The sequence below is a fragment of the Loxodonta africana genome, chromosome X (genome assembly GCF_030014295.1).
Source record: "Loxodonta africana isolate mLoxAfr1 chromosome X, mLoxAfr1.hap2, whole genome shotgun sequence".
Taxonomy (NCBI): Eukaryota; Metazoa; Chordata; class Mammalia; order Proboscidea; family Elephantidae; genus Loxodonta; species Loxodonta africana.
The window spans coordinates 49098770-49170858 of record NC_087369.1 but is presented as its reverse complement, the minus strand read 5'-3'; the positions used below and the strand labels follow the sequence as shown (position 1 = coordinate 49170858).

Genomic DNA, 72089 nt, shown 5'->3' with positions numbered 1-72089 from the left:
AGACAGTACACGATACTGGGCAAGCCACCACAGCCTGTACAAGGCAAGGCCATGGTAGCTCCATAGACACATCCAAACTCCCTGAGGGACCAAATTGCTGGGCTGAGGGCTGTGGACCATGGTCTCAAGGAACATCTAGGTCATTTGGCATAACAGAGTTTATAAAGAAAATGTTCTACATTTTACTTTGGTGAGTAGTGTCTGGGGTCTTAAAAGCCTGTAAGCAGCCATCTAGGATGCTCCACTGGTCTCACCCTTTGGGAGCAAGGAAGAATGAAGAAAACTAAAGACACAAGGGAAAGATTAGTCCAGAGGACTAATGGACCACATCTACCATGGCTTCCACCAGACTGAGTCCAGTACAACGAGATGGTGCCCGGCTACCACCAGTGACTGCTCTGATAGGGATCACTAGAGGATCCTGGACAGAGCTGGAGAAAAATGTAGAACAAAATTCTAACTCAAAAAGAAAGACCAGACTTGCTGGCCTGACGGAGACTGGAGAAACCCTGAGAGTATGGCCCCCAGACACCCTTTCAGCTCAGTAATGAGGCCAATCCTGAGGTTCACCCTTCAGCCAAAGATTGAATAGGCCCGTGGAACAACATAAGACTAAAGGAGCACTCGAGCCCTGGGGCAGGGACTGGAAGGCAAGGCAGAACAGGAAAAGCTGGTAATAGAGAACCCAGGGTTGAGAAGGGAGAGTGCTGACATGTCGTGGGGTTCTTAACCAATGTCATACAACAATGTGCGTACTAATTGTTTGATGAGAAACTACTCTGTTTTGTAAACCTTCATCTAAATTTCTGTAAAAAAAATGGACCTTTGAAAGACAAAAAAAATTATTCCTAAGTATTTTATTTTTTGATGCTATTTTTTTATTGTAAATGGAATTGTTTTCTTAATTTCGTTTTCAATATTTTCATTGTCGATACATAGAAATACAACTGATTTTTGTGTGCTGACTTTGCTGAAGTCATTTATTATTCTAACAGTTTTGTGTGTATGTGTGTATTCTTTAGGGTCTTCTACATATAAGATCATTTCATCTGTGAACGGAGATAATTTTCCTTTTTTTATTTTCAATATAAATGCCTTTTATTTCTTTTTATTGCCTAATTGCTCTGGCAAAAACTTCCAGTACTTTGTTGAATAGCAGTGGTGAAAGCAGACATCATTTTCTTGTTCCTGATCTTAGGGGAAGAGCTTTCAGTCTTTCACAATTAGGTATGATTTTAGCCATGAGTTTTTTATATATGGCCTTTGCAGTACTGAGAAAGTTCCCTTCCATTCTTAGTTCATTGAGTGTTTTTTTTTTAATGAAATAATGTTGGATTTTGTCAGATTTTTTTGAGATGATCATATTTTTTTCTTCATTCTATTAATGTGGCATATTACACTTAATGATTTTTGTATGTTGAACCACCTTTGCATTCCAGAATAATTCCACTTGATCATGGTGTGTAATCTTTTTAATATGCTGCTGAATTAGGTTTGCTTGTATTCTTTTGAGGATTTTTGCATCTATATTCATAAATGATATTGGACTGTAGTTTTCTTTTCTTGTCCAGTCTTTGTCTAGTTTTGGTATCAAAGTAATTCTGGCCTCATAAAATAGGTTAAGAAGTGTTCCCTTCTGCTGGTATAATAGAAATACCACAAGTGGATGGCTTTAAAAGACAGAAATTTATTCTCTCACAATTTAGGAGGCTAGAAGTCTGAATTCAGGGTATCAGCTCCAGGGGAAAGCTTTCTTTCTCTGTTGCCTCTGGGGGGAGGTCCTTACCACCAACCTTCCCCTAGTCTAGGATCTTCTCAGTACAGGGACTCCAGATTGAAAGGACGCACTCCACTCCTGGCACTTCTTTATTGGTGGCATGAGGTCTGTTATGGACTAAATTATGTCCCCCAAAAAATATATGTACCAATTTGCCTGGGCCGTGATTCCTTGTATTATGTGGTTGTCCTCTATTTTGTGATTGTAATTTTATGTTAAAAAGGATTCAGGTGGGATTGTAACACCCTTACAGGGTCACATCCCTGATCCAATGTAAAGGGAGTTTCCCTGGGGTGTGGCCTGCATCACCTTTTATCTCTCAAGAGATAAAAGGAAAAGGAAGCTAGTAGAGAGTGAGGACCTCATACCACCAAGAAAGAAGCAGGGGAGCAGAGTGAGTCCTTTGGACCTGAGGTTCCTGTGATGAGCTGTTCTAAGACCAAGGGAAGACTGATGACAAGGACCTTCCTCCAGAGCTGATAGAGACAGAATGCCTTTTTCCCTGGAGCCAGTGCCTTGAATTCGGATGTCTAGCCTACTGGACTGTGAAAGAATAAACTTCTTGTTAAAGCCATACACTTGTGGTATTTCTTTTATAGCAGCACTAGACGACTAACACAAGGTCCCTTTCCTCTCTACTCTCTTCTTTCTTTTATATCTCAAAAGAGATTGAATCAAGATACAACCTAATCGTATAGATTATGTCCTGCCTCACTATCATAACTTCCTTTAATCTTGCTTCATTTAAATCATAGAGGTTAGGATTTACCTTACATAAGATCGCAAACTGGAAGACAACCATACAGTAGTGGGAATCATGGCCTGACCAAGTTGACACATATTTTTGGGGGCACAATTCAATCCACAACATTCTACTTTTTGGCCCTCCAAAATTCATGTCCTTGCCACCTGTAAAACACTTTCACCCCATCATATCATCCCAAAAGTCTTAAAACAACTCCAAGTCCAAATTCTATCCTGTGGCAAATTCCTCTTCATCTATGAAATCTGGAATATAAGTTATCTACTTCCAAAGTACAATGGTGGAACAGGCACAAGGTAGACATTTCCATTACAAATGGGAGAAATTGGAGGGGAGGAAGGGATAACAGATACCAAGCAAGTCAGCAGAACACACTGCATTAGCTCTCAAGACTTGAAAATAATCCTCTATTATCTGAGACCATTTAGGCAATAGCCCTGCCCTCCAGAGTCTGTGTATTAGCCACACTCTCTGGATTTTGGGTGGAGGACCCTCAGCCCTGGGCTTCAGCTTCACCTTCCAGGCCCTTTGGAATGGGCACTTGGTCCTTTGGATTTGGGCATCCCCATTCTCCTAGTCCACCTGAGTGGAACCCCACCCCCTCGGTCCCAACAGGCCCTGTTCTTCTGCCCTTTGGGCATGGCAACCCCACCCCCTCAACTTTGGGCAGCAGATCCAGCCTTATCCCACTGGCACTCATGAACTGCATCCCCACATTCCAGAACTGAGTTGGTAAAGATCTGACTCTTTGAAACCTAGAAGACCATGGCCCCACCCTTTAAGACCCAGCAGGCCGTGGTTCTACCCTTTGAAACCCCAGTGGTTGTGGCCCTACCCTTAGACACTGATGCAGCTCAACCTCCTGTTCTCCTTCTCTTCAGCTTCTGCTTCCTGGTTCCTTGGCCTCTCGGCCCCTCAGTTCCTCAACCCCTTGGGCCTCTTGGGCTGACCCAGTGTCTGCCCAGCTCCAGCAAGTGTTACAAAACTCTTTAGCTCTACCAATAAGTGTACCCAACTCCACCAGTAAACCTCGGCTAGAAGGCACTCAGCTCTCATTCCGTGGACGGGCAAGCCTAGCTCCACCAATAAGGATCTGGAGGCATCCCACTCAGCCAGGAAGCCTCCTGTCTGAAGGCTCTCAGCTCTCTCACTCTGTGGGTCAGCTCCCACACTGCCTCAAGCCCATCTCCTGGTTCTACTGCTGCCATTTCTCTGCTGCTGCTTCTCACTGTCTGTGCCATCTCTAGTGCTCTTCTCACTTCCTTCTGAGCCCTCACCAGAACTGTCTTTGATGTCCATAATTCCACCAACGGTTTCTTCAGGGCAATCTAGGCTTTTACTATTAAACCAAAAAAAACCAAACCCAGTGCTGTCGAGTCGATTCCGATTCATAGCAACCCTATAGAACAGAGTAGAACTGCCCCATAGAGTTTCCAAGGAGTGCCTGGTGGAATCGAACTGCTGACCCTTTGGTTAGCAGCCGTGGCACTTAACCACTACACTTTAAAACTCTTCCAGCCTCTACCCATTACTCAATTCCAAAACCGCTTCCACATTGTAGGTATCTATTAGAGCAGCACCCCACTCTTCTGGTTCCAAATGCTGTTTTAGTTATCCAGTGCTGCTATAACAGAAATACCACAAGTAGATGGCCTTAACAAAGAGCAATTTATTCTCTCACAGTTTAGAAGTCTAGAAGTCTGAATTCAGGGCACCACCTGCAGGGGAACGCTTTCTCTTTCTTTTGGCTCTGAGAAAAGGTCATTTTCATCAATCTTCCCCTGGCCTAGGAGCTTCTCAGCACAGGGACTTCAGGTGCAAAGGTCACACCCTGCTCTTGGCACTTCTTTATTGGTGGCATGAGGTCCCTCTCTTCTCTCTTTTATATCTCAAAAGAGATTGAATCAAGGTACAACCTAATCCTACAGATTGTGCCCTGCCTCATTAACATCACTGCCTCTAATCCTGCCTCATTAACATCACAGATGTTAGAATTAACAACAAATAGGAAAATTACGTCAGATCCCAAACCGGAGGACGACTACACAATACTGGGAATCATGGCCTAGCCAAGTTGACATACATTTTTGAGGAATACAATTCAATCCGTAACACCTTCTCTTCTTTGTATTTGGGAGAATTTGAGAATTGGTGGTAGTTCCTCTTTAAATATTTGGTAGGATTCACCAGTGAAGCTATCTGGTCCTGGTCTTCTGTTCATTGGGACATTTTTGATTACTGATTCAATCTTCTTACATGTTTTAGGACTATTCAGATTTTATATTTCTTCCAGAGTCCATTTTGATAGTTTGTGTGTTTCCAGGATTTTTGTCTATTTCACCTAAGTTGTCCAATTTGTCGACATACAGTTATTCATAGTATTCTGTTGTAATCATTTTTATTTCTGTAAGAAAGATGTCCTCACTTTCACTCCTGATTTTAATAATTTGAGTCTTCTCTCTTTTTTTCAATTAGTCTAGCTAAATATTTATCAATTTTTTTTATCTTTTCTAATAATCAACTTCTGGTTTCATTTACTTTCTCTATTGTTTTTCCGATATCTTTGCTCTGATCTTTATTATTTCCTTCCCTTTTCTAGTTCGGCTTTTTCTAGTTCCTCAAGCTGTAATGCTGGGTTATTGATATGAATTTTTTCTTCTTTTCTTAATGTAATTTATAGCCATAAATTTCTATCTTATTGTTGCTTTTAAAATAATATCCATAAATTTTGATATGTTGTACTTTCATTTTCAGTGATCTTAAGGTACTTTGAGATTTTCCTTTTGATTTGTTCTTTGACCTACTGATTATCTTCCAAATATTTGTGAGTTCTCCAGTTTTCCTTTTGTTATTGATTTCTCATTTCCTTCCATTATGATTGGAAAAAAATTGTATAATTTCTATATTTTTTAATTTATTAAGACTTGTTTTGTGGCCTAAAATATAGCCTATACTGGAGAAAGTTCCATGTGCACTTAAGAAGAACGTGTATTTTGCTGTTGTTGTTCTGTATAAATCTGCTAAGTCTAATGGTTGCTAGTATTGCTCAAGTCTTCCACTTCTTTATTGATCTTCTGTCTGGTTGTTCGATACATTATTGAAAATGAGATATTGAAGTCTCCAATTATTATTGTGAAACTGTCTATTTCTCCTTTCAGTTCTCTCATTTTTTGCTTCATATATTTTGGGATTCTGTTGTTAGGTGCCCATCCCACTGCTGTCGAGTCAATTTTGATTCATGGTGACCCTGTAGGACAGAGTATAACTGCCCCATAGGGTTTCCAAGGAGCGGCTGGTGGGTTTGAACTGCCAAACTTTTGATTAGCAGCAGAACAATTAACCACCGTACCACTGGGGCTCCTTGTTAAGTTCATATACATTTATAATTGTTACATCTTCTTGCTGGATGAAACTTTTTTTTTAATCAGTATATAATATCCTTCTTTGTCTCTTGTAGTCTTTTTTGATTTAAAGTTGTGTCTGATAATAATGTAGCCATCCTAGATCTATTTTGGTTACTATTTGCATGGAATATCTTTATTCCCTCCTTTTGCCTTCAACCTCTTTGTGTCTTTGAATCTAAAGTGAGTGTTTTGTGGACTGGATATTGCTGGATCATTTTCTTTCCCCCATCCAACCTGCCAATCTCTATGTTTTAATAGGAGAGTTAAATCCATTTACATTTAAAATAACTACTGAAAAGGAAGAATTTAATTCTGCCACTTAGATATTTATTTTCTGTATGTCTTATGTTTTTTTGCTGTTCTTGTTGTTTTTCTTATTCTTCCATTACAGCCTTTTTTAGTATTCAGTAAATTTTTGTAGTGTACCAATTTGATTCTCTTCTCTATATATTTTTAGTTTTCTCAGTGGCTACCTTGAGGATTACAATTAACACCTTTAACTTATAACAACCTAGTTTGATTACTGCCAACTTAGTTACAGTGGAATACATACACTCTGCCCCTAAACATTTTTGTCCCTTCCTCTATATTGTTTTTGTCACAAATTACATTTTTATAGTTTATGTGCCCATTAACAGATTTGTAACTTATTTTATGCATGCCTTTTAAATCATGTATCATAAAAGGAGTTACAAACCAAAAATACAATAATACTGTCTTTTATATTTACCTATGTAGTTACCAGAGCCCTGGTGGCACAGTGGCTAAGCACCCGGCTGCTAACTGAAAAGTCAGTGGTTTGAACTCCATGGAAGAAAGATGTGTCAGTCTGGTTCCATACAGATTGTTCGGTGCTGTCCAATCAGTTCTGACTCATAGCAACCCTATGTATAACAGAATGAAACACCGTGCAGTCCTGCACCATCCTCACAATTGGTATGCTTGATCCCATTGTTGCAGCCACCGTGTCAATCCATCTCAATGAGGGTCTTCCTGTTTTTCATGCTAGATGACTTTACCTGGCATGATGCCCTTCTTCAGGAAATGGCCCCTCCTGATAACGCATTTAAAGCACATTAACTGTAACTTAATAAGACAGGTTCATAATTCATCATTTTATAATGATAATAAACTACTAAAATGTTGATTATTTAATAAAAACATTATCATTTTGTTGCTGTCTTGATTTTGACTCATGGCAACCCTGTGTATGCTTTTCTTATTACATCAATTTGTAGTACTCAAATGGCTATCTTTATGTTTTCTACAAAATTAGAAGCTTATTAAGCATTTTTCAGGGTAAAATTTTAAGATTATCTTATGTTGTTATCGCTGTTGGATGCAGTTGAGTCAATTCCAACACACAATGACCCCATGTGACAGAGTAGCAGTGCCCCACAGGGGTTTCTGGGCTGTAATCTTTACAGAAGTATATCACTAAGTGTTTCTCTCATGGAGCTGCTGGGTGGGTTCAAACTACCAGCTTTTTGGTTAGCAGCAGAGCAGAACATATGTATCCTTTTGGAGCAGCTGTTCCAAAAGATCTTGTGTACCTCAACACCTCCCCCTTACACACACACACATTTAGTGCTATGCTCCCTCCTTATAAGCATGTCCTAGTAAAGAACAAGGGACCAATTTTCTATCACTAGAACCTGTTTCTAGCTTTGCTGTTGAGCATACTGGTGGAGGAAACAAAGCTTTAATTAATACTCTTACAGTAATCCCCTCCCTCTTCTCTACATGGCTATTTATTTTGTTAACCCTGAATTTAGTGTACCACAGCCCTGTGGCAACACTGCATTCTGTAAAACGTCCTCCCCTCCCTCCTCTCAGGCCTAGCCAACTTAAGCCAGACATGCTCCACTGAATACTGGGGTGAAATCTACATTGGCCCACCCACTATGGCCATGGCAACGTCAGAATCACTTACATGTCATGAGACTAATACATAATAAAGAAAGACTCAATAAATTATATTGCTTACATTTTTCTTGGCATAATGCCTTTTCTTGGCAGGGAAACTTAGTAATTAATGCTTATTTCTCCTCTTGCTTGAGTTGCTGTTACCCCAGCCAATCACAAAGGAGAAAGATTAGTTTTTAGGAAAGCTTGAGTAATAGATTGCTACAAAATAACACCCAATGAATCATACCACCCTGAAATCTTGAACTTGTGCAATTTCCTCTAACATTGAGTGAGGACTGGCTTTATAACATGCTTGGACCAATAGAGCATGACAGAAGTGATATTGTGCAAACTCTGGCTAAAGCCCTGTGAATTTCTTACAGTCTGCTTTTGCTTTCTTGGAAACTTAAGACAAGCATACTGGGAGGAAACCTAGGATGAAGAAACACATAGACAGAGGGGTCCAGCCTTTCAGCTATTCTAGCAGAACTTACCCCACTCTCTCCTCTCTTTGAATAATGCTGCATGAGTGATTCCAGACAAGACCGGGAGAAAAACCACCCATCCAACCCACAGAATTGTGAGAAATAATAAATTGCTGCTTGAAGCCAGCAAGTACTGGGGTAATTTGTTATGCAGCAGTATACAACTGATACAGCTGGTGTTTGTAATGGTTTCAGGTGCCGGGAGCTGGCTTTCCTTACAAGGGTAAACTGTATGGGCTCATAATCACTTGGTTTTTGCATGGGCCCACAGTTACAAGGAGAACTGAAGCCAAATTTTTCATCTAAGCCTGCAAGGCAAGGTTTTACAGTGATTAATGTTTTTCGGTTCTAGTTATATTAGTACAGTGTCTGAAAGTGCAGCAGAAGACATGGCCTACTTTTTAAAGAGCTACTGGCAAAATGCCTAGTGAGGAAAGCAGAGTACAGAAAGCTTTTGCAACTCTAGGTAACTCTGTTCGTGTTTTATTATTTCATTTTCCAATGGCAATGTTCCAGCAGTGCTCCAGTGTCTCTGTAGCTTACATCTGGGTTAAAATGGAAAGTTTTCCTAATTTCTCTCCTAGGAGCCCCAGTGGTGCAGTGGTTAAGTGCTCAGCTGCTAACTGAAAGGTTGGAGGTTCAAATCCACCAGTCGCTCTATGGAAGAGAGATGGGGCACTCTGCTTTCCGGAAAGACTACAGCCTTGAAAACCCCATGGGACAGGTGTACCCTGTGCTGTAGAGCCCCTGAGTCAGAATTGACTTGTCAGCAATGGGTTTGGTTTGGTTTTTGGTATCATTTTCTTATCCAAGTTTGTTGGTTTTCCTGCCCCATTTATCATTGACAAAGCCTCAGGGAAATTACTTCTGTGCTTAGAGTGTTATTTATACTATTTATCACATAGAAAATTAGTGAAAAGAGGCTCATTTTAAAAACAACCTCAGAAATGAGGGCCTCACTGTGTAGAGAGACAGAATGGCATAATGGCAAAGCATATAGATTATGGAGCCAGATTCCTTGGTTTTGAATCCTATGTCTGCAAGTTACTAGCTGCATGACCTTGGACAGTTTACTTAAACTCCCTCAGCCTCATCTTTCTTATCTGTCAAATGAGGATGACAATAGTAGTACCTACCTCTTGGAGCTATTATAAGGGTAAATGTAAACTTGGCACTTAGTAGCTATAGAAATTTGGCTGGTAGTATTATTATGGAGAAAGAACTGAATGTAATAGTCAAAAGATACAGATTCCTGGTGTAGCTCTTTGACAAACTAAATGTTTGATCTTGGGCAAATTACTATGCATGTCTCTGGGCTCAGTTTCTGCATCTGCAAAACGAGGACTGCAAGTACCCTTTCACCTCTAAAACTCAAGCAATCTATGAAATGTGCCAGAAGGGTTACCACTGACCTCTCAGACCAAGACCACTGAGAGTAAGACATTTATTCTCCTTGCCCAGAAGGGGCCCAGTGAAGTCTTGTATGGCCTCATAAAGAATAGCATGGTTTCATTTGGAAATGAGGCTTTAATTGCAAACAACTATTTCCCTCCCGGATCTAATAAATAAGGATGGTAGGAATTAAGGATTAAATAAACATCCAGACAGTGAATGGCCACATATTCATGTACTTTCTACTGGTTTAGGAGAATTTTAAGGACATTTCTAGATCAAGGAGGCCAGGGCATACAAATAGAATGGAAGGAAGACTACAACACCATGTTTGTCACTGGCCAGCATGAAAGATGAAGAGAAGGTGTTTTAATGAGAGTTGATTCTGCCAAGAAGAGGTGCTCGATCATAGGATCAGAATGGACATTACTTTTCTTCTTCTTTTTTTTTATTAATTTTTTAATTATTGTACTTTATATGAACGTTTACAGAACAAACTAGCTTCTTATTAAACAATTAGTATACATATTGTTTTGTGACACTGGTTAACAACCCCACGACAAGTCTCCACTCTCCCTTCTCAACCTTGGGTTCCCTATTACCAGCTTTCCTGTTCCCTCCTACCTTCTAGTCCTTGCCCCAGGGCTGATGTGCCCCTTTAGTCTTGTTTCATTTTATGGGCCTGTCTAATCTTTGACTAAAGGGTGAACCTCAGGAGTGACTTCAGTACTGAGCTAAAAGAGTGTCCAGGGGCCATGCTCTTGGGGTTTCTCCAATCTCTGTCAGGCCAGTAAGTCTGGTCTTTTTCTGTGAGTTAAAATTTTGTTCTACTTTTTTCTCCAACTCTGTCCGGGACCCTCTATTGTGAGCCCAGCCAGAGCAGTCAGTGATGGTAGCTGGGCACCATCTAGATGTGCTGGACTCAGTCTAGCGGAGGCTGTGGTAGTTGTGGTCCATTAGTCCTTTGAACTAGTCTTTCTCTTGTGGACATTGCTTTTCTTTTTATGAATTTCCTCCCATGTATCCTTATGCCCAAAAATAGGGTATTTAGCTCTTTGTAGACTTGCCGTACCTGTAACCAAGGTCAGGACAACATCATTGCTATGTAACCAAGGTCATTATTTGCCTTTTCTGCTTTAAACCAACCTCCACTCACACCCTACCCCAAAACTCAGAGACCAGATTGCTTTCAAGCCATATTTATTTTTTTATTTATATTTTTAATGCATTTTCTGCAAGCTACACCCAATTTTGGGGGACCCTGGTTCTTGGTGAGCCTCCAGTTACGCATATGTAGGCACACACACACACACACACACACACTTATGGGTGACCTTAAAGGTTTAGTTTTGCCCTGCTACAGAGAACTATTAAAAACAATATCGGATGTACATTAGTTTTGACCAGAAAGGAAGCATTACCTCAGGATAGGAATAATCAAAAGAATTTTCTCCTTTCATCACTTTTTCTTCTATAACCTAAAAAAAAAAAATAAAAAAATAACCTAAAGCACCCCTAAATCCCTTCTTTTGTTAAAGATGACAAACGAGCACTTATGCTTTTTCTCCTCTTTCAAGAAACACCATTAAAATAATAGCAAAATATTGAAAAAACAGTGAATTTGCAATAAAAAAATAGGTCATTATCAGACAATGGATTTCATCAAATTTTTAGAATATAGAAAGAGAATAGAAAATGATAACAGATGAACAAAAGAGAGGAAAACTGAAGCCTACACTACATACACAGAGATGGGTTGCAATAGGTAAGGGAGGAAGAGTAACTGACCTGGAAGGGCCCTGGAAAAGAATTCAACATGGGAGTTTACAGGCCTGACAGGCGCAGGAGTAAGAAGTGGTGATAAAAGCAAGATCTATACATGGACATGTTGGCTCCCCCAGTCCCTCTCCAACACATGCGTGCAAAACAGCACACAACATGGTATTGCGCATTCCCTATCTCTCAAAGCATAAAGAAGGGTTATCTAAATAAATGAAATAAAATTATATGGGGTAAATTGGGCATCTATCATGAATTAGAGTGCCCCAGAAGACAAGCCTCTCCATTCTGGCATTTGGTGAGCCTCAAATGATAGTCATTTCCCTGCATGTTGCTATGATGTTGAACAGGTTTCAGCAGAGATGGCTGACTGAGAGTAGGAAGAAAGGCCTGGCAATCTACTTCCTAGAATCAGCTAATGAAAACCCTGTGGATCACAATGATCTGATCAACCACCAATCATGGGGATGGCGCAGGACAGGGTGGCATTTATTCTGTTGTGCATGGGGTCAGGTTACCATAGGTCAAGGGCCAACTTCACGACAGCGAACAACATGTGTCTTAACATACTGAATAAGACCCATAGTCATTTTGCATAAGCCTGGATCCATCCCAAAGACCGGTTCACCTAAACAAAACCAACACTAGAAAATCCATTGCTGTTGAGTCAATTCTGACTCATAGCAACCCTATAGGACAAAATAGAACTGTCCCATAGAGTTTCCAAGGAGCTCCTGGTGGATTCGAACTGCCAAACTTTTAGTTAGCAACCATAGCTCTTAACCACTACACCACCAGGGTTTCCAAGCCAACACTACTGTGGCTTAAAGTCGTTTTGTTTGTAGGTTTCAATTTTATTTCCTCCGAATTACACAAGTAACACATAAACAATTTTTATAGTAAAAAAATGCACATAATATCGATAAAGCTAAAATCCTACTCATCCACTGTTCAATCATAGAACTGCCTCCCCCTAAAACAAAAAAGAGGTAAACAACTACTTCTGTCATTATGGTGTGTATACTTTTAGTTTTTCTTTCTTACTTTCTTTTATAATTTTATTTATTTTGTTGTTGTTGAGCAAAGCATATACCAATTCAACAGTTTCTATATGTACAAATCGGTGACACTAATTACATTCTTTGGGTTGTGCAACCATTCTCATCCTCCTTTCCTGAGTTGTTCTCCCTCCAATAATATAAACTCACTGCCCCCTAACATTCCTATCTAATCTTTTAAGTTGCTGTTGTCAATTTGGTCCCATATAGATAGTTCTTAAAAAGGTATAATGATCAAGGCAGACTTCTTTATTTGTTAGGGTAAACTGTTGTTTGATTTTAAGACCTCAGGAGATATTTTTGGTTTAAACGTTAAATGTTACCTCAGGACAATAGTTTCAGGGTTTTGTCTACCCTCCATGGCTCTAGAAAGTCCATGATAATTCGAAATTCTGTTCTGCATTTTTCCCCATTTCATCAGGATTTCACAATAGGCTTTGATCCGTGTTCAGTAATGTGTTTTTCTATATAAATAAAACAGAAACAAATATTTTTTGTTTTGTTTTTTAATATAAAAAACAGTTCAACTTTTCTTCTTATGCTCATGTTTGAATTCTTCCCATGTAAGTGTATAAGGGCTGACATCATTCTTTTTAACTATTGCATCATATTCCAGAGTATAAATACACTATGATTTATTTATTAATTCATTTATTAATGGACTGTCAGATTATTGCTAGTTTTTTTTTTTTAATGAACAATGCTACAGTGAATGTCATCAAGCCACTTAGTGTCTGAGGCTTTAATTTTCTGCAATAACAACAACAAAACAAAACAAAATACCTCTACTCCTATTTTTTTTCTTTGCCTGTGATAAATGTTCCCAAGGCCTCCTTCTTTCCCTGTTTTAGCTTTCTGTGAGCGTAGCAAGTTTTGTTATGTCATGCCAGGTTCATGATCTTTTCTTTCCTTCTGGGTTGTGTTGAGTAAGATTAAGGGGCCTTCTGAAAGAAACCTCTAAGCTATCATTTTTATGATTCGTTTCTGCACTAAGACATTTATTCAGTATTATAGAATTATGATTTTTATATCTCAGGAGACACATAGAGGAATAAATTCCCTAAGATGCTTTTCTTGACAAATACTTAGAGGTAAAAATCAAGCTGCTAAATCTTTACCTCTTATGTTTGTTAGCTTTGAGTTATTCAGCAACATGGGATATCAGGCTAAATTAGCAGTTCTAGCCATTGCAACTAAGAACTGATCAGCATTAAGGTCCTAAAACTCTATTCTCAAGAATCCCAAAATAACCCTAATCCTCCTCAGGAAGTCTCTATTAAAAAATTTTTTTATTTCTGTGTTTAATGATTGTTCCTGAAGGGACATCACGAATGAGAAATACATTCATATGCCTAAATACACTATCAACTATTTAAGGAAAAGGCAAGAGTCACTAACATTCACTGATGTCTTGGTGTGCTTATCCGCATTGTGTAATTTAATCCATATTATACATATTAAAGATGAATATTGCTTTCATTTTACAAAAGCTATGACTAAAGCATGGAAAAGAAAAGTAACTTTCTCATAGCCTCACAATTTATGAGTAATAGGAACCAACTCATTATATCACACAGTCTTGTTTGGTGCAGTGAGTATGATTTTGGTTCAAATCCTAATTGTGGCTCTCTCACAGCCTACTCTTTAAACAAGTAGTTTTCTGTCCTGTAGATCGCCATCACCTCCTATATGAAATAAAGAGGTTGGGACAAATTATCTTATTGTTAGTTGCCATCAAGTAAGTTATGACTCATGGCAACCTTATGTATAACAGAATGAAATGTTACCTGATTCTATGCCATCTTCATGATTATTGGTATGTTTGAGTCCATTGTTGTGGCTATTGTGTAAGTCCATCTCATTGAGTATATGTAAAAATCATGTCAATGATTTATAGAAATCATTTATCGATGTCATGGATTGAATCGTGTCCCCCAAAAATATGTGTATCAATTTGGCTAGTCCATGGTTCCTAGTATTGTGTGATTGTCCACCATTTTCTCACCTGATGTGATTTTCCTATGTGTTGTAAATCATATCACTATGATGTTAATGAGATGGATTAGGGGCAGCTATGTTGATGAGATCTACAAGATTAGATTTTGTCTTAAGTCAATCTCTTTTGAGTTATAAAAGGAAGAAGCTAGCAGAGAAAGTGATCTCATACCACCAAGAAAGCATCACTGGGAGCAGAGAGTGTCCTTGGGACCCAGGGTTCCTGTGCAGAGAAGTTCCTAGTCCAGGGGAAGATTATGAAAAGGACTTTCATCTGGAGCTTGCAGAGAAAGCCTTCGCCTGGAGCTGACGCCCTGAATTTGAACTTGTAGCCTACTAGACTATGAGAGAATAAACTTTGGTTTGTTAAAGCCATCCACTTGTGGCATTTCTGTTACAGCAGCACTAGATGACAAAGACAATCAAATACTTGTTAAATAATCTTAGTGCTGATATTAAGTAATACTAGTATGCTCTTATTCTATGAAAAAAAATAGTAAAGAAAATATTTAAAGTGCTCTACTCTATTTCCAACACAGTAACTATAAGTTTTTCAAAAGTGGGCCACATATGGCTAATAAACTTTCAAAAGGTTGATAAATCATATACATTGATTAGAAAATATTTTCTATTCCTCTACTGTATGCCAAAGAGTCTGCTAAGCACAGTAGTGAACAAAAACAGATGGAAGTCTTGCCTTCTTGGTGCTGAAAATCTAATACGGGAGAGAGGCTGAATGACGGCCCCCTAACATGGCTATTTCAGAAGTTGGTAAAATATTCAATTTTTTCATCTTTGGCATTAGTGATTGGCACATAAATTTGAATAATAGTCATATTAACTGGTCTTCCTTGTAAGCATATGGATATTATCCTATCACTGACAGTGTTGTACTTCAGGATAGATGTTGAAATGTTCTTTTTTACAACGAATGTGACTCCATTCGTCTTTATCATTCATGGCATAGTAGACCATATGATTACCCAATTCAAAATGGCCAATATCAGTCCATTTCATCTCACTAATACCTAGGATATTGATCTTCAAGCGTTTCGTTTCATTTTTTACTACTTTTAATTTTCTTTGATTCATACTTCATGCATTCCAAGTTCCAATTACTAATGGATGTTCACAGCTGTTTCTTCTCATTCTGAGTTGTGTCACATGAGCAAAAGGTCCCGAAAGCTTTACTCTATTCACATCATTAAGGCCAACTCTACTTTGAGGAGGCAGCTCTTTCCCAGTCATATTTTGAGTGTCTTCCAACTTGAGGAGCTCATCTTCTAGCACTGTATCAGACAATGTTCCATTGTTATCCATAAGGTTTCCACTGGCTAATTATTTTTTTCTGGAAGTAGATCGTCAGGTCCTTCTTATCAAGGAGGGACCAAACCTGGGAGAAGGACATCATGCTTGGTAATGTAGAGGGTCAGCGAAAAAGAGGAAGACCCTCAATGAGATGGGTTACACTGTCTTAGGCTGAGTTCTCTGGAGAAGCAAAACCAGTAAAGCATATAAATATATACAGAGAGATTTATATCAAGGAAAGAGGTCATGTGATTGTAGGGGTTGGAACATCCCAAGTCCTCAGATCAGGATAGAGGCCTTTTGAAATTCATGGAGCTGCACAAGCTGGTGAACCTAAGATGAGCAGGTCAGTAAGCAGGGCTCCTGCTCCCAGTCTGTGACAGTTGAGGAATCCCCGAGGCTGGCAGGAAGACCACAAAGTTTCTCCTGAGTCACATAGTTGCAGGGGCTGGCATACCCAAGATAGGCAGGTCAGGGAGCAGGACTCTTGCTCACAGGCTGTGAAGATTGGCGAATCCCAAGATGGACAAGTAAGCTGCTAGCTCAAGTCCCAAGAATTAGAGGTCAGGCAGGAGACAGCTGGTGGATCCAGAACAAGCCCACAACATTTTTAAGGCAAGCAGAAAAGGAAGTAGGTGGCAGAAGGCATAAAGATGAAGGCTGAGGGGGCGGTGAGCTGCCACAGGCCCCACCCCTGCCAGTACCACTCAGCAGATTCCATCATGGGGGTGATCAGGTAACAAATTTCGACAAGGAAGTGATCACATTATACAACTTCCAAAACACTGAGAATCATGGCCCAGCAGAGTTGACACACAACCTTAACCATCACAGTCCACCCCTTGTCAACTTGGCATCTGTACACATTTCCCCAAACCATACACAATCTCTGAATAAACACAATTATAAAGTTATACTTGCCCCTAACATACATAAACGAAAAATGCATTAGCCCCATTTACATCTTATATTTTATAAGTGAAGAAAACAAAAATATCTGATGCACACATACAAAGCAGAAATACACATAACAATTACAGTCCTTGTTTCTGCACCTGGTCACCTGGCCGTAACTGGTATTTAGAACTGCCATCTTCCACCACCCATTCTGTATTCCCATTGCCCTCAGCAAGCACCTCAGCTGGTCATGGTTCTTTGCCTGGTGGGGTGACCCAAATCTTCATTCCTGAAGGGTCTGAGCCATTAGTGGTCATGTCAGAATTGAGTTGCTGCAGTTTTCCATTGACTAATCACAGGGTACGGTAGTACTAAGAGACTCCCTAAGAGATCTCCTGCATTCCAGACATACTCTTCTTTACCTCCGTTATGCAATATCAATCTGATTTCCTCTTGGTAGTCTGGATCAATCACACCAGCCAGTGTGGTAACTCCCTCCTTTGCCTGTTGATCCAGAGGCATAAGGAGCTCAAAGTGGCCAGGTGGCATTCTTAGCTTCCAGTTCAATGGAATCAGTGATGTGTCTCCAGGTGGGAGCATTCCTCCCTTTGGAACTAAGACCTCTAGACCTGCAAAGCATAAGGTCGCAGGGAAAGGAAGAAAGTCTTGCAAGTGGGTTACCAGGGGTAACAGTGAGTGGTGCCACTCCCATTTCCACCCCTTGATTTCTGTGCCCATGAATCCTTGCTATGGGAGAAACAGCACCATATATTGGACACTGATTTAGAGCATATACAGCCTCCTAGAGAACATTGCCCCAACCCTACAAGGTATTGCCACCCTGCTGGCACCATAATTGTGCCTTTAGGAGGCCATTCCATTGTTCTATCAAGCTAGCTGCTTCAGGATGATGGGAAACACGGGAAGACCAGTGAATTCCATGAGCATGGGCCTACTGCTGAACGTCATTTCTTATGAAGTGAGTCCCTTGATCAGAGGCAATGCTATGTGAGATACCATGACGGTGGATAAGGCATTCTGGTGGTTTTGGCAGAAGCATGGTGTGCAGAGAAGGCAAATCCATATCCAGAGTAAGTGCCTATTCCAGTAAGGACAAAACGCTGCCCTTTCCATGATGGAAGTGGTCCAATGTAATCAACTTGCCACCAAGTTGCTGGCTGGTCACCTCGAGGGATGGTGCCATATCAGGGACTCAGTGTTGGTCTCTGCTGCTGGCAGATTGGGCACTCAGCAGTGGCTGTAGCCAAGTCAGCCTTGGTGAGTGAAAGTCCATGTTGCTGGGCCCATGGATAATCTCCATCCCTGCCACCATGGCCACTTTGTTCATGACCCCATTGGGCAATGACAAGAGTAGCTGGGGAAAGAGGATTAGTGGTTTCCACAGAATGAGTAATCCTATCTGCTTGACTGTTAAAATCATCCTCTGCTGAGGTCACCTTTTGATGAGCATTCACGTGAGACACAAATAACTTCACTTCTTTGATCCATTCGGAGAGGTCCATCCACATACTTCTTCCCCGTAAATATTTGTCTCAAATTTTCCAATCATGTTCCTTCCAAGTCCCTGACCATCCAGCCAAACCATTGGCCACAGCCCATGAATCAGTATACAATCGCACATTTGGCCATTTCTCCTTTCAAACAAAATGAACAACCAGGTGCACTGCTCAAAGTTCTGCCCATTGGGAGGCTATCCCTTTACCACTGTTCTTCAGGGAGGTCCCAGAAAGGGGCTGTAGTGCTGCCGCTGTCCACTTTCGAGTGGTGCCTGCATATCGTGCAGAACTATCTGTAAACCAGGCATGAGTTTTCTCTTCTTCAGTCAACTTGTCATAAGGAACTCCCCATGAGGCCATAGGTGCAGACTGGGAGATGGAAGGTTATGTGACAGGAGTGGAGTCCATGGGCATTTTGGCCACTTCCTCATGCAACTTACTTGTGCCTTCAAGTCCCACTTGGGCTCAATCTCATATATACCGCTTCCATTTAATGAAGGAGTGCTGCTATGCACATCCAACTTTATGGCTCTGTGGGTCAGACAACACCCAGTTCCTGATGGGCAGCTCAGGCCGCATGGTGACTTGATGTCCCATGGTTAAGCCTGTAGTCTCTACTAAAGTCCAGTAACAAGCCAAAAGCTGTTTCTCAAAAGGAGAGTAGTTATCTGCAGAGGATGGCAGGGCTTTGCTCCAAAATCCTAAGGGTCTACACTGTGATTCACCAATAGGCACCTGTCAAAGACTCCAAACAGCATCTCTATCAGCCACGGACATTTCAAGCACCATTGGATCAGCTGGATTATATGGCCCAAGTGTCAGAGAGGCTTGCACAGCAGCCTGAACCTGCTATAGAGCCTTCTCTTTTTCTGGGCCCCACTCAAAACTAGCAGCTTCTTGAGTTACTTGACAAATAAGCTGGAGGAGCACACCCAAATGAGGAATATGTTGTCTCCAAAATCCAAAGAGGCCCAGTAGGTGCTGTGCCTCCTTTTTAGTTATGGGGGCAGCCAGATGCAATAACTTATCTTTCACTTTAGAAGTAATGTCTCGACACGCCCCACTCCACTGTACCCCTAGAAATTTCATTGAGGTGGAAGGAGCCTGAATTTTTGTGGGATTAATTTCCCACCCTCTAGCATGCAAATGTTTTACCAAGAAATCCAGAGTCATTGACACTTCTTCCTTACTAGGTCCAAACAGCATAATGTCATCAATGTAATGGATCAGTGTGACGCCTTGTTGAAGGGAAAGGCGATCAAGGTCCATGCGGACTAAATTATGACAAAGGTTTGGACAGTTGATGTAGCTCTGAGGTAGGCAACTAAATGTTTGCCTTGCCAGCAGAAGGCAAACTGCTTCTGGTGGTCCTTTGAAATAGGTATGGAGAAAAAGGCATTCGCCAGATCAATAGCTGCATACCAGGTGCCAGGAGATGTATTAATTTGCTCAAACAATGAAACTTCATCTGGAACAGCAGCTACAATCGGAGCCACCACCTGGTTAAGTTTTCAATAATCTACTGTCATTCTCCAAGATCCATCTGTATTTTGCACAGGCCAAATAGGAGAGTTGAATGGGAATGTGGTGGGAATCACCACCCCAGCATCCTTCAAGTCCTTGATGGTGGCAGTAATCTCTGCAATCCCTCCAGGAATGCAGTATTGCTTTTGGTTTACTATTTTCCTAGGTAGGGGCAGTTCTAATGGCTTCCACTTGGTTTTTCCTAGCATAATAGCCCCTACTCTATTTGTCAGAGATCCAGTGTGGGGGTTCTGCCAGTTGCTTAGTATATCTATTCCAATTATGCATTCTGGAACTGGGGAAATCACTACAGGATGGTTTCAGGGACCCACTGGACCTACTGTGAGACAGATATGAGCCAAGACTCCATTAATAACCTGACCTCCATATGCCCCTGCTCTGACTGGTGGACCACAGTGATGTTTTGGGTCTCCTGGGATTAATGTCAGTTCAGAGCCAGTGTGCCCTAGATCCCTTTGGGAAGGCTGGGAGAGAGATTAATAGTATAAATTTTTGGCAGTGTATTGGAGTCCTTCCTCAAGGGGACCTGGCCTCCCCTTCATTCAAGGGGTTGTGGGTCTTTAAACTCACTCAAGTCTGGGAATTGATTGAAAGACCGTGACTCTCTATTCTGGCAATTTGAGTTAGACTGCTGTTCACCTAACCTAGAATTCATCCACTTGTACAGATGAAGTAAATATTTAGTAGGTTTACCATCTATTTCACCCCTAGGGACACCGTGACTAAGTAGCCAATGCCATAAGTCCCTACGGGACAGGCTATTCTGATTACTGCTTTGACTCTGCTGTCCATTACTGTAACCACGCCCACCTTGTCTTTGTCAGTTGAGTGCAGCCACTTGGCCCCTACTACTACAGGATCCAATCAGCCCCATTGTAGCTAGGTGTCTTAATTCAGTTAGGGCAGTTCCCACTGTCAAATCTGATTTACATAAAATAGCAATCACGCCAGTCTTCAAGGATGCTGGAGCTCCATTCACAAATTTGTTCCTCACAGTTGTGGTAAAAGGTGTGTCCTCTGGGCATTTCATGTGTGGGTCTGTGGGTCTAACCTGGTAAATCCACTCTAGCATGCCAGTTCCCCTAAACCTTTGGATACTTTCTTCTACAGTACACCAAGGCAAGTCTGGTACTTCACCTTGGTTTAGTGTAGACCACCGTATAATCCACGCTTTAGCAACCCAGCCAAAAAAACTATTAGATCCTTTCTTAACTTCTCTAGCTGAAACATTGTATGATCTGTGCTTAGTAGACTCATATCAACATACTCAGATTGATCCATCTTTATGTTCCTTGCACCATTATCCCACACTCTTAATAGCCATTCCCACATATATTCCCCAGGTTTCTGTTTGTACATATTAGAAAAGTCAAGTAGTTCTTTTGGAGTGTAGCATACCTCCTTCTGGGTCACACTTTGTACTTCACCGTTTGGTGCTCGCTGGGACTTAAGTCTAGTTATAGGTCTAGAAGCCAGAACCGGTAGTGTGGAATCGTTTTGAAAACATTCAACATTGTCTTGTAAAGCATCATCCTCATGCAAGGGCTCTTTAGAGGCAGCTGGGCTAGCGCTAATCTCACCAGGTGCGAGTGGAGGGGCTAAGGGTTTTTCTGGGCAGGGTGGTGTAACAGACGAACATGAAGTAATCTCTTCAGATGAGAGTGGTTCTGTTGGCAGGAGAGATTCAGCAGAATTTAGAGGCTCTGTGTCTCCAGCTTCCTGATTACCTGCCTATATGTCCCCATTCCAAGTTTCAGGATCCCATTTCTTCCCAATCAATGCCCTCACTTTAACTTCAGACACCTCTTCAGGTTGGCAATTAAGCTGGCGTTTTAATTCAGCTACTCTTACAATAAGAGTCTGGGTTTGGCTTTCAGCAATATCAGCTCCGTTACTACAAGAAATAAGGCTTTCTTTCAAAGGACAAGTAGAAGCTTTGAGGTCGTTTATGAGGCACTTGAGTTTTGAGTCTGAAGCCCTGAGTGCATCTCTTTCTTTCACCACTTTGTCTAGCAAAAGTAGGACCAACCAACCAGCTTCCTTATACTTCTCGTTCCGACCAAACTCTAGAAAGATATCATACATGTGTTCACCTAGAGCCTCGCGTTTCACCAACGCCTGATCTACTGGTGGTAATATTTTGCGTATTTGTATTGTTACCTCAGCCCATGGATTAGCAGTGCCCTCTTTACTGTTAGAAGCAGAGTCATCAACATCCTTAAGACTAACCAAACTTGAAAATCAACTTAGAAAAATCATCTTTACAATTTTGTTTCTCTAGAACCACTCTCAGTACAAGGGCATGTCCTTTGGACCTGGAGTCCCTGCGCCTGAGAAGCGCCTCAACCATGGGAAGATTGAGAACAAGGACCTTCCTCCAGAGCCGATAGAGAAAGACTTCCCCTAGAGCTGATGCCCTGAATTTGGACTTTTAGCCTACTTCACTGTGAGAAAATAAACCTCTCTTTGTTAAAGCCATCTGCTTGTGGTATTTCTGTTATAGCAGCTCTAGATAACTGAGACAGAATTTGGTACCGAGAGTGGGGTGCTGCTCTAACAGATACCTAAAACATGGGAGCAGTTTTGAAACTGTGAACGGATAGAGTTGCGACAGTGGCAGAGGACCAACGCAGCAGAGAACCTGCAGTGGCAGAGAAGTGGCAACAGCAGAGAACCAGCAGCAGCAGAACCAGGAGACCAGTGCAGGACAGCACTGGAGCTGACCCACGGAGCAAGAGAGCTGAGTGCCTGTGTGCATGAGGCTTCCTGGTGGAGTGGGGTGCCTCCAGGCACTTACTGGTGGAGCTACTGAGCTTTGGAACACTTGCCCCAGCAGAGTAGATGCAGGCGTGAGGCCCAATGAGTGAGAGACCAAGAAACCAGGAAACAGAAGCTTAAGAGACAGGGAACAGAAGAAGCTGAGCTGCCTCAATCTCAAAAGGTATGGCCATGACCTCGGAGCTTCCAAAGGGTGGAGCCATGGCCTCTGGTGTCTCTAAGGGTGGAGTTACCACTCAGATGGACTAGGAGAATGGTGTGCCTAAAGCCAAGGGAGCAGAGTTGCTGTCCCAGTGGGCCTGGAAGGCAGAGCTGAAGCCCAGGGCCAGGGACCTCCACTCAGAATCTGGAGAGTGTGGCCAATATCTAGAGTCTGGAGGGCCAGGCTATTGTGTAAATTGCCTCAGAGAACAGGAATTGTTTTCAAATCTTTGAGGGCTAATGTAATGTGTTCTGCTAGCTTGCTTGGTGCCTGTTATGCCTTCTTTCCCTTCAGTTTCTCCCGTTTGTAATGGAAATGTCTAGCTTGTGTCTGTTCTGCCATTGTACTTTGGAAGCAGATAACTTGTATTCTAGATTTCACAGATGTAGAGGAATTTTTGGATTTTGGACTTGGAGTTAAGACTTTTGCTTTGGTATGATGGGATGAATATGTTTTGCATGTTGCAAGAATGTGATTTTTGGGGGGCCAAAGGGTGGAATGTCATGGATTGAATTATGTCCCTCCAAAAAGGTGTGTATTAATTTGGTTAGGCCTAGATTCCCAGTATTGTGTGGTTGTCCTCCATTTTGTGATTGTAATTTTATGTTGAGAGGATTAGGGTGGGATTGTAACACCACCCTTACTCAGATCACCTCCCTGATCCAATGTAAAGGGAGTTTCCCTGGGGTGTGGCCTGCACCACCTTTTATCTCTCAAGCGATAAAAGTAAAGGGAAGCAGGCAGAGAGTTGGGGACCTCATACACCGAGAAAGCAGTTCCAGGAGCAAAGCACATCCTTTGGACCTGGGGTCCCTATGCCTGAGAAGCTCCTCAACCATGGGAAGATTGAGGACAAGGATCTTCCTCCAGAGCCGACAGAGAGAGAAAGCCTTCCCCTGGAGCTGATGCCCTGAATTTGGACTTTTAGCCTAGTTTACTGTGAGAAAATAAACCTCTCTTTGTTAAAGCCATCCACTTGTGGTATTTCTGTCATGGCTGCACTTGATAACTGAGTCAGACACAATGTCTGCAACAATGGGCTAAACATAGCAACAGTTGTGAGAGTGGCACAGGACTGGGCAGTGTTTCATTCTGTTGTACATAGGGTTGTTATGACTTGAAACCGACTCAAAGGCACCAAACCACAATAACAACATGTCTATAAGGAACCTTGGTGGAGCAATGGTTAAGCATTTGGCTGCTGTCATGGTTTGGATTATGTTCCCCCAAAAATGTGTGCATCAATTGGGCTGGGCCATGATTCCTGGTATTGTGTGATTTTCCTATATGTTGTAAATCCTTCCTCTATGATGTTAATGAGGGAGGATTGGCAGCAATTATGTTAGTGAGGCAGGACTCGATCTACAAGATTGGACTGTGTCTTAAGGCAATCTCTTGAGATATAAAAGAAACAAGCAGAGAGTCAGGGGGACTTCAGACCACCAAGTAAGCAATGCTGGGAGCAGAGTGCATCCTTTGGACCCAGGGTCCCTATGTGGAGAAGATCCTACCAGGCGAAAGACTGATGAGAAGTCCAACAGAGAGAGAAAGCCTTCCCCTGGAGCCAACACCCTAAATCTGGACTTTTAGCCTACTTTATTGTGAGAAAATGAACTTTTCTTTGTTAAAGCCACGCACTTGTGGTATTTCTGTTATAGGAGCACTAGATAACTAAGACAGCTGCTAACAAAAAGGTTGTTAGTTCGAACCCACCCAGCATCCCCATGGAAGAAAAGACCTGGTGTTCTGCTCCCATAAAGATTAAAAAAAAAAAAAAATTTTAAAGTCTAGAAAACTCTGTGGGGCAGTTCTACTCTGCCACCTGGAGTCACTTGACAGCACCTAACTATAACAATAACATGTCTGCATCCTAATCTCTAGAACCTGTGAATATATTACCTTACATGGCAAAAGGCACTTTACAGGTGTGCTGTGTTAAGGATTTTGAGATGGGAATGGTAGCCTGCATTATCCAGGTGGGCTCAATGATGTAATCATAAGTGTCTTTGTAAGAGAGAGGCAGAGGTAGATACTACTACAGGAGAAGACAATACAATGACTAAAGGAAGATGTTACATTGCTGGCTTTCAAGATGGAGGAAGGGACCACGAGCCAAGGAATGCACAGAATGCAGCTCTAGAAGCTGGAAAAAGCAAGGACACAAATTCTCCCCTAGAGCCTTTGGAGGGAATGCGGCCCTGCCAACACCTTGACCTTAGCCTATAAAACTAATTTTGGATTTCTGACCTCCAGAACTGTAAGAGAAGAAATGTGTGTTGTTTTAAGCAAGAAATTTGGTAGTGGTTCATTACAGTAGCCATAGAAACCTAATACAGAGGTCTTATTCAAATAAGTCCACAAACACTAGAAGACTGGTAAGGATTTCCATTCCTATGGTTCAACATGCTGAGGGGTGCCTAAGGCATACTGGATATTTGAGAATCACAGCCCCACTCTTGATTTCCTGTGTTCTTTCTCTTCCCATCATTTGAATTGTATGCTTACCAAGAGTCCGTTTCATTTGTTCCCAAACATGTCGACTTCAATTGAACATGTCATGGTAATTATGTAACTTATATCCTGAAATCTAAAGAAGTATGAAAAACAATGAAAGTAGTTTTTTCTATGAAAACTAAACTCAATGTTTTGGAAAGTCTTGATAAAGTTGAGTAGCTTAAAAATTGTTGATTAGGTTTAGGTGAGACAGTTATAATAAAAGGTGGAAAAATCTTAAAGTTTTTTTTTAAATAATTTTTATTGTGCTTTAAGTGAAAGTTTACAAATCAAGTCAGTCTGTCACGCATAAGCCTATATACACCTTACTACATACTCCCATTTATTCTCCCCCTAATGAGTCAGACCGCTCCCTCCTTCCAGTCTTTCCTTTCGTGACCGTTTTGCCAGTTTCTAACCCTCTCTACCCTCTCATCTCCCCTCCAGACAGGAGACACCAACACAGTCTCAAGTGTTCACCTGATACAAGTAGCTCACTCTTCATCAGCATCTCTCTCCAACCCATTGTCCAGTCCCTTCCCTTTCTGATGAGTTGTCTTCGGGAATGGTTCTTGTCCTGGGCCAACAGAAGGTTTGGGGACCATGACCACCGGGAATCTTCTAGTCTTAGTCAGACCATTAAGTCTGGTCCTTTTATGAGAATTTAGGGTATGCATCCCACTGTTCTCCTGCTCCCTCAGGGGTTCTCTGTTGTGTTCCCTGTCAGGGCAGTCATCGGTTGTGGCCGGGCACCATCTAGTTCTTCTGGTCTCAGGATGATGTAAGTCTCTAGTTCATGTGGCCCTTTCTATCTCTTGGGCTCTTAGTTGTCGTGTGACCTTGCTGTTCTTCATTCTCCTTTGATCCAGGTGGGTTGAGACCAACCGATGCATCTTAGATGGCCGCTTGTCAGCATTTAAGACCCCAGATGCCACACTTCAAAGTGAGATGCAGAATGTTTTCATAATAGAATTATTTTTCCAATTGACTTAGAAGTCCCCTTAAGCCATAGTCCCCAAACCCCCGCCCTTGCTCCGCTGACCTTCGAAGTGTTCAGTTTATCCTGGAAACTTCTTTGCTTTTGGTCCAGTCCAATTGAGCTGACCTTCCCTGTATTGAATATTGTCCTTCCCTTCACCTAAAGTAGTTCTTATCTACTAACTAATCAGTAAATAACCCTCTCCCACCCTCCCTCCTTCCCCACCTCATAACCACAAAAGTATGTGTTCTTCTCAGTTTATACTATTTCTCGAGATCTTATAATAGTGGTCTTATACAATATTTGTCCTTTTGCCTCTGACTAATTTCACTCAGCGTAATGCCTTCCAGGTTCCTCCATGTTATGAAATGTTTCACAGATTCGTCACTGTTCTTTATCGATGCGTAGTATTCCATTGTGTGAATACACCACAATTTATTTAACCATTCATCCGTTGATGGACACCTTGGTTGCTTCCAACTTTTTGCTATTGTAAACAGAGCTGCAATAAACACGGGTGTGCATATATCTGTTCGTGTGAAGGCTCTTATTTCTCTAGGGTATATTCCGAGGAGTGGGATTTCTGGGTTGTATGGAAGTTCTATTTCTAACTCTTTAAGATAACGCCAGATAGATTTCCAAAGTGGTTGTACCATTTTACATTCCCACCAGCAGTGTATAAGAGTTCCAATCTCTCCGCAGCCTCTCCAACATTTATTATTTTGTGTTTTTTGGATTAATGCCAGCCTTGTTGGAGTGAGGTGGAATCTCACTGTAGGTTTAATTTGCATTTCTCTAATGGCTAATGATCGAGACCATTTTCTCATGTATCTGTTGGCTGCCTGAATATCTTCTTTAGTGAAGTGCGTGTTCATATCCTTTGCCCACTTTTTGATTGGGTTGTTTGTCTTTTTGTGGTTGAGTTTTAACAGAATCATATAGATTTTAGAGATCAGGCACTGGTCAGAGATGTCATAGCTGAAAATTTTTTCCCAATCTGTAGGTGGTCTTTTTACTCTTTTGGTGAAGTCTTTAGATGAGCATAGGTGTTTGATTTTTAGGAGCTGCCAGTTATCGGGTTTCTCTTCGTCATTTCTAGTAATGTTTTGTATTCTGTTTATGCCTTGTATTAGGGCTCCTAAGGTTGTCCTTATTTTTTCTTCCATGATCTTTATCATTTTAGTCTTTATGTTTAGGTCTTTGATCCACTTGGAGTTAGTTTTTGTGCATGGTGTGAGGTATGGGTCCTGTTTCATTTTTCTGCAAATTGATATCCAGTTATGCCAGTACCATTTGTTAAAAAGACTATCTTTTCCCCAACTAACTGACACTGGTCCTCTGTCAAATATCAGCTGCTCATATGTGGATGGATTTATATCTGGGTTCTCAATTCTGTTCCATTGGCCTATGTGCCTGTTGTTGTTTTGACTACTGTGGCTGTATAATATGTTCTAAAATCTGGTAGAGTGAGGCCTTCCACTTTCTTCTTCTTTTTCAGTAATGCTTTACTTATCCGGGGCTTCTTTCCCTTCCATATTAAGTTGGTGATTTGTTTCTCCATCACATTAAAAAATGTCATTGGACCATACTTAATGGTCTGGATGTGACTAGAGGAATCCTGGCGGTCATGGTCCCCAAACCTTCTGTTGGCCCAGGACGGGAACCATCCCCGAAGACAATTCATCAGACATGAAAGGGACTGGACAGTGGGTGGGAGAGAGATGCTGATGAAGAGTGAGCTAATTATATCAGGTGGACACTTGAGACTGTGTTGGCATCTCCTGTCTGGAGGAGGGATGGGAGGATAGAGAGAGTTGGAGGCTGCCAAAGTTTTCACGAAAGGAGAGACTGGAAGGGCTGACTCATTAGGGGGAGAGCAAGTGGGAGTAAGGAGTAAGATGTATATTAACTTATATGTGACAGACTGACTTGATTTGTAAATGTTCACTTGAAGCTCAATAAAAGTTAATTAAAAAATGTCATTGGAATTTGGATCGGAAGTGCATTGTATGTATAGATGGCTTTTGGTAGAATAAACATTTTTACTACGTTAAGTCTTCCTATCTATGAGCAAGGTATGTTTTTCCACATATGTAGGTCCCTTTTAGTTTCTTGCACTAGTACTTTGTAGTTTTCTTTGTATAGGTCTTTTACATCTTTGGTAAGATTTATTCCTGAGAATTTTGTCTTCTTGGTGGCTACTGTGAATGGTATTGATTTGGTGATTTCCTCTTCGATGGTCTCTTTGTTAATGTAGAGGAATCCAAGTGATTTTTGTATGTTTCTCTTGTAACCTGAGACTCTGCCGAACTCTTCTATTAGTTTCAGTACTTTTCTGGAGGATTCCTTAGGGTTTTCTGTGTATAAGATCATGTCATCTGCAAATAGAGATAATTTTACTTCTTCCTTGCCAATCTGGATGCCCTTTATTTCTTTGTCTAGCCTAATTGCTCTGGCTAGGACCTCTAGCAGAATGTTGAATAAGAGTGGGGATAAAGGGCATCCTTGTCTGGTTCCCGTTCTCAAGGGAAATGCTTTCAGACTCTCTCCATTTAGAGTGATGTTGGCTGTTGCCTTTGTATAAAAAAAAAAAAAATTTTTTTTTAGATGCCCTTTATTATGTTGAGGAATTTTCCTTCAATTCCTATTTTGCTGAGAGTTTTTATCATGAATGGGTGTTGGACTTTGTCAAATGCCTTTTCGGCATCAATTGATAAGTTCATGTGGTTTTTGTCTTTTGTTTTACTTATGTGGTGGATTACATTAATGTTTTTTCTAATATTAAAACAACCTGGCATACCTGGTATAAATCCCACTTGGTCGTGGTCGATTATTTTTTTGATATGTTGTTGAATTCTATTGGCTAGAATTTTGTTGATGATTTTTGCATCTATGTTCATGAGGGATATAGGTCTGTAATTTTCTTTTTTTGTGGTGTCTTTACCTGGTTTTGGTATCAGGGATATGCTGGCTTCATAGAATGAGTTAGGTAGTAGTCCATCATTTTCTATGCTTTGAAATACCTTTAGTAGTGGTGTTAACTCTTCTCTGAAAGTTTGGTAGAACTCTGCAGTGAAGCCATCCGGGCCAGAGCTTTTTTTTGTTGGGAGTTTTTTGATTATCTTTTCAATCTCTTTTTTTGTTATGGGTCTATTTAGTTGTTCTACTTCTGATTGTGTTAGTTTAGGTAGGTAGTGTGTTTCTAGGAATTCATCCATTTCTTCTAGGTTTGCAAATTTGTTAGAGTACAATTTTTCATAATAATCTGATATGATTCTTTTAATTTCAGTTGGGTCTGTTGTGATATCGCCCATCTTGTTTCTTATTAGGGTTATTTGTTTCCTTTCCTGTATTTCTTTAGTCAGTCTGGCCACTGGTTTATCAATTTTGTTAATTTTTTCAAAGAACCAGCTTTCGGCTTTGTTAATTCTTTCAATTGTTTTTCTGTTCTCTAATTCATTTAGTGCAGCTCTAATTTTTATTATTTGTTTTCTTCTGGTACCTGATGGATTCTTTTGTTGCTCACTTTCTATTTGTTCAAGTTGTAGGGACAGTTCTCTGATTTTAGCTCTTTCTTCTTTTTGTATGTGTGCATTTATCGATATAAATTGGCCTCTGAGCACTGCTTTTGCTGTGTCCCAGAGGTTTTGATAGGAAGTATTTTCATTCTCGTTGCATTCTATGAATTTCTTTATTCCCTCCTTGATGTCTTCTATAACCCAGTCTTTTTTCAGGAGGGTGTTGTTCAGTTTCCAAGTATTTGATTTCTTTTCCCTGCTTTTCCTGTCATTGATTTCCACTTTTATGGCCTTGTGGTCTGAGAAGATGCTTTGTAATATTTCTATGGTTTGGATTCTGCAAAGGTTTGTTTTATGACCTAATATGTGGTCTATTCTAGAGAATGTTCCATGTGCGCTAGAAAAAAAAGTATATTTTGGAGCTGTTGGGTGGAGCGTTATGTGTAGGTCTATGAGGTCAAGTTGTTTGTAGCAATTAGATCTTCTGTGTCTCTATTGAGCTTCTTACTGGAAGTCCTGTCCTTCTCCGAAAGTGGTGTGTTGAAGACTCCTACTATAATTGTGGAGGTGTCTATCTCACTTTTCAGTTCTGGTAAAGTTTGTTTTATGTATCTTGAAGCCCTGTCATTGGGTGCATAAATATTTAATATGGTTATATCTTCCTGGTCAATTGTCCCTTTAATCATTATGTAGTGTCCTTCTTTATCCTTTGTGGTGGATTTAACTTTAAAGTCTATTTTATCCGAAATTAATATTGCTACTCCTGCTCTTTTTTGATTGTTTTTTGCCTGATATATTTTTTTCCATCCTTTGAGTTTTGGTTTGTTTGTGTCTCTAAGTCTAAGGTGTGTCTCTTGTAGGCAGCATATAGACGGATCGTGTTTCTTTATCCAGTCTGAGACTCTCTGTCTCTTTATTAGTGCATTTATTCCTTTTACATTCAGCGTAATTGTGGATAAGTTTGTGTTTAGTGCTGTCATTTTGATGCCTTTTTGTGTGTGTTGTTGACAATTTCTTTTCTCCACTTACTTTTTTTTGCTGAGACTTTTTTTTTGTAAACTGTGTGTTCCTCATTTTCATAGTAGTTGAATTTATGTTTTTCTTGGTTTTTATTTTGAGTTATGGAATCGTTATACCTCTTTGTGGTTACCTTAATATTTACCCCTATTTTTCTAAGTAAAAACCTAACTTGTATCGTCCTATATCGCATTGTTTTCCTCTCCGTATGGCAGTTCTATGCCTCCTGTATTTAGTCCCTCTTTTTGATTATTGTGATCTTTTACATAATGACTTCAGTGATTCCCTGTTTTGAGCATTTTTTTCTTTTTAAAATTAATCTTAATTTGTTTTTGTGATTTCCCTATTTGAGTTGATATCAGGATGTTCTGTTCTGTGACCTTGTGTTGTGTTGGTATCTAATATTATTGATTTTTTGACCAAACAATTTCCTTTAGTATTTCTTGTAGCTTTGGTTTGGTTTTTGCAAATTCTCTAAGCTTGTGTTCATCTGTAAATGTTTTAATTTCACCTTCATATTTGAGAGAGAGTTTTGCTGGATATATGATCCTTGGCTGGCAGCTTTTCTTCTTCAGTGCTCTATATATGTCATCCCATTGCCTTCTTGACTGCATGGTTTCTGCTGAGTAGTCTGAACTTATTCTTATTGATTCTCCTTTGTAGGAGACCTTTCTTTTGTCCTTGGCTGCTTTTAAAATTTTCTCTTTATCTTTGGTTTTGGCAAGTTTGATGATAATATGTCTTGGTGATTTTCTTTTTGGATCAATCTTATATGGGGTTCGATGAGCATCTTGGATAGATATCCTTTTGTCTTTCATGATGTCAGGGAAGTTTTCTCCCAACACGTCTTCAACTATTCTCTCTGTGTTTTCTGTTATCCCTCCCTGTTCTGAAACTCCAATCATGCACAAGTTATTCTTCTTGATAGAGTCCCACATGATTCTTAGGGTTTTTTTCATTTTTTTTTAATTCTTTTATCTAATTTCCTTCAACTATATTGGTGTCAATTGCTTTACCCTCCATCTCCCCCACTCTGCAGTCCAATTGCTTGATTTTGCTCCTCTGACTTCCTATTGAGTTGTCTAATTCTGTAATTTTACTGTTAATCTTTTGGATTTCTGAATGTTGTCTCTCTATGGATTCTTGCAGCTTATTAATTTTTCCACTATGTTCTCAAATAATCTTTTTGATTTCTTCAACTGCTTTATCAGTGTGTTCCTTGGCTTTTTCTGTAGATTGCCTTATTTCATTTTTGAGGTCATCCCTGATGTCTTGAATCATTCTGTAAATTAGTTTTTTATATTTTGCATCTGGCAATTCCAAGAATGAATCTTCATTTGGGAAAGATTTTGATTCTTTAATTCTGGGGAGTTGTGGAAGCAATCATGGTCTGCTTCTTTATGTGGTTTGATATCGACTGCTGTCTACGAGCCATCTATAAGATATTGTAATGATTTATTTTATATTTGCTCACTGAGTCTTATCTTGTTTTGTTTTCTTTCAAAATACGTAGATGGGCTACTAGATTGTGCTGTCTTGATTGTTGTAGCCGTTGAATCACTTATGTCCAATTACCAGATGGTTTGGGCTATTACCAGATATATAAGCCTAAGAGTCTATTCACTATTTTTGAGTAGAATCTGATTTTCGGTTACCAAGTGTGTGGTGTAGACTGTCACCTATTCACTTAGAGGAGTAGTGGTGATAGTTGTGTGCACCAGATTCTAGTAGCAGCAGGGGGTCATACTCCGGGGAGGGGCAGGATGCTGACAGGCTTCCCCCAAGTGCCAGTGAGGTAGGTGTGTCTCTATTCCTAAAGCACTTTGGGGGGTGGGCTCTGCAGCTGTACCTTAGGCACCCAATGCATGTACCTCTACAGATTGGTGGGTGTCACTATCCTCAGACCCCTATGGCAGGAGGCTAGGTGGTTTGGGCAGAGCTTGAGCCCTCAGTTCCCTTTTGTGGGTCAGTGAGGGCTCTGTTTAATAGGTAGAGATATCAGACCTGGGAAACTTGTCTTTCCAGTAATCCGCTAAAACAATTACAGTCAGATCCCTGTCAGAATTGCCTTTGGATTATAATAGCCACCTTGTTGCCTGTAGGGATGAAAGCCCAAGACTGTGGATCTCATATGCTTGGCTGGAGCTGGTTCTGTGTTTTTAGTCCAATTTTGGGAAGTCAGGGAAGGATTTTTGGTCCCTGGGTTTTTTGTAGCTGCTTTTCTCAGGCCAGGAGAATGGGTTAGGAAAAGCAAAAAAATAAAAACAAAAAACCGCAGAGCACTTCACTCTCTGGCTCAGGAAATTCCAATGTTAATGAAGCCGCCTGGGAAGGGGAGGGGAAGGATCAGATAGATAGGAGAGAGTAGCACCCAGGAATATAGACAATGTTACTTATCTTGCTTGGTGATGACTGTTTTATCTGAGGTTCCCGAGGGGTGTGTAGCCTGTGCGCATCGGCTGGGTCAAGATTGCCCCAAGGGTCATGCCCACGTCCTTGCTTGTGCTGTCTCAGAAGCCGTGGTCAGTTCCTTCGCTCCCAATCCAAAGACCAGCGCCAAGGCTCCCCAGCGGGAATGCTGCACTCCAGGCTCCAAAACCAGTCACTGCCTCCTGGTGACTTCTTCTCCTGTCAGCTGCATCACTGCACTGCCTGTGTGCACTGGCTGGGCTTCCCCCGAGGTCACCTCTGGGGGCTAAGGCTGCGTCCCGTGTTTGCGCCATCTCAGGATGCCGTGCTCTGCTCCCCTGTTCCCAGTCCAAAACCCGGCACCAAGGTTTTCTGGCTGGGACGCTGGCTCCAGGCTCTGAAAACAGTCTCTGCTTCCCGGTGGTTGCTTGTTCTCTCGTTAGCCCTGTCAGTGTGCAGCCTGCTTGCGCTGGCTGAGTTTCTACGGAGGTTACCCCAGGGGGCTAGGGCTTAGGACTGTGTCCCATGCCTGCCCCACCTCAGCAAGCCACAATCAGCCCCGCCACTAGGCACCTGGGAACCGCGAGGGCTCAAGGCTGTGGCACTGGTCACCAGTCCCAGAAGCGGTCGCTGCTTCAGGATGGAGCTTTTTGCTCCCCTGTCACTCAGGTCAACTCTTTAGGTCTGTGTTTGATGGTCAGGGTTCATAGATTGTCATGTATGTGATCGATTCACTTGTGTTTCTGAGTCTTCGTTGCAAGAGGGATCCGAGGTAGCTTCTACGTCGTCAGCCATCTTGGCCCCACCTCCTATAAATCGGAAAAATCTTAAAGTTTAAGAAATATCTTGCACCCAGATTTTTTCCCCGACAAAGATATTTAGATTCCCACTGGAATTTAGAGAAATCCAAACTTGAAATTTCCTGACATGGTATTTTGGGTTTGGTTCATATGAGAAAATATCTCTGAATTCTAGTAAATCTATATAGCCACACAAAAGTTGTATTCCTACATCCAAAGATGGGCAAATTGATGTATGTGGTTGTAGTTAAAATTTAATAACATGGAGCAATGCTACTTTTATTCAAATCCTGGTTCCCCACTTACTAATTGTGTGCTTTGTTCACGTTATTTCACTTTCAGTTTCTTCATCTGTATAATGGGAATAATATTGGTTAAGACAAAGGGTTGTTGGACGACTGAGTTAATAAATGTAAAGTAGAACAGTGTCTTACAACTCAATAATAATTAGCTATTTTTATTGTTGTTATTGTTATCATGTGGTTTTGTTTTCTTGCTTTGCCTTTTTTTTTAATTTATTAAAACCAGCCCAGGTTGTATTGACTAAGAAGACTTCCCCCATACATGTCGAGCATGACTATAATGTGTATGACTGTAGCAGTCTTCTTGATTTCAAGCATGAGAAATTGGCTTGAGCTATCATAAGAAAAAAAAAGTGCGATTTATTGGTAGGCTAATGGTGGTTTACTGACTTTATTGGGTTGGATAGTGTCCTCCCAAAATTCACATCCACCTGGAACCTCAGAATGTGACCTTATATGGAAGCAGGGTCTTTGCAGATATAATTTGTTAAGGTAAGGCCGTACTGACTGGATTATGGTGAGGCCTAAGTCCAATGACTGATGTCCTTAATAAAAGAGAAGAGACACATTGAGAGGAAAATGTCATGTGAAGATGGAGACAGAGATTAGAGTGAGATGTCACAAGCCAAAGAATGCCAAGGACTGCAGGCAGCTACCAGAAGCATGGAGACGGGCATGAAACAGATTTCCTTCAGTCTCCAGAAGGAACCATCCCACCTTGATTTCAGACTTCTGCTCCCAAAGTCTTTGCATTGTTTGAAGTAGTGGGGTGGGAAGAAGGCTTGTCTAACATGATTAGACTTGCATTTTGAAAAACTCAGGATCCTGGGTAGAAAACAAATTTTGTTGTTATTAGCTACTGTCTAGTGAGCCTTGATTCATGGCAACCCCATGCACAACGGGACAAAATACTGCCTAGTTCTGTGCCATCCCCATGATTGGTTGTGGATCAGACCATTGTGATCCAAAGGATTTTCATTGGCTGATTTTTGGAAGTAGATTACCAGGCCTTTCTTCCTAGTCTGTCCTAGTCTGGAAGCTCCACTGAAACCTCTTCAGCATAGTCTTAGTTATCTAGTGCTGCTATAACAGAAATACCACAGGTGGATGGCTTTAACAAAGAACAATTTATTCTCTCACAGTTTAGGAGTCTAAAAGTCTGAATTCAGGATGCCAGGTCCAGAAGAAGGCTTTCTCTCTCTGTCAGCTCTGTGGGAAGGTCCTTGTCATCAATCTTCCCTGGTTGAGGAGTTTCTCAGCACAGGGACCCCAGGTCCAAAGGATGCACTATTCTCCTGGCTCTTGTTTCTTGGTTTGAGGTCCCCATGTTGCTCTGCTTGCTTCTCTCTTTTGTATCTCAAAAGAGATTGGATTAAGACAAAACCTAATCTTGTAGATTGAGTCCTTCCTCATTAACATAACTGCCTCTAATCCTGCCTCATTGACATCATAGAGATAGGATTTACAACACGTAGGAAAATCACATCAGATGGCAAAATGGTGGACAATCACACAATACTGGGAATCATGGACTAGCCAAGTTGACACACATTTTTGGGGGACACAATTTAGTCCATGACAAGCATCATAACAACATGTGAGCCTTCACTGGAAGATGAATGGTGGCTGTACTTGAGGTGCATTAGCTAGGAACTGAAAAGGAGTCTCCTGCACGGAAGGTGGGGATTCTACCACTGACCAAATTATAAGGGGGGAAATGGATAAAAAATGCATGCAAGGAGGTTAGGGTTGTTAAAGCAAGAGGTGATGATAGCTTGGACTGAAGGTGTGGTGGTAGAAATGGAGATTAGTGTAGAAATTCATTACATTTTGGAGGTAACAATCTAAAGAATTTTGTGATAATTAGGATTGACAAATAGGATACAGGCGATGAGGAAGAGCTAGATGTCAAGGGTGATTCCAGGTTTGTTAGTTTTTTGTTTGATTTTTTTTCTTTTTTACAACCAGGAGGACTGTGGTACCATTCACTGAAATAGTGAATAATAGAAGAAGACTAGGGAGAGGTGACCATGAATTTGGTTTTAGAATTGTCATGCTTGAGAGACTTTATGATATGGAAGTAGAGATAGCAAATCAAAAGCTGGAAATCAAAGATCTGGGTCAGAGATACACATTTGAGAATCACTGCAGGTAGATGGGGACTTGAGCCTTGGGCATGGAAAAGATGGCCTAGGAGCAGAATAAAGAGGAGAAGAAAGAAGGGCTAGAGTTGAGCTTTGAAGAAGGCTCCAATAATTGCTAATTGATTAAATAAATGAATGCACAGGTGGAGAAAAAATGTTCTTAAAATAGTCCTGGGGGGGGTTGTTTATTACTTATTTCTGTGATAAAGTATTTTCTGGGCCAGAAAGTATTTGCCCTATCTAAAAGCCTTCAAATTTAATTTAATTTCTTTCAAAAATACAGTAAAACTTGCAAAAACTGGAACCTGTTTAAGGTGAAAATCTGTCAGAGAAGGAAAACTCAAATACACCACACAGACAAAATTTATCTATGGTCAAATCTGGCCTGTTGGCCACCATGCTGTGACCTCTGCTTTAGGGAAAATAAAGGGGATACTGGGCATAGAATCCCCAGGTGGTACAAACAGATAACATGCTCAGATGCTAACCAAAAGGTTGGAGGTTCGAGTCCACCCAGAGGATCCCCAGAAGAAAGGCCTGGTGATCTTCTTCTGAAAAATCAGCCACTGAAACCCTCTGGAGCATGGTTCTACTCTGACACACATGGGATCACCATGAGTAGGAATCGACTCAACAGCAACTTTTTTTTTTTGATTCCTGGGCATAGAGAATGTTCGGAAGAATCATCACGTAAGTGACAGTAAAGCAACACTACCACTCAGATTGGAAAAATGTTACTTAGGATGGGGGCAAGAAGGAGAGATGGACAGGAAGCAGAGTGCCCAGAGGCCTGTGATTCCCAGAGAGAAAAATTCTGGGGCCTTCTTTTTGAGTTATTGTCCTGGGGAGTTGGGAAGACCCTTTGGCAGGTTGGAGGACCAAACAGCAGATATGTATGTACTCTACATGTTTGTGTACCTTTCCAAAGCAGCAGCAAAATCTAAGAGAACAAATGGTTGTGTAGGGGACATGAAGAGATGAATAAGGGATATCTAGAGACGGCCTTGAACAGAAGAATGGACAATGATCTCCCAGCACCTTAGCAATTGGCAAGGATGTGAGGGAAAATGCTTCTTCTTCCATCCACTGTTGCTCATATGAAATATGGGTATAAATTTGGTATTACCTATAAATGTAAATTATGCACATGTTTTAATGAAGCAATTCTACATAAAAATCCAATGCCCCAGTGATAGAGTATCACCAGTTTTCAATTCCACAATGTATTTAAGCATTGCTGCTGGCTGCCTTGGAGATTTTGTGAGGTACCTGCCATTATTTACTAAACCCCCTTGTGCTGCAACTGGCTAGAATGGACTCTGTTGCTTATGACTGTGAATTCTGAACCAAGAACCACGGAACTTTAAAGCTGATAAAACACTTAGAGCTCATTCCCTCCAATATCTTTCAGTACTATGAACCCATTCCTTTATTTTCCCACTTGAATGATTTTTACTAGAAAATGAAATTATACTTAATTTGTTTTCCCTATTTATAAATAAAACACATAAAACTTCTAATTATTCTGAACTAACAGAATTCTAGACAAAACCAAAAAATTTGATATTATATTTACTCTCTACAAATATAATATGAATAAAATGTAGGAATTTCATCAACCCTCTAAAAATATTAAACATACCCACAGATTATCCATTATTAATTTATTGGTTCTAGTTTGAAAGACTCTGGTATATCCTTCTCCTTATTTCAAGCATACCTTAGCAAGCAAGGCTAAGATCACACAGCTAAATGAAGGCTGATCTTGTATGAGAACAAGCCTTTAGGTAATAGAACACTTTACCAGGCACCCATGAAAGTCATGTCTCCTCTCTGAGGAACCCCCATATGATTTCATCCAAAGATTTAATGAGTGCTTACTATGTGCCTGGCGCTGATTCTGGCACTGGGGCTCTGCCACTGAATAAGACACATAGGTCCTACTTTCTTGCTGGTGCAAAAAGATAGATAGCCAATGAGAAAAGAGGGATGAAGATAATTTTAGGTGGTAATGAGTATTGTATTTAATAATAATAATAAACCCATAAGAGTAGAGGGAGTTTGGATGGTGAAGTTGTTAATTTACAACAGTAGTCAAGGAAGGCCTCACTGAGAAGGTAACCTTTGAATTGAGCCTGAAAGCCTTGAAGTGTAAAGAATTAGTGGCAGACTTCTCTGAACAGAGAGAATAGCAAGTGCAAAGTCCCTAAGGCTGAAGCAAACTGTACATTTGGAGGAATAGCAAGAAGATGGTGGAAGGGGAGATAGTGGAAGATGAGGACAGAGAAGGGGCCATGGCCCAGACAGTAAAGGACCTTGTCTAGGAAGGCAAGGATTTTGGATTCTTTTTTCTAGACTCAGTAGAAAAATAGTAACACCTTTTAAGCAAGGGAATACCATGATCTAATTTACTTTTTTAAAAGATCTGCCTGGCCTCTACCTAGGTGCGACAGAAGCAATTTGGTTTATCTTGTACATTGCTTAATCTTTTTTTTGTTTGATTATTTTAGGTTCATGTATAGACCTCACTGGAAAGACTAGAGAGAATGAGTTGGAGGCTAAGTTCATTCACCTCCTACAATACCTGTAGTAATGAAGACTAATACATGTTTGGGGGACAATAACAAGATGAACAACTCACTTTAAGAACGTGCGGATTTACAATTACTAAATTATACATACAAATGCCGTGTTTTAACCACAGTCACACTATAATAGATTTGAAGTATTTGCTCTTCTATCACAAGCCTTAGTGCAGTAACTTTTCTTTATATCAATTTCTACATATATGCACATATATACACGTGCATATATATGCGTACATATATATATATTTAATGACAGTTACATATTAATATTACCCAGCATAATAGCTGGCAATGGTTCTAAAGAAGCTGAAATAATCTGTCAATTAAAGAATATGTATTTCAAGACTACTTAACTATAGAAACCACAATGACTCAAAATGGGCTTGTTAAAGTGGAACCGGAAAATCAATTCCTGACAGCTCTTCTTGGGCCAATGAGAGTGTAAAAGATGGCTTTAGCATTGCTCTGGACTATTCTGCCCAAATAGATTCAAGGCTCGGTTATAAGAAAGTACAACTGTGAGATAATATTCTCTGTTATTTCTTCTGCATCAAGTTGTCTGGCACTTAAGTTTCCAGCCACAGCAAGAATTTAAAAGCAAACTACAGAGTGGCCAAATACAACATGAGAACAGAGAAACTGAATCTACAGGTTGGCTGGCCTCTGTCTAATAAAGAAGTATGAAATCAAAACCGAACCAGTTGCCATTTACCATATTTTCACACAGATAACACAAGCATTCTACATTCGTTTGCCAGCCACACTCTCCCCCTACGGGGTATTTTCATAAGTGCTGCCATGCCATTTTTTTTTACATGTTGTTGTAAAAAAGATAGCATAGCACAGCTATGAAAATATGTCTCAGGAGGAGGGCACAACTTGCCAACAAACATAGAAGGTGTGCATTATTTACATAAAAATATGGTAGTCAGTTCTGACTCATGGCAGACCCATATACTACAGAATAGAACTGTGCTCCATAGGGTTTTCAAGTAGCTGATGTCTTAGGCTGGGTTCTCTAAAGAAGCAAACCCATTAAAGCATATAAATATATACACGGGGAAAGATTTATACCAAGGAAATGGCTCATGCGGTTCCCAAGTCCGTGGATCAGGATAGAGGCATCTCCTGATTCACGTAGCCACAGGGGCTGGCAAACCCAAGACTGGCAGGTCAGAGAGTAGGTTTCCTGCTCACAGGCTGAGAAGGTCGGTGAATCCCAATATTGGTAGGCAAGACCGCAAGTAAGCTGCTAGCTCAAGTCCCATGAACCGGAGGTCAGAAGAATAGGAGCCAGTTGCAGGATCCAGCGCTAGCAAAAAGCCCCCAAGCCTTGCCAGAATGTCTACTTACAGTCGATGCAGGCCACACACCCAAGGAAACTGCCTTTCAACTGATTGGCTACTCACAGCAGATCCCATCATGGGGGTGACCACATATCAAATAAAAACATGGAAGTGATCACAACATTATACAACTGCCAAAACACTGAGAATCATGGTCCAGCCAAGTTAACACACAATCTTAACCATCACAGCTGATTTTTCAGAAGCAGATCTCCAGGCCTTTCTTCCAAGGAAACTCTGGGTAGATTCAAACCGCCAACCTCTCTATTGGAACCACCAATCTCTCTGTTAGTAGTCAAGCACTTAATTGTTTGTGCCACCCAGCGATTCCCTAGAGAAGCATAAGAAATTGAAATTAAAAGGACAGATAGACATTTTCATTCTATCATAAGCTGTTGACCTAGGCCTGAAGCTATGACTACTAGTATCAGATAGGATTGAATTGCAGAAACCATGCTTGATGGTTTTGCAGAAAGAAATTTACAATATTTCACACATCTGAGAGCACTGATTACAGGGCACATTATGAATTTGCATACTACTAAGAAAGATAAAAGTCTCTGGGTAGTGCAAATGGTTAATGTGCTTGGCTGCTAACCGAAAGGTTGGAGGTTCAAGTCTAACCAGAGGCACTTTTGAAGAAACGCCTGGTGAGCTACTTCTGAAAAATCAGCCATTGAAAACCCTATGGAAAAATCAGCCATGAAAACTCATAGTTCTATTCTGACATACATGGGGTCACCATGAGTCAGAACTGAATTGACTTGATAGCAACTGGTTCGGTTGTTTTTAATAAGGAATTTACAGTATACATTTTTTTTCCAAATACAGTATACTTTCAAATACAAATACTTTCAAGTGTAGAATGTACGCTTTATTAAGATCAGTAATAATACTAGTGCTTGAGAGGTGTTGAGCTAGTGCTCCACCCATTAGCTCAGTCAATCCTTTCTACAACCCTGTCAAAAAGATAGTGGCATTTCTTCTGTTCGCACGTGGGGAAACCGAGGCTCAGAATGGTTAATCTGTTTGAGTTCACAAAGATTATTAGCTACAGAAATCAGGATAAACCTGACCTACTCTATCCTTTCTCAATTCTCATCATTAAATTACAGCAACATTTGCCAGAAGTTATTTTTCCTTCATTACCATGAAGCAGCATCAAAATGAGATCACCTGACATGACCCACACTACATAAAGCAATATTTTGAAAATAGGTCTTTTATTAAACTGCCAAAGTCCACAGTATTTTTCAGTAGACCTAACCAGGCTTATCTGACAAAACGATTTGCATCTCAAAAGGTGTAGAATTGCATACAAACAAGTTCAAAGCTTGAGTGAATCTTTCTAATTAATTCCCTAGAAGCAAAGAAGTCTTTGTTCTCCTCTTTGCACAACAACTTCAAACTTCTTGATGGCCTAGGTCATGTGAAAACCACATGACTTGATGGTTTTGTCCCCAGATAGAGCGAAAGGCCACAGAAGAGCGCACCTAAGGGTTATCAGCACGGTACAGAATGCATTCAAACCATTTGCTCATTCTCTTGTGATTCACAAAATTAATACCCAGATTTCTCTCATGGGGAGGCTGGCTGTAAAGGTTTCCAGCATTCTATGGGATAGCATTGTTGTTGCTGTACGCCCTTGAGTCCATTTCAACTCATAAAAACCAAACCTGTTGCCATTGAGTCGATTCTGACTCACAGAGAATCTATAGGACAGGGTAGAACTGTCCTATAGGGTTTCCAAGGCAGCAGTCTTTATGGAAGCAGATCATCACATCTTTCTCCCATGGAGTGGCTGGTGGGTTCTAACTGCCTACCTTTCAGTTAGCAGCCAAGTGTTTAACCACTGTGCAATCCAAGGCTGCTTAAACCAAACCCAGTGTTGTCGAGTTGACTCATAGGGATCCCATAGGACAGAGTAGAACTGCCCCATAGGGTTTCCAAGGCTGTAAATCTTTACAGAAGCACACTGCCAGATTTTTCTCCCGAGGATCAGTTGGTGGGTTCCAACTGCCGACCTTTTGGTTAGCAGCTGAGTGCTTAACCATTGTGCTACTCTGATTCAGACTCATAAAAATTTCTTAGTGACCTTAAATGAGGTAGAATTGCCACCCATAGTGTTTCTTAGGCTATAATCTTTATGGGAACAGATCCCATGGAGCCGCCAGTGGGTTTGAACCACCGATATTTTGCTTAGCAGCCAAGCACTTAACCACTGCATCACCAGGGCACTAGGATAGCATTAGGGTCTTCATTATTTTGGTATTTCCTCCATTCTGCCCTCATGCCCTAGTTATGCTGCCAAGGTCTATCTATATACATGTCCCCTATATCTTGGTGCTTAGTATAGAAATGGGAGCAGTGCTGGTTCAGTGGTAGAATTCATGCCTTCCATGTGGGCGGTCCCTTGCCTTCCATTTGGGAGACATATTTAGAGACAGAGGGAGAGAGAAGAAGGAAGGGACAGGGAGGGAGGGAGGGATGGAGAGAGAGAGAGAGAACAGGAGAAAGCAAGCGGGAGAGAGCACTCTAGAATCTACCAGTGGCTCTGTGGGAGCAAAGACCTAGTGATCTGCTCCTGTAAAGATTACAGTCTAGGAAACTCTATGGGGCAGTTCTACTCTGCTGTCACGTTGGGTCACTATGAGTCGATTGGCCCCTAACAACTATATTTTTCAGGGAAAAGGATATCAATAAATCACATGACAGAATTTAATCAGTTATATAGAGTTCTCCACTTATTTTTAAATTAACTGATCTCTTTAGGGACTCTTAGCACATTAAAAAGCGAATAAATTGCATATCCATTTTTATCACTTTGCTAGGATCAAGAAGAACCATTTTGCTACATGACCAACCAGCTGTCAAACAAAAATGTAGGCAGAGACACCATTCACTCAACCAACCTCTTGATCCTTATCCCATGATGTCAAGGGCAAACATTTTGTAGATATATTCAGGCATTCCTGAGCCCTTCCCCTGACAGCCTATCCTGATCCCTGTTTTCATCCAAATTGTCCTGACACTAACTGGTTGAGGTTTCTTCATTCAATAAATATTTATCAGGCACTTACTATGTATCAGGAGCCCTGGTGTTGCAGGGATTAAGAGCTCAGGCTGCTAAACAAAAGGTCAGCAGTTCAAATCCACCAGCCACTCCTTGGAAACCCTATGGGGAAGTTCTATTCTGTCCTCTAGGGTCAACTATGAGTCAGAATCTGTGACAGTTGGTTTGTACTATGTATCAGGGGGCACTGGTGGGTCAGTGGTAGAATTCTCACCTTCCTTGTGGGAGACCCAGGTTCGATTCCTGGGCAATGCACCTCAAACATAGCTACCACCCATCTGTCATTGGAGTTTTGTGTCTTGCTATGATGCTTAGCAGAGCTTCCAGACTAAGACAGACAGGAAAAACGGCCTGATGATCTACTTCCAAAAGCACCTTCAGTTTCATGCTTTCTCCTATTTCATCCCCCTTCTCAGCTTGTTGGGTCTCCATTTTGTTTTGGCAATGTTGCTGGGAAAACACTTTAATTGGTGTCCATATTCCTAACAAAAGTAGTTTGCGGATCACAAAGGTAGAATTAAATCCTAAGGAAATTATTTTTCAATTGATTGAAATGTTGAATAAGAAAATATTTGGTAGTGTTTTTCAATAGATTTGCAAGAGTTTATAAAGTATTAAACAAAAAACAGCACGTTGCCCATCAATAGATACACCTTGTTACCATTTTGTTTAAAAAACTGTGCTTATGTAAGTATAGAAATATTCCATCTGCAAGTATACACACCAAAGAGTTAACAGAGGGTTGGAAGGAATACAGAGAGATAATTACTTCTTTCGCACAAGTATTTATTGCTTAAATTTGTTGGATAGCTATATATTGTTTTTGTAAACTAAAAAAATACAGTGCAGATTTATTTAAGATTTTATTTGACCTGCTCTCAAATTATCTGGTTTGTTCCTTTTTGTTTGTTTCTTAATTTTATATGTAAATCTTTTTTTTGAGGATATGAAAGTAAAGGTACTCTTGGAATGTGTGTTGCTGAATATCATTGAAAAAAGAAGAGTTAAATCCACAATAGAAGACAGTGCTTAAAAGGCAAACGTTCCTGAAAGAGGTGACATATAGATTGAAATTTATATCAAGGTGTATGCATACACAAATATAATAATTTTTATGTTTCAGAAATTTATTACTTCATTACATGTCTTTATCAGAATTATCCTGAATACTCTTATTCATTTATTTTTCTGTATAAACTTTGGAACCAGCTTCTCTGGTTATTCCAAAAAATACCCATTAGTATTTTTATTAAAATTGTGTTAAGTTTACAAATTACTTAAAGAATTGACATCTTGATGATGTTGAGTGTCATTATCAAAGAACATAGCATTCCTTTCCATTTATTAGTTTTCTTTTGGGTCCCTCAAGAGTGTTTTAAAGATTCTGTTATGTAATTCCTGCATATTCCTTTTTAAATTTATTCTCATGTAGTCTATCTTTTTGTTGGTATTGGTATTGGCACGTGGTAAGTAGACTGACAGAATACAATAAAAATTGCAGAAATAGGGAGGTCAGCACAATTGGACTAAACCAAAAGCAAAGAAGTTTCCTGAATAAACTGAATGCTTCGAAGGCCAGCATAGCAGGGGCAGGGGGTCTGGGGACCATGGTTTCAGGGGACATCTAAGTCAATTGGCATAATAAAATCTATTAAGAAAACATTCTGCATCCCACTTTGAAGAGTGGCGTCTGGGGTCTTAAACGCTAGCAAGCAGCCATCTAAGATGCATCAATTGGTATCAACCCACCTGGATCAAAGGAGAAGAAAGAACACCAAGGACACAAGGTGATTACGAGCACAAGAGACAGAAAGGGCCACATGAACCAGAGACTACATCATCCTGAGACCAGAAGAGCTAGATGGTGCCTGGCTACAACCAGTGACTGCCCTGACAGGGACCACAACAGAGAACCCCTGAGGGAGCAGGAGAGCAGTGGGATGCAGACCCCAAATTCTCATAAAAAGACCAGACTTAATGGCCTGACTGAGACTGGAAGGACCCCAGTGGTCATGGCCCCCAGACCTTCTGATGGCCCAGGACAGGAACCATTCCCGAAGCCAACTCTTCAGACATGGATTGGACTGGACAATGGGTTGGAGAGGGATGCTGGTGAGGAGTGAGCTTCTTGGATCAGGTGGACACTTGAGGCTATGTTGGCACCTCCTGCCTGGAGGGGAGATGAGAGGGTAGAGGGGGTTAGAAGCTGGCAAAATGGACATGAAAAGAGAGAGTGGAGGGAGAGAATGGGCTGTCTCATTAGGGGGAGAGTAATTGGGAGTGTCTAGCAAGGTGTATATGGGTTTTTGTGTGAGAGACTGACTTGATTTGTAAACTTTCACTTAAAGCACAATAAAATTTTTTTTTTAAAAAAATTGCAGAAATAGAGAAAATACATAGAAAAAATTTTGGCATTTCAGCTCAATGGGAAAGATATGGTTTATTTTTAAAATGCTGTTTTTGGGGTTTTTTTGGTTGGAACAACTGGATGCCATCTTTAAATTTAAGAAAAAAAGTTCAGTTAATTTATCACAAATCCAGCAGGATAGATTCCAAAGAGATCAAATAAATAAATGTACTAGGAATTAATTAATTGATAATTAATAATAGTTATTTATAATTAAAAAAAATTAGGCTACATATTTTTTAAAATAAAATTTTAACTAGAAAAGAACCACGGAAAAAGAAAAGACAAATAGGAAAAATACTTACAACTCATATCACAAAGAATTAACGTAATCAATGTAGTAAAGTGCTTCCTCAAATCGGTAAGACAAAGATCAGTAACTTAATGAAAATTACCAAGGAATATCAACAGATAGTTCAGAGTAAAGGAAATAAAAATAAAATTTATATAAATAAAAAGATATTCAGCCCTACTTATGATAAGAGAAATACAAATTAAACCTACATCAATATATATACATTTATATATATATATATATATATATTTTACCCTTCCTTGAAACTTTACCCTTTTGTACAGAGCTTTAAATCAGTTCAAACCGGTTCAGTCATGGCTGATGAAGCGAAACTGGGACAGACCCAAATTTTTATAATTTGGGTGATCCAGAATGATAACCAAAATGGGAAAAATTACAGGTCAAAGCCCTGGAATGGGAGACTCTGAAGAGGCATAGTAAGCTCTTTTAGGAGCCTGATATATGAGACTGGATTATTGCCAGGACTGAGGAGAGCAGCACACATTCAAAGTGGCTCAGTCGGCCACCATCTTTGAGCAGGGCAACCACTACTTCTGACTCTGCACAAAATTTGATGGGCAAGAGATTTGGTTGCTATGCAATGTGTATGCTGCCCTTATTTTCTAAGAAGAAGATTAAGTTTCTAGCAGGGCTTTGACCCATAATTTTTCCCATTCTGGTTATGGCTCCGGTCCACTCAAATTTTAAAAATTCAGGTCTGTTCCAGTGTCACTTCCTCAGTAATGATTGAACTGGGAAGAATTGGTTTGAAGGCTTGCTTTTGTATAAAGCTTTTATAACAAACTGTGATAGCAAGATTGTGGGAAAATCAGGTACTCTAATAGTGTTGTTAGGAATTAAAATTGTTAAAACTTCTACATAAGTCCATTTGTCAATATCTGTCAGAATTACAAATGAATATACCATTTGGCCCAACAATTCCACTTCTAAGAATTTGTCTTACAGACATGTGTGAATGCATAAAAAATTATTATTGCAGAATATTTATAAGAGTAAAATATTGGAAACAACCCAAATGTCTTTCAGTAGGGACAGTTTAAATTAATTAAGGCGCAACAAATGAAATGCATTGCAACTGTTAACTCCCCCTCCCAAAAAAATATTACATGCATCAATATGCATTTGTATTGAAAAGAAATACACATTCATACATATGCACACAATGTCTTTGATAGGATAGATGAGACACTGATAATACTTGTTACCTCCACTCAGGGAGAGAAAATGAATGGCAGAGAAACAGACTTGGGAGAAAGACTTTTCACAGACTTTCTTGAAAGTGGGTTTGAGAGGAGGCAGAAGATCTGAAAATATCTGCACACATTCCAAAGGCATAACCAAGTTTATGTGTAACCCCCTGACAATAATCTACCTCTTTCTCTTCTACTCTGGAGAGCATGTCAGAAGCTACATCTAAAGAAGAGTAACATTAAAAAAAGAGAGTAACATTACTATGCGGATAACCTTGAATGACTTCCATTTTAAGATATAGGTATAAATATACATAGATATAGAAATAGAGACAGATATATTATAGATGTAGCTACTGTAGATATAGTTATGGAAGAAAAAAAAAACTCTGTGATTTAGCTAGTATTGATAATAAATTACCTGTGGCACAATTAATTACAAAATACATTGTTGTTTTTAGTTGTTGTTGAGTCATTTTTCTGACTCATGATGACCCCATGTGTGCACAATAGAACTGCTCCACAGGATTTTCAAGGCTGTGACCTTTCAGAAGCAGATTACCAGGATTTACTTCTGAGATTCCTCTGGGTAGGTCTAAACTGTCACCTTTTAGGTTAGGAGTCCAGTGCTTAACCATTTGCACCACCCAGGGAGGACTTACAAAACATTAAGGTGTCTAAACACCATTTTTTTTAAAAAAACAAAACTAGACTCCTGCTACTCAAAATGTGGTCCATGGATCAGCAGCATTGGACCTTGTAGACATGCAGACTCTCAGGTCCCACTCCAGAGCTGCTGAATCAGAATCAGCATTTTAACAAGATCCCGAGATGATTCATAAGCACATTAAAGTTTGAGAAGGATTGGCCTAGATATATGTTGAGTTCCTTCCAACTCAGAGATTTTAGGCATCCAGGTAAAAATTGACAGAACCAGATATGACATCAGCACATGCAGCAAAGTCTAACCCCCATCCCTGCTTCCTATGCCTCCAAAATTTCAGATGACCTTTCATCCTACAAGCATAGCCATGCTGCCCAAGGAGATAAGCTATTTTTTAGAGTCAGTCATTACTAAGCCTTAGCTTGCTGACAGATTGTTTCCACACAAAATTACAACTCATAACTCAGGCATCGGCTCTAACTTGCAAGATTCCAGGCATTAGTTATCACAGTTTGGAGTTTGTACTTTCATTTTCATCCTCATCCTCATCCCGTGACTTTGGGTACGTACATAGAGATCTGTTGGGAAATGAAACCATTAAAAATAAACTGGTACTATAATTAGGAAGAGAACCCTGATGGTGCAGTGGTTAAGCACTCAGCTACTAACCAAAAGGTCAGTGAGCCCACCAGCCACTCTGCAGAAGAAAGATGGGGCAGTCTGCTTCCCTAAAGATTTACAGCCTTGGAAACCCCCATGAGGCAGTTCTACTCTGTCGTACAGTGTTGCTCTGAGTTGGAATCAACTGGATGGCAATGGGTTTGGTTTTGATTTTTATAATTAGGAAAAACAAGAATGCTTTGAACCTTTTCATTATGCTGTTAAAAAAAGAAAAAGAAAGAAAGAGAAAGAGAGAGAGAGAAAGAAAGAAAGAAAAGAAAGTGGCATCTTACTCTACAAGAAAGTTTTAATGCATTGCTGTCGAATCGATTAACAAATAGAAGGATCAGCAAAGAGGCAGGGTAGAAGACTGACACAGGGAAATCAGTTGAGTTTCTCTACACTAACAAGGAGGACTCTGAAAAGGAAATCGGGAAAATAATACCATTTACAATAGCCTCCAAAAGGGTAAAATACCTAGAAATAAACTTAGCCAGGGATGTAGAAGACTTATTTATACAAGGAAAACTATAAAACACTACTGCAAGAAACTAAAAGAGATCTGCATAAATGGAAAAACATTCCATGCTCATGGAATGGAAAACTTAATATTGTGAAAATGTCTATACTATCCAAAGTGATCTACAGATATAATGCAATCCCTATAAAAATTTCAACATTCTTTAATGAAATGGAAAAACTAATCTCCAACTTTATAAGGAAAGGAAGGAGGTCCTGAATAGTCAAAGCAATACTGAAGAAGAACAACAAAATAGGAGGCCTCACGCTTCCTGATCTCAAAACTTACTATACAGCCACCATAATCAAAACAGCCTGATACTGGTTCGAGGACAGACACATAGACCAATAGACTAGAATTGTGAAACCAGAAATAAATTTATCCATCTACAGGCAGCTGATCTTCAAAAAAGGATCAAAGTCCATTCCATGGGGAAAAAACAGTCTCTTTCACAAATGGTACTGGCAAAACTGGATGGATATCCGTATGCAGAAAAATGAAACAACCCATATCTCACTTCATGTACAAAAACTAACTCAAAATAGATCAAAGACCTACATGTTAATGCTAAAACTATGAAGTTCCTGAAAGATAACCATCATGGATTGAATTGTGTCCCCCCAAAATATCTGTCAGCTTGGCTAGTACATGATTGCCAGTATTGTGTAACTGTCCACCATTTTGTCATCTGATGTGATTTTCCTGTGTGTTGTAAGTCCTACCTCTATGATGTTCATGAGGTTGGATTAGCAGCAGTTATGTTAATGAGGCAGGACCCAATCTACAAGATTAGGCTGTGTTTTAAGTCAATCTTTTTTGAGATATAAAAGAGAAGTGAGCATGGGAACCTCATATCACCAAGAAAGAAGCACCTGGAGCATAGCACGTCCTTTGAACCCTGGATCCCTGCACTAAGGAGCTACTCAACCAGGGGAAGACTGATGACGAGGACCTTCCCCAGAGCTGACAGAGAGAGAAAGCCTTCCCCTGGAGCTGGCACCCTGAATTTGGCTGTCTAGCCTACTAGACTGTGAGAGAATAAATGTTTGTTAAAGCCATCCACTTACGGTATTTCTGTTATAGTAGCACTAGATAACTAAGATAATGACATAAAGTCAAAACTAGGGGGCCTAATTCTGGGCTTAAATAGCCTATCAACCAAAACTAAAAACCTACAAACAACAGAAGATAAATTAGATAACGGGACCGCCTAAAAATTAAATATTTATGCTCCTCAAAAGACTTTACCAAGAGAACCTACAGACTGGAACGTAATCTTTGGCAATGACATATCTGATAAGGGTCTAATTTCTAAAACGTATAGGAAATTTCACAACTCAACAACAAAAAGACAAACAATCCAATTTAAAAAATGAGCAAAGAACATCAACAGAAACTTAACCAAAGAGAACATTCACGTGACCAACAAATATATGAAAAGATGCTCACGATCATTAGCCATTAAACCCATTGCTGTCAAGTTGATTCCGACTCATAGTGATCTCATAGGGTTTCCAAGGCTGTAAATCTCTATGGAAGCAGACTGCCACATCTTTCCCCTGCAGAGCCACTGGTGGTTTTGAACTGCCGACCTTGTGGTTAGCATTTGATCACTTTAACCATTAACTATAAAAAAATAGAAAATATTAACTATAAGAGAGATGCAAATCAAAACTACAATGAGATACCATCTCATTTCTGCTAAAACGGCACTTACCAAAAAAATAATAATAACAAATGATGGTGAGGTTGTGGGGGGATTGGAACTCTCATACATTGCTGGTGAGATTGTAAATGGTAAAATCCCTGTGGAAAACAGTATGACACTTCTTCATAAAGCTAGAAATAGAAATACCTTATGATCTAACAAACTCCTAGACATATAAGAGCAGTGACACAAATAGGCATAGGCACAACTACGTTAGTTGCAGCATTATGCACAATAGCAAAAAAGATGGAAACAGCCTAAGCACCCATCAACCAGTCAACACGTAAATAAATTGTGGTGTATACATATAGTGGACTATTACATAACTATAAAGAATAATGAGGAGGCTGTGAAACATAACATGGATAAATCTGGAGGACATTATGCTGAGTGGAATAAGTCAGTCACAAAAAGACAAATATGGTATGGTCCCATTATTATAAAAAGTCAAGAATAGATATACTCACAGAAAGCAAAATTCTTTGATGGCTATCAGGGATGGGAGGGAGAAGGAGGGGGAATCATTTTCCAGATAGTAGACACTTGTTACTTTTGGCGATGAGAAAGGCAATGCCAGATATGGATAAATAGAGACACTAAGAAATACACAAGAAAAAGGGACAGTTTTCGTAAAAGCTATAATATATACAATTTTAAAACAACAGTAAAGACAACCAAAAAATATGTGTGTACTTACGTAGGTAGATGTGGATGCATATATGTGTATAGGAAGGCATACGAGAGTACATGCACGTGGGCGTATAGGTGTATCTGTGGGCATATGTATCATACGTGTCCATGTGTGCTGCATGTATATCCAAATATATAACAAACCACATAAGAGGCACAGTTACAGAGGCCTCCTGAACATATCCAAACAACTTGTGGGATTGGTTTACTGGTTTAAAAGGCTTGGGATCATAGTCTCAGGGGACAACTTAATCAATTGGCATTACAAAGTTCACAAAGATAATGCTCTACATCCTAGTTTTGTGAGTAGCATCTTGGGTCTTAAAAGCTTGTGAGAGGCCATCTAAGATACAACTATTGGTCTTTACTTGGGTGGAGAAAAAGAGAATGAAGGAAATCAAAGGCTCAAAGAAGAAACTAGTCCATGGGACTAATAGCTCACAAGAACCACAGCCTCTTCTAACCTGAGACCAGAAGAACTAGATGGTGCCCGGCTACCACTACTGACTCTTCTGACCAGGGAAGGTCCCGGATAGAATGGGAGAAAAATGTAGAACAAAACTCAAATTCCTCAAAAAAAGGTCAGACCTACTGCACAGGTAGAGACTAGAAGAACTCTGAGACTATCGCCCTAAGATACCGTTTGAACTTGAATTGAAGCTATTTTTGCAGGTCACCTTTCAGCCAAATAATAGATTGGCTTATAAAGTAAACAATATCACCTGTGAGTAATGTGCACCCTTAAAAAATTAACTACATGAGACCAAATGGTCAACATTTACCCAAAAGCAAAGATGAGAAGGCAAGGAGAAGGGAAGCTAGATCAATGGAAACAGAACAAACAGAATGGAAATAATGAGAATGCCGACACATTGTAAAAATTGTAACCAATGACACGGACCAATTTGTATAAAAATTATTAAAAACCCATGGAACCAAACCCGTTGCCACTGAGTCGGTTCCCACTTGTGGCAACCCTATAGGACAAAGTAAAACTGCCCCACAGGGTTTCCGAGAAGTGGCTGGTGTATTCTAACTGCCAAACTTTTGGTTAGCAGCCTCAGCTCTTAACCAGTGTGCCACCAGGGTTCCATACAAATTTTAAAGGGGAAGAGAACCTAGTTTGCTTTCACCTAAAGCACAATAAGATGTTATTAAAAGAAAAAAGAAAACGGTGTCTTAAAAGTCCAATACTGTAAAGTGCTTTTCTTTTTTTTAATATAACTTGTTTTATTTTTTTCTTGTTGTGGTTGAGAGTATACATAGCAGAACATATACCCATTCAACAATTTCTACACCCATTCAACAATTTCTACGTGTACAACCCAATGACAATGATTCCATTCTTCAAGTTGTGCAACTATTCTCGCTCTCCTTTTCCAAATTGTTCCTTCCCCATTAACGTAAGCTTGCTGGCCCTAAGGTTCCTATTTATTCTTTCAAGTTGCTGTTGTCAGTTTGATTCCTTATAAATAGTTCTTAAAAGAATACAATGTAGAGTGCTTTTCTGATACATTACTTCATGCCTGCAGTATGCTGTCCCGTATCAATTTTGTGGCAATACATTAGTTATGCATGCATGTCATACTAATGCTTTTCATTTTGCAGTTCAGAAACAATCTTCAAATGACTTTCTCTACCACAGGTTCCTTGATGAACAGACAATGAGAAGGACTTTTTTCTTTGTGAGAAGATTGGATCACTAATGCAAGAAGCCTACTGAAAAGTAATAAACCTCATGATATAATGAATGAATCTTACTTCCCTGAAGTCTTTTGATTTTCTCTGTCTTTCCTTAAAGGAAATTTTTCTGAAGCCTTGGCAAATGTTAGAAGCCCAAGCCTAAATAGGGAAACCTGATTCTTCTATTTTTCTCTGGCTATTGTCTTCTCTGTGGTCTTTCATTGTTTTATTTCACAGCCAATGCATCTCAGTTTCTTGCTGGTGCTCAGAAGGGAAAATGTCATCTTAATAATAGTCCTAAGTGACCCAAGAGCCATTTCTCATTAGGCCCTGTCATACTCAATACTTCCCCCAGAAAAAGTAAAAAAAAAAACTTCATATCTGAAAGATTTGGAAGTATAATGGCAGGGAGAAATGGGAAATAAAATAATTCAGGGTACAACTGACCCTAATAAGAATTCAATGAACAACAGAGACAGAGATACATTGCCTGAGCCATGAAGCAATATTCAATTTTGTTCTTTTTATGTGTATTTTTTCTCAAAAAGGCTGACTGACAATAAAATATATCATTTTGAGCCCCACAAATATCTAAAATGACTGTTTTACTTTGGGATGGGGGCTAATCTCTTTGAAGAGTAGCGTTCATCTACTGCAGGAGAATTTTTTATTACAGCTAAGGTGGCCATCAGGTGTAGCAGCCCCAGACAATGACTGTCTGATGGATACACCTACACTTATCCCTGTTGTTGTTGTTAGATGCTGTCGAATTGGCTCCAACTCTTAGCAACCTTATGCATAACAGAATGAAACATTACCTGGTCTTGCGCCATCCTCACAATCATTGCTATGTTTTAGCCCATTGTTGTAGCCACCGTGTCAGTCCATCTTGCTGAAGGTCTTCCTCTTTTTTGCTGGCCATCTACATTACCCAGCATGAGGCCCTTCTCCATGGATTGGTCCCTCTTGATAACATGTCCGAAGTATGTGAGACAAAGTCTCATCATTCTCACTTCCAAACAGCATTCTGGTTGTATTTCCTCTAAAACAGATTAATTAATTCTTCTGGCAGTCCATGTTATATTCAATATTCTCCTCCAACTCCACAATGCAAATGCATCAATTGTTCTTTGGTCTTTTTGGGAAAAAAATTGTTCCTTTTTCATTGTCCAGTTTTCACGCTGACCCCTGCTATTCATCAACGAGAGCATTTATCAATCACCTACTGTGTGAATAGATAGCCTGGCGTTAGGAGCTACAGGGGAAACAACATAAGAAACATTATCCCTTCATGTGAGGTGCTTTCAACCTAGTGCTAATTGGTGACCTTGTGAAACTGGCCATGAGGGTCACTGAGATTGGCAATTGGATGAAGCGAGCTTGGACACATATGACCAGCCTTACCCATAAAGGACTAGCTATGAGACGGGATTTCATGGCACCAAGAAAACCGCAGTGCCAAAAAGAATATATCTTGCACCCACTATCCGGTGCCTGAAATCCCATTAAGCCACTGTTTATTAAGTATAGGTATTTGTAACCTGTTATGAAAAAAATCTACCAGGAGGAAATATCACATTGAGCAGTATTGACATTATTGGGAATTCATCAGAATCTTCTCTTTAATCAGCTTTTGAAGAAAAGAAGGTGAGAACATCATGACACTGAGTCTCAAAAGGAATCTGTAGGACATACCAAGGAAGGAAAGAAAAGGTGCTAAATCAAAGATCAGCATATACTTATCATCAAATTCTACTGACTGGTAAAGTACAAGGAAGGGAGAGGCAATGCCTACCTCTCAACACTTAGAACAAGCAGTTCTTGGATCACAAATGTTTTTTTCACGCATTGTGGAGTGTAAATTCAGACGTGAAGAGCCTCACAGGAGACCAACTAAGCATGTGTGATAATGCAGCAAAAATGGACACCTGCAACCACTAGAAACAAATCATTTAAGTCATGTATATCGAGTAAGACGAAGTCCCCCACAAATAACAGAAAAAAAAACAATTGAGTATGTCAGATATAAGTTGTCGGTGATTCAAACCCACCCATAGGTGCCTAGGAAGAAAAGTCTGGTGATTTGCTTCCAAAAGGCGACAGCCAGGAAAATCCTATGGAGTGCAGTTCTATTCTGCATACATGGGGTCACCATGAGTTGAAATTGACTCAACAACAACTGGTTTGATTTTTTTGGTACACCAGACCTATGGAATCAGAAACTCTGGGGGCAGAGCCTATCTATCTGTGTTTTAACAAGCCCTTCAGTTTCTGATGCATACTGAAGTTTGAGAACCACTGATATACTCTCTTTGAGTCCCTACTTTCTGTCCGTGTCTGAGTGGCTGCCACAAACTGTTTTGCTGGCTCTGTTTAAACACAGCCAACACATAGGCATGCATAAGCTTGAACCAAACTCCACTGCTGGGATTACCTCTGTTTATTAGAGCTGAAATGTGTTAACATTACTTACTGGACTGGTTGTCAAAAAGGAAGAAGACTCTGTTGGGTTACCAGAATAAACTGCCAGCTGACACTTTGCATGTGGTAGTCACAAACACTATAAATCATTGACTGAAATTTGGTGACAGCTTTCTTGCTCCACCTCCCTACAGACAACATCTCGTTACTGAGTCATGTAATGGTAACAATATATTTACTGCATCTTCTAAGAAATCTGATGATTCTGTGAATTATTTTTTGTGTGCATGTGTGTGAAATATAAAAAAGACTTGCAGCATTTCATTTCTTTTTTCTATTACATTCTATTGCTGTTTTTATAATGTTCTTTCTAAAATACATAGATATATAATACCAAGAAAATTTGTTTCCAGAATAGAAAGGATTACACATTGGTTTATATCTGTGTGTGTATGTGTATTTGTGTGTGTTTCCCCAACCATATTTGTACACATGGGAAATAATCCTGTCTATAATGCCATCTTTAAAGGGCTGCCTCAAGGAAGCTCAATGTTGTTGGTAAAATTGAATTTTTCTGCCCTGGATCCCATTATTGCTTTTCTAATTTGACTATGGTTCATCCAGAGCTAGAAAATCTGGTTGGCTGGCCTATTGGTTCCTTTCCCAAAAAACTTTTCCACTTGTGCCTAAAGCTGAACTTGCACCTCATATTTTAAGTTGCTAGTCAGAGGACATTCTGAAAATGATGGCTTTGTTGTTTCTTTTCTTCTTCCAAGGGGCCAGAGCTACTGCAAATGGTGTAATCCAAAGAGGCAGAGAGGAAAAGGAGATTTTATCTAAACCCATTTAAATACACCCACTCCTCACTTATCGACATGGTTATTTTCAAAAGACCAGGCTGTTATGTGAAAATCAGCATTATGCAAAAATGGAGGATGACCACATCAGATTAAAAAATGGAGGGTAAGTACATCGTTTTGTAACTGCCAAATTACATCATTACATAACTGCCAAACCACTGAGAATGATGGCCCAGCCAAGTTGACACACAACCTTAACTACCACTGCCTAAGTTAATCTTGTCTTGCACCTCACGTTCATCACTGCAAGACATATGTCGCTAATGCGCAAAATAGTAGGAGAGTAGATTTTTTACTGTTGTTGTAAATGCAAAATATTGGATAATGAGATAGTTGATCAGTGAGGAGTGGGTGTATGTGATATGAATATTGACCAAGACAGCCTTAATATTCTTCTCAGCTTGACTAAAATTTAGACAGGTTTCTTCCTGATTCTACAACCCTGACCTCCCTCTCATCTTGGCTCTTACATTATCCAGGTACCTCACCAGAGCCCCTTCTCTCCCTCTCTTTACTCCCAACACTTACAGGATCCAGGCACTCTAATCACAGAAATAGCATTCCAAGCCAAATGGCCTTAATTGCAAATACAGTAAATCACTAACCCATACGAGTGATCAACCTACCTAATATCTTTTATAGATTGAATTGTGTCTCCCAAAAATATGTGTTGTAAATCCTAACCCCTAAACCTGTGGAGGAGCCCTGGTGGCACAACGGTTAAGTTGAACCCACCAGCTGCTCCACAGGAGAAAGATACAACAGTTGCATCCATAAAGATTTACAGCCTTGGAAACTCTAGGGAGAAGTTCTACTTTATTCTATACAGTCGCAATAAGTGGGAATTGACTGGACAGTAGTGGTTTGGTTTTGTTTGTTCTTTTATACCTGTGGATGTAATCCCATTTGGGAATAGGACTATCTTTGTTCTATTTTTTTTATCAATGTAGGGTGTGTCTTAAGCCAATCACTTGAGATATAAAAGAGCAGATTAGGCACAGAAGAAGAAAGCACAGATAGGAGAAGACAGATAACACATCACATGAAGATTGCCAAGGAAACAAGGGAAAAAAAGCTGAAAAGAAACAAGGACCTTCTCCCAGAGATAACAGAAAAAGTCTTCTAGAGCTGGTGTCCTGAATTTGTACTTCTATCTTCCTAAACTGTAAGAAAATAAATTCTGTTCATTAAAGCCGCCCAATTGTGGTATTTCTGTTATAGTAGCACTAAATAACTAAGGCAGAATTTGGTGCTGAGAAGTGGGGGTGCTGCTCTAATAAATGCCTAAAATGTGGAAGTGGTTTTTGAATTGGTTAATTGGTAGAGGCTGGAGGAATTTTGATGTGCTTCATAGCAAAGCCCTAGGTTTCCTTGAAGAGACTGTTGGTAAAAATATGGATATTAAGGGTGATTCTGATAATGGCTCTGAAAGAATTGAGAGCTATGATTAAAGCTTCTATATCATGAAGAGAATGTTGCTAGAAATGTGGACATTAAATGTGCTTCTGGTAAGGCTTTAAAAGGAAATGATGAACATGTGACTGGACACTGGAAGGAAGGTAACCCATTTTATGCCGTGGCAAAGCACTTGTATGAATTGTGTTTGAATGTTTTGTGCAAGGTAGAACTTGCAAGTGATGAACTTAGATATTTGGCTGAGGAGACTTCTAAGCAAGATCTTAAAGGGGCAGCATGGTTTCTTGCTGTTTACAGTAGAGTGCAGGAGGAAAGAGATGGATTTAAAAATGAACTGTACAAAACGAAACCAGAACTTTAAAATTTTGGAAATTCTGTTGTATAAAATAAGGACACATGTCTTAGACCTTTCACTAAGGATGTAGCAACTCAATCTTTTGTTCAAGAGATTAAGCTTGCAACTGATGGATCTATTCAACCACCACAGCAGAAAGGGACAGAAACGGTACAAAGTGAAGGAAAGCTGCCTGCCTCCTGGAATTCTACTGGCAGGAAATGGGCCAAAGGGGCCACTTGGTTACAAGCATCTCTTGTCCTCCAAGAAAAGGAAGGCACCATCCCAGGAACTGCTCAGAGACCAGTAGAACTGTTGGAGGGACCATGCTGGGCAGGACTGCTTCCATTTCAAAGGGTGGAACCATTGCCTTCATTTCAAAGGGGAGAAAATGTCCTACTTGGTTTCAAAGAGTCAGATCTCTACCACTTTAGTTCCAGAGTGTGGGACTAATATTTAGGTGAGCCAAGAGGGTGGAGCTGCCACCTAAAGCTGTAGGGGCAGAGCTTCCATGCCCAAAGGCTAGGAGAATGGGGCTGCCACCCAATGCTGAGGGGGTTACCATACCCAAGGGCCAGGAGAATGGAGCTGCCAGGGAATAAGAGGGTGGTGTAGCCACTAAGATGGACTAGGAGAATGGGGCTGCTGAAAGCGTAGAGAGCAGAGTTGCCATCCCAGTGAGCCTTGAAGGTGGGGCTAATGCCCAGGGCCAAGGGCCTACACCCAGAATTCGGAGAGTATGGCCAACACCCAGAGTCTGGAGGGCAGGGCCATTGTCCAGTTGGTCCTGGAGAATACAGGATTATTTTCAAGACTTGAAAGCTAATGTAATTTGTTCTGCTGAGTTCTGGACTTACTTGGTACCTGCAAACCCTTCTTTTCCTCCAATTTCTCCCATTCCTAATGGAAATGTCTACCATGTGTTCGTTCTATCATTGTACTTTGGAGGCAGATAACTTGTATTCTAAGTTTTACAGGTCCGCTGATGGAGAGGAATTTTGCCCCAGGATGGGACACACCCAAAGTTTAGCCATATTTCATTTAGACGATCCAGAAGATGAGAATTTGGATGTAGAGTTGATGCTGGGATGTGATAAGCCTTTTGGGATGATGTGATGGGGTGAATGTGCATTGTATTTGGAAAAGACATGGATTGGGGGGGCAAAGGGTGGAATGTTATGGATTGAATTGTGTCCCCCAAAATATGTGATGTGAATCTTAACCCTTGTACTTGTGGATGTAATCCCATTTGGGAATAGGGTTTTCTTTGTTCTATTAGTGAGACCATATCAGTATGGAGTATGCCTTAAGGCAATCACTTTTGAGATATAAAAGATGAGATTAGGCACAGAAGAAGGAAGGAAGATGGGGGAAGACAGGTGCTCTGCCACATGAAGATTGCCAAGGAACCAAGGAAAAGAAGTTGAAAAGAGCGAAGGACATTTTCCCAGAGCCAACAGAGAGAGAAAGCCTCTCCCTAAAGCTGGTGCCTTGAATTCAAACTTCTAGTCCCCTAAACTGTGAGAAAAAAAATTTCCATTCATCAAAACCACCTGCTTGTGGTATTTCTCTTACAGTAGCACTAGACAACTAAGACAATATCCTTCAGTACTTTTCATTATCACACTATAGCCTTTAAAAACCTTGCTGCCCTTTGTTTCAATGGAGTTGAGATCAGACTTAGTTCTGGTCTTTCTTCCTTATTGCAATAGCATTTAAATAAAGACTTTCTTGTCTGTTTAACATTGTCTGGTGCATTTTTTCTTTGACAATATCAAATACATGCTGGAATACCCGACTTTCTCTATCTTTAAATGGGGCATGTAGGGAGTAGGGAAGTACACTGGAATGGCAGTCCCAGGAGACCTGGACTTTAGTGCTGGCAGTATATCATCATACCTCTCTGGTCCTCAGTCATCTATGAAGTGAGGGCCTTGGACGACATGGTTTTTAGGATTTTATTCTAAGCCAAAATAACACTTTCTGGAATGTTAATAATGTTTTACATATAGTTGACAAGAGCATTTTTCTGTCTTATCAATAGTTCTTTCCCTGACCGAGCAAGATCAAGAGCAAGAGAATGAATGTCCTTTGATTTTTCTAACCACAAGATAGCTTAGTATTCCTTCAGGGAGCAGGGAGAACCATTCTCTACTTATAACTCTTCAACCAATGCTTGTAAGGCTTATTTTCTGATATCTTTGACATTACTTTCTGCCAAACTCCTTACAGATAGTCTGACCAATGCCATTTTTCTTCAGTTAACTTTCCAAAACTAGATTAGCCCTTGAAAGAGGGTAAAATTGATGTTTACTATCCAACATCAGAAATTTTCATTTATTTCATATCTCTTTTGTCATCTGCTCTCAACAAATGTGCTTGTCTGAATTCTCACCCTCGTTTTCAAAACAAGTGATCACTCAGAAAATCAACACTTGGGATGACTAAACACCTTTGCTTTGGGTAATGACCCTTTCTTGCCATGATTTTCAAATTGGCCTCCCTCCACAGCTCTGTGTGGTGCCTGCCTCTGGGGCCACCTCTGAGATGTCAAGCAGTAAGGACTCTTGTTTCGCCCACCCAATGTACAACTTCATTTTTTGTACACTCAAAATAAAAGTCCAACTGAAAATACTGTAGATGGCCACCAAATATTTGTCAAAAGACAGAATTTCTAGATCTGTTTCTAAATTTCATATGTCATTGACTGGAAAGTTTTAGTCTGCCCTGGTGTGTGTGTGTGTGTGTGTGTGTTTGTAAGTCATTCATGTGCACACTTCTTCAACTAGCATTGTACAAGCAAGTATGCCACACTGCGAGTGCCTACAGTGGTCAGTGAAATGATACAAAACCTCAAACACATCTGTTCAGCCTTGCCCTAGTGAAATAAACAAGTGACTTGTGTTAACAGGAATGTTGGAAGACTTTTCTAAATTTTAGGCTTATGGTAGTGAGATATACCCTCCTGTGTTGGCTATATTGAGAATTTTTAGTTCAATAACAAGAACTCAAGATTTGAGTTTTTCTTAGAGTGACTTTCATCAAGCAGAAAATTAGCAAATGGTAGGTGAAGATGAATTATTTTTAAATAATGTGTGACTGAAATTTGTAATGCCTGGTGATTTCATTCGTTAAAGGACTTTTTCTGTGGCCCACGTAATAGGTTACAAATCACAGTGCTCCTGCCCTAGCCTGAATTGCCGTTGTGCTACTGAATGGTGACTTTCAGAAAATGGAAGAACTGCTGGATCACTAGCTCATTATATATTGAGCAGCTTATATATTCAGATCACAGTATGTGGGGCTGGGTGCTGTGTACACACAAAAGGAAAATCCAGTGCACTGGAATCAGCATTTCCCTTAACATCCTGTTTATAGCTAAACATGCACAAGTCCACCGTGTCTACCAGCCAGGAGGACAAAGTGCATTTGTGTTGGTGTGTGATGCTTTTCATTTGGGCTTTGTAAAAGGGTAGCACAGAGCATTTCTGAATAATGAAGGAGTTTTTTTTGTTGTTGTTACTGTTTTGTTTTTCCTGGCATACTGGAGGGTTTTCCTATAGCCTTGAATGTCGGCTTTTGAATCCCTGAAAGCCCTCACCACACAATACAACTTTTAAAAGAGGAGTGTATCAGGGATTTTTTTTTTCTTTTCTGGAATGAATACCACAGTTTTAAAGTGATTGCAGAGTTCCTGAAGCTAGTAGGACTTTGGAGAATACTGGACAATTTGAACTTAAGGTGCTTAAGACCCTTATAAAAGTTTTATGATTCTTTCATGTTTTTGCTTCTGTTCTAAAATGCAGAAGGACCTTGAGGGAGAGGAGAGGAAGCAAAATGTTATCACAAGGAAAAAAAAAAATCGTGCGAATGCTACCTGGAGGGAAAAATGTGAAACTGATCCTAATTTCCTTTTTGTTTTGAGAAGAATGGTGCTGCCTGTAAAAGATGACACCTGTGAAGGGCAGAACATATTCTAAAGTCATTCCTTGTAACAGACCCCAAATTTCACATATGGGGAGTTTTTCTCACATGACTGATTGGACAAATTCTGACTATAACAGATCTGGAGCCCCCTTTTCTCCACTCACATATCTCATTCTCCCAGTTCCCTGTCACCTAACATTTGTTTATTATTTAGTCAACAAATATTTTTGTAACACCTACTATGTGCCCAGGTACAGCATCACGTCATGAAGATGCAAGGCTGGAGATAGGGTGAGCAAAGCAGACACTTTTCTTCTTGGAACTTATCATCTAGTGTTGATGTTGTTGTCTCAAAGTTGATCCCGACTCATGGCGACCTCACGTGTGCAGAATGAACTGCTCTATAGGATTTTCAAGGCTGTGACCTTTTGGAGGTAGATTGCCAGGCTTGTCTTCTGAGGTACTTCTGGGTGAGCTCAAAATGCCAACCTTTCGGTTAGTAGTGGAGCATTTAACCGGTTGCACCACCCAGGGACTCTTCTATCTAGTGTACACAAAGAATATGGCAAAGGACTCTGGGTGCTATAAAGGAGAATTAGGAGAGGCCTTGACAGCACAGGGAGGTCTGTGTGCTTTGGGGATCTGGAAAGGGTTCCCATAAGGCAGTAACATTTGAGGCTGCAGGAAGAACCCAGGACAAGACACCAGGACAGGGAGAAATGTGAATGCTTCTGAAATTGAAAGGACAGAACAGAAAGCTAGAGGAAGGGTGGGGAGAATTTAGGGTCAAAGGCTCCAGATAAGGCCTGAGCAGATCATACAGCTGCTTTTTGGCCTGTTCTGGAATTGGTGTTGATCTGAAGGACAACGGGCAGTGTTAAAGGGTTTGAAAGAGAAATAAGACAAGATTCGAGGAGTGTTTTTAAAAGACCACTCTGTCTGGAGGGTGGACAACAGGTTGGAGGGCAACAGGAGGGGCTATGGGGGGACCAGTTCAAAGGCTGTGGCTATAGTGTCCACAAGAGATGTTGGTGTCTTGAAACAGGGTGGTGGCAGAAAAGATAGAATTGAATAGTTTCTTGAAATATTTAGGCCAGAACCTGAGGGCTGGACTGGAGAGTGAGCAGTAGGAGGGTACCAGGGATGATGCCCAGGCTCGCAGCTGCCATAAGTGGCCATCCACTGAGGTAGGAGCATGGGGGGAGGACCAGTATGTGTGTTGGGGGTAACAGGACCGGAAATAGAAGTTAAACACCTTCTAGCCAATGCCTCCAGTTTTACCAACCAAAGTAGTAACTTTCAAACTTTTTATAGTGACCCACAGTAAGAAATGGATTTTACATAGCTTCCCTTACACAGACACGGCATAAAAAGTTCACAAAACAATGCTTCCCCTTTTCACGTAGGATGCAGGGAGATTTCCTGTCTATCTTATGCTATTAAATAAATAAATAAAAAGAAAGGCGTTGGGTGAGGCGGGGACCAGCCGCGCAGTGATAACGGTGGTGACGACGAGGGCGGTGACGAAGGCAGCGATTGTGGCGTCGTTTGTGGCGTCGATTGTGTCGTCGTTTGAGGCGTTGGGGTCCTGGTGGTGGCTCAAGGGCGCCGTTTCCACACAGAGCCAGTCGGCGTTGGTGCTTCTGCACGAAGCGCGGCTGGCGGCTGCTCAGCGGCCCGGGCCTGGAGAGGCCCTTCGCTCCGGAGCCATGGCAACCTCCTCCGCCTCGCACCGGCCCATCAAGGGGATCTTGAAGAACAAATCCTCCACAACCTCCTCTGTGGTGGCATCCGCCCAACAGCCTGGAGGAGCTATGGAGGGGGTGATGCGAAAAAAATCCCAGAAGTGGGACGAATCGAGCATCCTGGCGACATACCGCCCAGGATACAAAGACTATGATTTAATGAAGGTAAACGAGCCCAGTAATCCCTGCCTTAATACACCAGATGAGGGTGAAGATACAGTGTGTAATTCCGAGACAAAGGAATGTATGACCCCAGAGAGCTTAGCTAAGAAACTAGCCGCAATCAAAACCTGGGATCCCAGGCGTAGGGTGGAGGAACAAGAGAGCATTGGGGAGGAAGAATGGAAAATCTTACGTGAGAAACAAGAGAAACAGCGGCAGTTTGAGATGAAAAGGAAGCTTCACTACAATGAAGGAAGGAACATTAAGTTAGCTAGGCAATTAATTTCCTTGGATTTAGAAGCCGAAGAGGAGAAGAATGAAAACGAAGAATGTTGGCATGAGACTAATGAAGAAAACACCACCACAGAAGAATCAGAAGAAGGCATTGCAAGCGAAGAACTGCAAGCCAAATCATGCGACTCATAGAAAACATTTTTTCCACGCTCAAATCGTTTGGCAGCTACAAATCCTGTTACTATAATATCCGGCTTCTTATTGTCTACAGCTCTTGCCTTCAGTACTAAAATACATAGTAGTTCAATTGTACTGTAAGAATTAAATGGTAACCTTAAAGAATAGATTAAGATGAAAATGTCTGCTTTTTGCTTAATGCTTCACGGCAAATACAGATGCTGTCATCAGTCCAAAACTGCATTACTTTTATAAATATATTAGTTAATTTAGAAAACATTATATAGCTTTTTATGCTTTAGAGGTTTAACAGTACCTTTAGAGGGGAGACTAAATTATTTTACTTTTAAATGTGCTAGCTTTTATAAAAAGGATTTTTTTTAAAGAAATCAAAATGCAGTTGGTATAGTGGGTTATGTAGTCTGATAAATATTCAAGCTTAAAAGTATTTTAACACTTGTCTTCAACTTGATTTGCCTGTTTAAATGAAAGGGAATGTAAAAATCGCCATTTCACTTTCTTGGCCCAGTACCTTTAAAATTCCTGGTGATTTTCCTTTCATGTTAAAAAAAAAATGACTGAATGTTTCCTCATCGAAAATAGCTGTTTTTCATGAATTATCAGGTTAAAATTGCACCAACATCTGTGCTGACTTTTTTGTACACTAGATGGTCAGACTTGACATCAATATTTAAAAATAAATATTCAGGCTTCTAATATGTGGAGAAAATAGATGGAATAGTACAGTGCGATAGACAAGAAGTAGAATTCAACTGCCATATTTCTATACTTTTCTAGTTTTAGCTTGCTAAATCGCTGTTATTTATCATTTGACCTCATTAGCTTTCAGAAAACAATGGTGGTTTGTTGTATCACAGAATCATGGGCAACCTGTGATATGATTATAGTTCTTGAATATACACAGAAGTAAGCCCCAATGATTTTTTCAGCCTATGTTTTCTTTTTTGTTTGTTTGTTTCAATTTTTTTTAATTGTAGATTCACATGTAGTTGCAAGAAATAATACAGAGAGATCCTGTGTACCCTTTACCCAGTTTCCTCCAATGGTAACATATCACAATATGATAGTGCACTAATAACAACAGTTGCGATCCTAATAATAATTGGCATTTGCTGAGTATATGCAATGTGCTGGATATACTCAATGAATACCAATTATTAAATTATATATATTGCTATTATATAATATGTACATATTATATATTATGAAATATATCACACTCATTCCTCACTTATCAACATGGTTATGTTCCAAAGACCAGGCCGTTATGTGAAAACTGGCATTATGTGAAAATGGAGGATGACCACATCAGATCACAAAATGGAGGATAACTACATTATTACATAACTGCTAGATTACATCATTACATAACTGCCAGATATATGTTGTTAATGTGCAAAATAGTTGAATAGTAGATTTTTTACTATTGTCGTAAATGCAAAATGTCAGATAACAAGATGGTGTATAGATGAGGAGAAGGTGTATTATTAGTCTTTCCCCTGCTATACAATACTGGCTCTACTCAGGCCCTTATTGACCAGTGCAGGCCACTGTCCTCCCTCCAAAAAGGGCATGTCCCCCTGACACCACAGCAGGGGCTGCTCTTCTGCACAGCTGGGAAGCATGAGTGTTCTAAGGAGAATGTTTCTCAACATAGGAGTGCCCCTCCTCTGCTGCATGTCCTCTTGTGCAATGTCCGCATGCCACTCCCTCCAAATTCTCTGCTCTGAGTCTATCAGTAAGAAACCTAAGCCATTCGCTTGTACGAATATACCACTTGATGAAAATATCATATTTATTTATTTCACTTCCAACAAGTGAGCAAACATTCAACAAACACCTATGTGTCAGGTGCAGTAGTCTCTGTTAGGGAGAGAAAGATGAATGAAATACAGCCTCTGCCACTAAGGTGGTCTGAGGCTACTAGGGGAGACCCTGTATGGTTCTGTAGAAAGGATACCTATATTAAAAGAAGGGTTACATAAACTACTTGACAGCAAAGAAGTGGTTTCCAGATGACTGCAGAATAAGCACCACCTTCCAGATGGGGTCCGACCTCTTTCATGTTCCTTCTGTCTGAAGGTGAGGACAGAGGGAGTCCAGCCTCCACGACCTGTTCCTGTTTAGGAGAAGAGGAGGCCCAGACAACACCTGGCTAGAGTGGGGGGAAGAGAAGAGATAAGTGGAAAATCAGAAGGGTTCACAAGAAGGGGAGATGAACACAGATAGGAACACTGGAGGAAAACCATGGTTCTGCGTTGGGAGGAGAGTGTTAACATGGAGAATCCATTTCCACAAGGTGATACTCAGAGGGTTTTTTTTTTTTTATCTTATTTGAATGAGGAATGATACTCAGTCTCAGAAGAAGGAGGCTTGGTGATGCAATGGCTAAGCACTTGGCTGCTAACTGGAAGGTTGGCATTTAGAACCCACCAGTGACTCCATGGCAGAAAGACCTAGAGGTCTGCTACCATAAAGATTACAGCCTAGAAAACCCAATGGGGCAGTTCTATTCTGTCACATGGGGTCACTATAAGTCGGAATCAACTCAATGGCACCTAACAACAAGACTCTCAGAAGTTCCTGGGTGGCACAAATGGTTTATACTCAGCTACTAACCTAAAGGTTGGCAGTTCGAACCCACCTAGCAGTGCCTCAGAAGAAAAGCCTGGTGATCTGTAAAGACTGTAGCCAAGAAAACCCTGTGGGGGCAGTTCTACTCTAACACACGGGGTTACCATGAGTTTGAATCTACTTGACTACACCAGGTAGCCTCAGAAGGAGAAACAGTTATATAAAATATAGAAACCATGCTTGCTTTTGTTTGGTCGTGCTTTTATGCAGCTATATTGTCCTCCTCTGGAACATTGGGGCTGTTTGTTGAAATCACGGGTTAAGGAAGGTGCTGGTGTGCAATATGAGGAATGGAGTGCACACCCATTATACCTCCAATCACCCAGAGGAATAGCAGGAAGAGAGGCAAGTGAGCATGGAGCACAAAATAAGGGAGGAAGGAAAAAAAGGGGAGATGAAAGGCAAAGGGACTCGGGTTGTATAGGGAAATACGGGGAAAGAAAAGACTGCATTCAAGACCATAAACCTCTAACATTTTTCTAATGCACTAAAGTCATATGCCTCTTTCTCGGATTATTGAGCCAGTTCCTGTCTGTTTTATAAATACTTGTGAGTCCTGCCGCTCCTGTGCTATCCTGATGACAAATTAGGTCTTTGGGGAGATAAATCAGTCTTCAGGGAAAGCATTTTGGCTAGAGGTTGGTTAATAGGGGCAGACACCAGGAGCAGGGAAGAGCAAATGTAGACAAAATGAGGTGGCTGGGAAAGACAGAGGCTTGGGATAAGAGGGGAGTGAGATGATGTCATGTCCATCTTTAGGGCTGGACCACTTGGGAGCCACTTCTGCATCCCATCCCCCATACACCTTGTGCTCTGGCTGCTTTCCCCATGCCAGCCTTGAGGGATGGGCAGAGTCTCTTCCTCTGTATTGATTACTGTTCACATTATTGTTTACCCAATAAACTATACATCACACATAGTTTAATAGGGAGAGATGTGGCCAACAAGAGAGGTGAGGGATGCAGCCCCCAAAACCCAAATTTGGGTAGGAATACAACTGAAAAATTTTTATAAGAATCTTGATCGAATGAGCACTACCCTTTTAAAATTGTAAAATTCAATCCATAAGCTATGGGATACAACCTGCAATACAAATTCGAAGGGTAGCAGAAGAGGCTGAGCTCTCAGCCACCACCCACACTGGTTGAGCTTTAGAGCTGAAGCTGCATGTGCAGAGGCCTTTGGAGGACTGAAGAATGCAGGCTGCAAAAGGTCTGGGAAAAACTGGAAATTGTGTGTATGTACCTGTGTTTGTGTGCCTGTGTGTGGGCATAGGGAATAGCTACCTTTCCAGTATAAATACAGTTCTCTAATACAAGATTATTCACTATTAGCACCTACAAAAAAATAAAAGTAAAGATCCTTTCTATCATTGTGTAGGGAGAGCACTTTTGCATCACTGAATCTGCATGCTGGGTACTAAATATCTTATTCTTTCAAGGAAACTTCTTTTCCTTCCCCCCCCCCCTTTATTTAAAGCACGCTCTTTGAAAGGTACATATGAACCAGGTTTCCATAGCAATTGCAAGCATCAGTGATAACCCAGAACTTCTAAGTTATGATGTACAGGCTACCCTATTAATGAGTTTCAAACTGCATTTCCATGAGACAAAGATTCAGCCACTGATAGGTAAGGTCTGATCCCATCTCCAAATTTAAATTAAATCAGAATAAATCAAAATGCGGTGTGCTTTTGGAGAGTGAGCTATTAAAAAATATGTTCTTCGTGGAAGGAAAACAGTTGCTTCTGTGGTTTGTAATGCCCAAATGGAAAAATCCTAAAACAGCTACAGCTTCTTCTGGGTTATTAATGACACATTGTCATTTTTTACTTCATGCTCTTTGTAAGGAAGTTTTTCCAGTGGTAGCTCAGACTATAAGAAACCATGTGATTCTTTGCTCCAGAAAGAGCAGATGTGATGGCTAATTCTTTCCAGGGCTGGAGTAACCACAGTTCAGTTGTAATTTATTAACTTATTTGCTCATGCACTAAGCACCAAGATTCAGTTCCTGCCTTCAAGGAGCTCCCAGATTAGTGGAGAGCTCAGACATGTTACCAGAAAATTTCTACACAATGTAACAGTGCTTTACCAGGGCCCTGAGAGGGCCATTTCCCTAGGTTTTGAAAGGTCTTCCCATGTAGGTGATTTTTAGGCTAACACCTAGAGGGAGAAATGGGATTTAACTAAGTGAAGAGATCTGGGTCCAGGCAAGTTGACAGTCCAGATGGAGTTAAGAAGCAATGTGGCTTTTCCAGGGGGTTACAGAGAGCCCCATATGAGGTAAATGGGAGGGATTAAAGAGTTAAGAAGGGCTACGAAAAGATTTATGTATCACACAAAGTCAAAGGGAGCCTTTCTTAGTCACCTAGCGCTGCTGTAACAGAAATACCAAAAGTGGGTGGCTTTAAAGAACATATTTATTTTCTCACAGTTCTGGAGGCTAAAAGTCCAAATAAGGGTCAATTCCTTTCTTGTCAGTAGCCCCAGGAGCTCCTTGGTTCCTTAATGTTCCTTGGCTTGTAGGAGACCCTCACATGGCATCTATCTTCCCTGTGTATGTGTGTCTCTGTGTCTATTCTGGTCTTTTTATGGCTTAGAAGTGATTAGGTTTGGGATCCATCCTTTACTGCCATGGTATCATTAACATAATAAAAGAAAAACCCTATTTCTAAACAGGATCACATTCACAGGTACAAGGGCCAGGAATTCAACACATATTTTGGGGGACACAATTCGATCCATAACAGAGCCACTCATATTTTTAAGCAAGAGATTGACCTGACCAGATTCATGTTTCTGAAGGACTATATGGCTGCCTTGTAAGGCCTGGAACAGAACAGGGTGAGGAAGACAAAGCTGGAGACAGGAGCACAAACATGTAACATGGTGTCATGGATTGAATTATGTCCCCCCAAAAATGTGTGTATCAATTTGGCCGGGCCATGATTCTGATATTGTGTGATTTTCCTATGTGTTGTAAATCATGCCTCTATGATGTTAATGAGGGGGGATGGGCAGCAGTTGTGTTAGTGAGGCAGGACTCAATCTACAATATTGGATGCTGTCTTGAGGCAATTTCTTTTGAGATAAAAAAAAGAGAGAAGTGAGCAGAGAGACAAGGGGACCTCACACCACCAAGAATGCAGTGCTAAGAGCAGAGCACATCCTTTGGACCTGGGGTCCCTGTGTGGAGAAGTTCCTAGACTGGGGAAGATTGATGAGAAGGCCAAAAAAAAAAAAAAAAAGCCTTCCCCTGGAGCTGATGCCCTGAATTTGGACTTCCAGCCTACTAGACTGTGAGAAAATAAATTTCTCTTTGCTCAAGCCATTCACTTGTGGTATTTCTGTTAAAGCAGCACTAGATGACTAAGACACGTGGGTTTCAGAAAGGGCAAATCTTGAGTCTCTTACCTTTCACTCACAGCAAAGCCATACTCTGTTCTATACCAGCACCCTGCAGAGTATGATTCCCAGACCGGCAGCATCAGCATCACCTGGGAGCTGGTTAGAAATGCAGACTCTTAGGTCCCACTCTAAACCAACTAAATCAGCATCTCTGGGGCTGGGGCCCAGCAATCTGTGCTTTATTAAGCTTTCCAGGTGATTCTTATGAACACTCAAGTTTAAGAACCACTGATCTACAATGCATGTTTTTAACTCACTCAGCTCAACTCTCTATGGAACAGACCTCACTGTTACTGTATGTACGTGTGTAATGTGCAGGTGCAGGTTATTCAATAGGCAAGGTAAGTACGGTGCTTACCTTGCTTACCAGACCATTTGTAGTGAACAATTTCACATTTTTTCTCTACATCAAAGGTTCTGCTTCTAGGTATGCCTGACATCTGTCTCTCTCCCAACCCCACAGCACCTTCCTACAAAATCAAAGTCTTTTTTCAAACTTACAATCCCTGACAGAGGCAGATAACCCAGTAAACAAGGTAAGCACGGGCTTACTTGTGCTTACTTACTAATCTGTGGTGAACAATTTCGTCACCAAATGAAACCTGTGTGAAATTGGTCACTACAGATTAGTAAGTAAGCCTGCGATTACTTGTGCTTACTGGGTCATCCACCCCTGGTAATGTGCATACAGTTTTGCAAAAATAAGTTACATCGAATGTCAGGACACTGCTGCACACAAGTTTACCGAGAAATTTTCCCAGGTATGCTGCCAGATGCAGATCAGAGCTGCATGAAATATGGCTCCACCGCTCCCCAAGAAACTCTCCCTCTCATCCTTCTTCCTCCCGCTCCTGTGCACTGTACTCCAGCCACATTGGTGGAGTTGGCATGCCCCACTACCACTGGAGACTCCCAGAACTTTTCCATGTCTCCATCTTTGCTTGGGCTATCCATTCTGCTCAGAATATATGTTTTCCTGTTTTTACTACTTGTCCTACTCAATCTTTACCACTCAGTGCAAATCACAACTTAAACTGCTAAGTCAGAATTGTGGGTGCTTGCCTTGGGAGAGGCAGAAGACTATAGTAATTAAAATTAACAGTAAAGGCTTTGGAATAAAAAATGTCAGGGTTTGAATCCAGGCTCTGTCACATATTAGCTGAGTCACTTGAGGCACAAACACTTCACCTCTTTGAGCCGGTTTCCTCACAATCAAATGAGGATAATAATAACAATAACTACCAGCTGCCATCAAGACAATTCTGACTCAGGGCGACCCCAAGTATGTCAGAGTAGAACTGTGCTCCATAGGGTTTTTAATGGTTGATGTTTTGGAAATAAATTGCTAGGCCTTTCTTCTAAGGCATCCCTGGGTGGACTTGAACCTCCAAACCTTTGGTTAGTAGCCTAGGTCCTTAACCTTTTGTACCACCCAG

General features: G+C 40.5%; 1 protein-coding gene and 1 pseudogene across 1 annotated transcript; one reads left to right on the top strand and one right to left on the bottom strand.

Annotated features, from left to right (window-relative positions):
- Nucleotides 1-16169: 16169 nt before the first annotated feature.
- On the bottom strand, nucleotides 16170-34019 carry LOC135228934 (uncharacterized; annotated as a pseudogene).
- A 29963-nt stretch (nucleotides 34020-63982) lies between these two features.
- PPP1R2C (PPP1R2C family member C) lies at nucleotides 63983-64692 on the top strand. The gene has a single exon (XM_064277912.1). It carries the CDS (start codon nucleotides 63983-63985, stop codon nucleotides 64604-64606), a length of 624 nt encoding a protein of 207 aa, XP_064133982.1. The 3' UTR covers nucleotides 64607-64692.
- Nucleotides 64693-72089: the final 7397 nt, after the last annotated feature.

What these genes read in the sequence shown, in the direction of transcription:
- PPP1R2C (XM_064277912.1), top strand. Translation starts at nt 63,983, where the DNA reads ATGGCAACCTCCTCCGCCTCGCACCGGCCCATCAAGGGGATCTTGAAG.